Here is a 72,089-nt window from a genome sequence, read left to right as displayed (position 1 = left end):
AACCTTGTAATGGAATGAAGAAAATCAGCATACACTGGCCTGTGTGGCAAAAAAAGTGTAAAAAACTGTAAACGCCCACCGTGGGGCTCGAACCCACGACCACAAGGTTAAGAGCCTTGCGCTCTACCAACTGAGCTAGACGGGCTTGTTGTGAATGTTCACAATAATAAAATATTTAACAATTTTAGGAATCGATGCTACTTCAGTCTTTTTTCAAATATTAGCCTTTTGTTGCTCAATTTTGATGACACAAGCATTTACCCTCCCGAGATCCAGATTTATGCGCTAATAACCAGGACTAGGAGTATAATAATATTGTTGAACTTATGCCTTGTGCCTAAATGCTTGCTCATTAGAAAAATTAGTTTAATCAATTTCCTATAATTGTATTACAGATTGAGTGACATTCTGTGCAATTAACCCTTACAAACGTAGACACTTCCACTTGGGAGGGAAGATGAGAATAGAAAAGAAGTGTGCATGCACATAACAGCAATTTGGTTTATGGTTATTTTCGCAAAGCAATTATAGGTTTAAATATTGTGGTCTGCAATTTTTGCACGAAAATTAGGTTTGCATTAACAAAGTTTTTAGAATTTTATAAACCTAAAGTAAAGTACTTCAAAAGCGAAAGGGACTCATCCAATAAGAAAGAAAATTGAGTTTTTTAGTAGTGCTCAATTATTGAATAACTCTTAGATTCCACAAATCAAATCTTTCTTTTCAACTTTCCTTTTCTTTATTTTTTTAATTATGAAGTTTGCTAGTAGCAAAATAGACATATATACTAGAAAAATATTGGACCCTCTGATTCACTTGGCTTCCAAAAGTTAAGGCACTCATCCAATCTTCTTTCCGTACCTGCAGATAAATTAAGGAAGAGAAACACAATATAAAGCCAATAAACCCACTCAACATGTGGCCATGTATAGACCATTTGATTTCTGAAACTTGGCACAATATGAAAGAAAAACAATAAGTGTAAACTTTTTTTTTTAATATAATTATTCTTCAACTTCCAGATAAGGTACTTGAATTCCACATTTTTTTCGTCTAGCAGGGAAACACACGAATGCCAAAGATAATTAAATGAGTAAAGTTGAAACAGTATTCCTTCCGGTCCATAATAAGTAATTTTTTGACTGTTTTCACACAAATTAAGAAATTCATCTTTTAACATTAATTACCAAGGAAATTGACCATATATATTGACTTTTACTATCTTCTCAAATAAACACTCCTAACACATATTCTAACACTATTTACTCCAAGGTCAATGTAGGAAAAAAATAATTAATTCATTCTTGAAATCTGAAAAAAAAATCAAATATTTTGGACTACAAGAAAAAGTCCAAAAAATCACTTATTATGGATCAGAGGAAGTATCATTAAGATCTAATTAAATGAGTAAAGCTGAACAGTATCATTTATACTTATATACTACTCCCTCCGTTCACTTTACTTGTACACTATACTAAAAATACAATTTCACTTGAACTTGTCTATTTCAGCAAATCAAGAGAAAAATATTTTTTTTTCTGTTTGACCTTTATCATTAACTAAGCATTCCCCAAATCATCTCCCAAGGCTTTTTGAAATGTTATCATTATTATGGATAAAATTGTAAAATACTTACTTCATTTTTTTTTTAAAAAAGACAGTATAAAATCAAAAGTGGACAACTAAAAATGAACATGTAGTACATTTTTAGTCAAAGAAACTTCACTTATCCAGCAAGTCGTTTTGTAGCAATTGAAAACGCTTTCAATTGAACCAGAGGCGGATCCAGAATTTAGAGGCTCCGGGTGTCAAAATTTTTGAACGTAGTCATATTACAATTTACTAAATAGGGTATAAATTTAATCGGTTCGGTCTATTTGGATTTCGGTTCGGATTATTCGTCTTTGGAGTTAATATAAACAAATCGATCGAGCAAAAAGATTACGTAATAATTATGATAACATGGAAAACAAGTATAAAAATTCAACTAGATTATGAATTTTGTACAAGAAAAAAGGCTCGTTATCATTTTAGCTACTTAAGGCAAAAACTTATACTAATACGCACTCTAAAGATTAAGTAAGTCTACAGATATTTTTCAATTTATATTTTTTATGAAAATTAATTCACTAGATATTATATACAATTGCCCTACTTTAGAGAAATCTGACAACAAAATAAATCCTGGAGAAAACAATTAATTTTTTATTATCTATTGATAAATCACGGAGGAATTAGTAAAGTGCAACAAGGGGGATTTCTTTGAATAGATTTGTGAAATAATTTTTTTCTTATATTTTCTGTTAAATGTTTAAGGGAAAAAAGGAGAGAAAAAAATCAAAATAAATTAATAAGTTCAAAGAAAAAGTCAGTAGGACCTACTAATAAACAAAAAAGAGCAATTAAGTAAAGAGAAAGAAGAGACAAAGGATCATCATGTAATGGTCTTAAATGCACCAAACAAAAGTTTTTAAAACAAAGGCTATGCCAAATTCGAACCCCCACCGTTGGTGTGAAAATGTCAGTGCCTTACCAGTGGCACCTTGAGCCATTTTGTTACTAAGGGTGCAACTTAAACTATTTGTATACATTCCTTCTATATATACATGTATGTATATATACTATTGCATAGTCTCGGTCAAAGCTTGCGGGTGGCGTACCACCCCGTCCCTTACACGTAGATCCGCCCCTGAATTGAACACATAATGGAATAGGGGACAAATTATATCCACTAGTGGTACAAATAACTGAAAATGCAGTTTCTGATGTTTGTTTAACTTATTATTATAAATCCTAGTCTCCTTTATATTGTGAGCAGCTCAAAAATATGTTCTTTATCTCACTTCTACTTGGTTATTTATGCAAATTAGAAGTGAAAGAGAACATTCAACCCAAAAGTACTGATATCCAATAAGCCAAGCATATTTGAAACTACAAGAAAGTTATAGCTAAAGTGAAACCAACATGACAACCACACTGATTTAGTAGACCTCAGCGCAAGGTATTTTTTAAAATGTGGAAAAGAAAAGCAAAAAAAAAAAGGAGAAGAAATGAAGATCAAATTTGACTGGTCTTGCCGAATTACCAAATAAAAAAGATTTTTAAACAAATAGCCGCCTGAATTTATTGTTTACTTTTCTTAACCGCGACATAAATTATATAATAATTATACAAGATTATATACATATTTATATGTATAGGTTATACACATATCATACATCTCCTAGCTATTTTTAGTTTAAGCGATTATGAGTATATATTTAGGTCAATTCTTCAAATAAAAATGACCCATTACAGGCTTGCAAAGTGCGAGGGAACTTAAAGGCCCATGTTTTGGGGCCATTCAATTCTATCTTCAACTTACAGTTGGGGCATTTGCATCTATACCCGCTTTTTGTGTCACATTTTAACTTGTGCTCGCTTTGCAAAAAAAATGCAAGCGTGCCCGCTTTTTTGCATAACTTCAGCATACGGGGCTGAAGTAGCAAAGACAATCACGCAAAACTTCAGCGTTTTAGTAGTCGGGCCTGAAGTTCAACTCTAGAGCTGAAGTTTTTATTTTTTAACTGTCGAACTTCAGCTCTTGAGCTGAAGTTTTTGTTTGTAACTCGCGAACTTCAGCTCTAGGGCTGAAGTTTTTGTTTGTAAGCTTCAGCTCTAGAGCTGAAGTTTTTGTTTTGTAACTGTCAAACTTCAGCTCTAGAGCTGAAGTTTTTGTTTGTAACTGACAAGTTTTTGTTTGTAACCTTCAGCTCTAGAGCTGAAGTTTTGTTTTGTAACTGTCGAACTTCAGCTCTAGAGCTGAAGTTTTTGTTTGTAACTGGCTTTTTGTTTGTAAGCTTCAGCTCTAGAGCTGGCTATTTTTGTTTCTAAGCTTCAGCTCTAGAGCTGAAGTTTTTGTTTTGTAACTGTCGAACTTCAGCTCTAGAGCTGAAGTTTTTGTTTGTACTAATATTTTACTTGGCTCTCCTCTTCTGGAGTCGGAATTTTTTTAATCACTTGACTGTTTTTCCTGTACTTAGTAAAGACAGCTATAATCACTGGTGATTTCATATGGATTACTCTTTGTACTTTTTGTAGCAAGATGAGAGTAGTTAATTTGTCATTTATCCTTAATTATGGTGGTTCTTTGTTTAGGCGAAAAGTTGCTACAAATTACTTGGCCTACTTGTCATAGTTGTGTTTGTGTACGTATATCTTCCCTTCAAATATGTTACTCCATTCTACTTCATCACAGGTTGCCATTTTTGAGCTCAATAGATGACTCGTTCCACTTCATGAAAAATCTGAACAAACAGTTAAGTTAAATCCATAACTATGCTTACATAAAAGAATATTAATTGAGACAAAACGAAGAAGAAATAATCTGCACCAATAGAAGCAGAAGAAAGAAGAAGAAAACAAAGGAGGAGAAGGAGGAGAAGAAAGGGGCTGAAGTTATTTAAAAAGTGGGTACAAGTTAAAAGTTTTAAAAAAAATAGGTATAGGTTAAATGGGGGTGACCAAATAGGGGGCATTTGCATCTATACCCGCTTTTTGTGTCACGTTTTAACTTGTGCCCACTTTGCAAAAAAAATTGTAAGCGTAACCACTTTTTCGCATAACTTCAGCATACGGGGCTGAAGTAGCAAAGGCAATCACGCAAAACTTCAGCATTTTAGTAATCGGGCCTGAAGTTCAGCTCTAGAGCTGAAGTTTTTGTTTTGTAACTGGCGAACGTCAGCTCTAGAGCTGAAGTTTTTGTGTTGTAACTGGGAAAGCTGAAGCTGAAGTTTTTGTGTTGTAACTGGGAAACTTCAGCTCTACACTTGCGATTTTTATTTTGTAACTGTCGAACTTCAGCTCTAGAGCTAAAAATTTTGTTTCGTAACTGTCGAATTTGAGCTCTAGAGCTGAAATTTTTATTTGTAACTAGCAAACTTCAGCCTTCTTAGAGTGTTTTAACTCTTAGACATCTGCGTTTGAGCTTTTGGGACATCAGCTGAAATCAAACAAATTAAAGATTTCCATTGATCCCTCCCTAAAGAATCACCCACAAACATCACTGTTTTCCCTTTCATTTTCAACAGAAACTCAAGCCCATTGAAACTCAAGCCCATTGCACCCATGAGCAAAAGGAAAAATAAAAAAAGAACAGCTTCTGTATTTAATAATAACAAAGTACGTTCATTATGAACAAATGTTTATATAAAATGCTCAAGTAATGAAAACCACTGAGGTTCAATTCGTGACATTATTTCAAGAAAAAATTATTGAGTTGATTTGATAACTTAGAATTTTAAAATTTTTTGTTCTATAGTAATATGGATTCTGAGGAATTGAGTGAAGCCACAGAAGGAGAGATATTGTTACATCAATGTTAAGTTTCGGAGAGATATGGAGATCACTGGGAGAAGGAGGAGGAGGAGAAAGGGGCTGAAGTTGTTTAAAAAGTGGATACAAGTTAAAAGTTTTTTAAAAAATGGGTATAGTTTAAATGGGGGCGACCAAATAAGGCGCCCCGTGCAATTTTTACACCAAATAGGGCGCTCCGTGCAATTTTTACCTTACAAAGGCCCATATTTACACTTGGTCAGTTTGGAAGTTGGAACCAGTGGTGACAAAATTGTTTAAAGAAAAAAAGAATTTTTACCTCTTATAGCAAAGGTTAACATTTTATTTATTTTAAATAAATATCATTTAAAAAAATTATATTCTATAAACACCTTTTAATGTTTATAGCAAAATATCTAATTTTGGTTACCTTTTGTCCCTAAGCTACTAAATACGCTATTCAGTTACACTATTTTCTTTCTCTCTCTACTTTGATACATGCCATTCTCTTCCCCTATTCCTTGAAAACACGATGCTCAATCTCAAAATTTCTCTCACCCACATCACCTACCACTAGTCACAAACGCAGATTTTGCCTTCTCTTTAATTTATTCTTCTGATAAGCTGCTAAGAATGGGTATATTAAGGATTTAATTAGTTGAAACTCATTGTTCCTGAAGAATCTATCGATGGCCTAGGTTCTTACTTTAACAATGTTGGTTTTTATATTCCTCTTTTTTACGGAGTTTGGGGCTGAGCAACTTGATTTTCTGTTAAGATATTTTAATGTATTTTCAATGTATCACACTGTATTTTCATGTACTTCATTGTATTCATTGCCCTTTTTTCAATGTAATTCAATGTATCTCGTTGATTCCATGTATTTAATTGTATTCACTATCTTTTTTTCATTTTATTTCAATGTATCACGTTGTATTCTATGTATTTCACTGTATTTACTGTCTCGCTATATGCCATGAATGTATTCATATGTTTTTTAATTAATATAATTTATGTATTCGGATATATTATATAATTTCTCTGAAGATTTCTATATTTTTGGGGTATTTTCGATTATGAATTTTTTTATAACTGAAAATACAAAATTTGTGTGTTATAATTGAGTTTGTTGAGTTATATTAGGAGTCTATTATGTTAATTGATTCACTTTTTGTTTAAAAACAATGTAATCCCTTGTTTCACGCTGTGAATATATTCGAATACAATAATCTGTCCAGATGTAATCCCATGTTTCATGCCATGAATACAGTCGAATACACTCGAATACAACAACTAATTAGCTGGACTTTCCTGATTCACGCCTATTTTTGCTACTGTATTCATGAATACAATAGCTTAAATACATCTAATACATCTTATAACAACAGAAAATGTATCTACAATCCGTAATATAGCAAATGATATCTATAGATAGCTAATTACCACTAAAAGATAGTGCTTTATGAAAATTTCTCAAGAAAAAATAATTATCCACTCATATTATTCACTAAAAATGGGTTGAATAATAAACTATTTAAAAACGTCAAATATGAATAAGAACCATATTATCAATTTATGAAATGGATAACCAATGTATAACTAATGGGTTTAACTTTTACATTTGTAAAGCCTCAAATTGGGAATTCATCAAGTTTGAGAGACTAGGAATATTTCTCCCAAAAGTGATCATATTCAAAAAGCCATGGATAATATGGATTTTCATATTATCTGCCTGTTAACCCATTTTTTATCCATATTAAATATGAGTCAAGTCGAATAATTTATCCGTTTTTTGCATTACTCATTTTTTACCCGATCAATATTCTACCTGATCCGCATATTTGCCACCCCTAGTTGAACTATTACGCTGCCTAAATAGAAATGTCCAGACTTAGAGAAAAATAAGTTGGCTAAATTTGTGGATGCAAAATAAACAAGCTTCCAAAATCATGAGAATAACATGGGTACAGTTTGGAAATTAATTAGGGCAAACGTATAGCCTTTCTCTGTTGTTGTGCACAAGCATCGCTAATTTAACAATGACAAAGAGATTTAATTTCTACTAGTAAGTTGCTTCATATTTACCATAAGGGTGTCTAACGGGTTAGTCGGGCTGGGTTGGGTAGGCAAAATTTGGAATCAGACGGGTTGGAAACCGGGTCGGTTATGAGTTAGGACTTACAGGGTTTAACGGATTCGAGTTCATCCGAGTAAAAAATAAACCGTACGGGTTACGGGTACAAGGGGTCGGGCAGGGTCGAGTTAGTGTAATTTTTAATTTTTTTTTTGTATTTTGTATAACTATTGTAAGTTATATTAATATAAAGTAAAAATATAAAGAATACAATGAAGATGGGAAAAAATTGCATTTATAAATTGCAAGTGCTACATTTATTTCAAAATTCAAACTTACAAATTGAAAGGTTTACATTTAACAACAAGTAAATTAACGAAAAAAGAGTAAATTCAAAGGTTTTGGATTGTCTTAGTAAGTTCTTCATAATCAATATGAACAAATTGACCTTCTTCTGGAGTGTTAAATTCAGATGGGTTACCATGTGTTAATGTAACGACCCGACCGGTCGTTTTGAGCTCTAGCGCGTCGTTCAGCAGTTTGAGGCCATGAACAACTTCATTTCAGATATTATGACTTGCACGTGTAGTCGGAATTGAACTTTTGAAAGTTCGGAGTTGATTTGGAAAGAAAATTCTCATTTCAGAAGCTTTAAGTTGAAAGAATTAGCTAAAATCGGATTTTTGAGTAAACGACCTCGGAATCAGGATTCGAAGGTTCCATCAGGTTCGTATGATGATTTTGGACTTGGCCATATGTCTGGGGTCGGGTTTTGGATGACCCGGGAGCGTTTTGGCGCCTATTGTGGAAGTTAGCATTTTTGGAAGAAATTTCATAAGTTTGGGTTGAAGCGCATTTCAGTGTTATCGATGTCCGTTTGGGATTTCGAGTCTTGGAATAGCTCCGTATGGTGATTCTGATGTTGGGAGCGTGATCGGAAGTGAATTCGAAGGTCTGTAGGTCATTTTGAAGCCATTTGGCTAAAGATAGATATTTGAAGGTTTTTGAGAAATTTGACCGGAAGTGGACTTTTTGATATCGGGGTAGGATTCCGATTCCGGAAGTTAGAGTAGGTCTGTAATGTCAAATATGACTTGTGTGCAAAGTTTGAAGTCAATCGGACGTAATTTGATAGGTTTAAACATCGAGAGTAGAAGTTTGAAATCCTAAAGTTCATAAAGCTTGGATTAGAGGTCGATTCGTGGTTTTAGCGTTGTTTAATATGATTTGAGGCCTCGAGCAAGTCTGTAATGTGTTTTGGGACTGGTTGGTATGATTGGTTGGGGTCCAGGGGGCCTCGGGTGGATTCCGAGTGGTTAACGGATTGAAAATAGAATTTTTGGAAGGCTGAAGTTGCTGGTATAATCGCACCTGCGAGAATTGGCCGCAGGTGCGGAGCCGCAGAGTCGGTTTGGACCAAAAGTGAAGGGGACCGCAGATGCGGTAGAGCAGCCGCAGAAGCGGAACCGCATCTGCGGTAGAGAGGACGCAGAAGCGAAATGGGCTGGGAAGCCCCGGACTGCAGAAGCGGTAATTGGTCTCGCACCTGCGGAACCGCAGAAGCGGTCAAGAGACCGCAGGTGCGGAAAGTGCTGGAGGCAGTGGGTGTTTTAAAAATTGGATTTTGGCCATTTTCCTCCATTTTACTCCTGTTGGGGCGATTTTTGGAGAGCTTCAATAGGGGATTTTCTTCATCAACGATAAGGTAAGCTAACCTCACCTATTTTGAGTTAAACACGTTGATTATATGTGGATTTAAGCATGAAAATTTGGTAAAAACTTGGGGTTTGAGGGAAAACCTAGAAAATTCGTATTCTTGTAAATTGACCACGATTTTTGGGTATGAAATTAGGATAAAATTATATATAATTGAGTTCGTAAGTTCATGGGTAAACTTTATCTTCGAAAATTTTTGGAATTCGGGCACGTGGGCCCGAGGGCAATTTTTGTCAACTTTTCGATCGGGGTTAGGAATTGTTATAAATTAGATTGTAATGAGTAATTGAGCATGTATGAATGGATTTGCATAATTATTGGCTAGTTTTGGAGCATTTAGCATCGATTCGAGTCTTCGGAAGGGCGTGGAATGCCGGTTATGGATCTTCGGAGCGAGGTGAGTCTCCTTTCTAACTTTGTGAGGGGGAATTGTCCCCATAAGTGAACTAATCAATTATGTGCTACTATTTGCGGGGGCTACATACGTATGAGGTGACGGGAGTCCATGCGTAGCAACTATCATACTTGTGTTTGGGTAGCCTAGACCCACTAGCATGCCTTACGTGTTGTACTGGTAATCTTGTCAAAAACACTAGACTGTTAATATGATCAAATGAGTATTTGAATACCTAAGAAAAAAAATGAGTTTACTTTCTTAATCATTCGGAGAGAGAATTGATTCTTCCGTGGATAATTGTATTCCTGATAAATTTATAATATTTAAACATTATTAAACTTGGCAAATAAATTCCCAGAAATGATTCAAAATGGTATCTTCATGTTCATTTAAAGAGAATTTTACCTCTTTCTTGAGTAACTGCTTTCCTGATAAAAATGTGAACTTAACGTAGAAATATGTGTATTTATGAGTACCTGAGTCGCACGTATGATTCGCGAGCAGGGTAACTCTATTATTATGTGTGGCAGCGTCGCATGTATGATTCGCGAGCGGGGACCGTGTCGTATGTACGATTCGCGAGCGGGATAAATAGATGAATCTATGGTTCGAGTCGTTCGACCCTCGGCAATACACATTTTATTATTGTTGATCCACCGTTTGACCCTCGGCATTGCTTGCGCATGATAATTGCTGCAAACTGTTGGTGATTTTTAGTTGTTTACCAGCCTGGATTTAATACTTGCCTACTAAGAAAAATGACGAAAATTTAAAGTTTGTACTTTATGGAAGAACTTTCCCTCTCTACTGCTATATGCTATTTGGTAGTAACATTTATGCTTAGCATTTCACCTGAAAATCTTAATTGACCATTAGCAAGTGCCTAATTCGACCCCTCGTCACTACCTCTCTGAGGTTAGGCGGGATACTCATTGAGTACACGTTGTTTTCGTACTCATACTACACTTGTTGTGCATTTTTGTTGCACAGGCACATATATCTCTAGTGGCCTAGTGGGTGTAGCAGCATGGTTGACACAGAGACTTAGGTGAGCTGTACTTCTCGAGACGACCCGCAACCAGTAGAGTCTCTTTCAGATTATAGTATTTACTTTCTGTCCAATTTGTATTTCGGATAGCTGTTGTATTATATTGCTTCCTAGAAATCGCTCATGCACTTGTGACACCGGGTTTTGGGAAAGTTATGGGGTATTTCGTATTGACTTCTTGAAATGTATAATTAATTTGAACTGAGTATCTTTTACTAGTAAAAATTGAAGTAAAATCAGAGTTTTTCACAATTGTTTAAATAAGAATTTAGTTAAGTATTTATGGTTGTCTTGCCTGACAGCGGTGTCCGGCGCCATCACGACCCTTAGTGGATTTTGGGTCGTGACAACATGGTATCAGAGCACTAGGTTCCCTTAGGTCTCACGAGTCATGAGTAAGCCTAGTAGAATCTCGCGGATCGGTACGGAGACGTATATACTTATCTTCGGGAGGCTATAGGGCTGTTAGGAGTACTTCCCTTCTTGATTCCTTATCGTGCGATTTGATTCCTTGAGGCTTGTGTCCTTGTTTCCTTCCTACTCAATCTTACGCGATGCGAACCGCTGGTTTTAAGTCGAGAATAGAAGGAGTGTAATGGTACCACGAATGTGGTGTGGGGTGTTTCTCCCTGCGGGGTTTTTTGAGCTATTATCGTAGCCTTGTGGAAGGATATTCTATCGTTTCAGCTCAGTACTGGTACTTCTAAGAGCTCTGAGGCTAGGCACAAGATGCCATGATACTATGAACGATTGTTCCGCAGTATTGATATGACGGTAGGATGTTTGCCTACGTGTCGGGACAGTGAATGACTTGAATGGAGGTTTACTTAGTGCACGATCTAGAGATTCAGTATTTTATTCCCGACAGGGGAAAGGCAATCAGACTAAGAACGTTCCGATTTGGGTTGACGGAGTAATGAGACTTGGTAATTGCGAGCGTGGTGGAGTTTTCTTCTATGATGAGGTGTCGTTGTCTTTATTGAATGTATTAGGTTCGTCGGTGTTATGATCTTCTACAATTCACCTTCGGAACAGGATATTGCGAGACAGTATTGAAGAAGAGATGATCAGAGATCGCGGGGTACGGTGGTTCAGGATTTAGTTGATGTTTCTAATGTCAACGGCTAGAAAAAGATGATCTTCAGAAAGGTTTAAAGTTAGTAGCGATTTGTGGGTTCAAGTGCTACGAAGGTCGACTTTATTAAGGCAACAACTGAGCAGCAAAGGATGAGGAAAGACATGTGAAAAATGTCAAGCGGTGGTTAAAACTTCTAGAAGGCCAGGTATAAGAAGCAAAGGTCGAGTGGTCGGAGTTTCGCCAAAGTGGGAGAGTGGTGGAGTTGCATATGGGTCTAGTGGTAAGATGACTACACCCCTTAAGGAGGGTTTGGAGCGATTTGGGAATTTCAGTGATTGGCGATTAGGGTCTACGGATTAATTTGAAGCATGGGCTATTATGTGGTAGGAGATTTTATATAACGGAAATGAGCTGCTTGAAATGAAGAAGGATACAACGTAACTTTGAATTGGAAGGATGTTGCCGCACATTTAATTGATGTCCACGAGGGATGAATGGACTCGTGCATCTAGAGAGTGAGCTCGGACTCAGGATGGATTATTGATTTCATAGTGATTGTACCCCGTGCAACAGCGTTGGGAGATGTCGGCATGTAAGTTCCACATGTGGGTTATCTCTAGTGAGCAGATCGGCGGTCGCATAGTTGGCGAAGCTTCAGCGAAGAATTCTATTGGTTAACAACAAAGAGATTAGTCATGTGAATGTGGTTGATAATTCAGAGTATAAAAAGGGGTTTTACAGGAAGATTCCGAGAATTTTGGCGGTTGATTGCGCAAGGTTATGTTAATAAGAGATAAAGAATCCTGGTGAATTCCTGAGTTGTGTAATAGTGGCTTCGAGCTAAGTGGGAGAGTCACACCGCCTATGATTTGGTTGCATGGTTAACTACTTGCGAGGTTTCTGGTCATTAGCATATTGATGGGTTATTTCAGTCGCGGGAAAAAAACATAAGTGGTAATTTGAGCAAAGGAATGGTTAAAGGTGCGCTATGGTTGGCCTTATTGACTCATGTGCAGACTTGGGTAAGGATTCAGGATTTATGCCCTGTATAGATGTGGGTTTCAAGGGAAGTGATTCTGCCGGGTGCTTCGTCGAGAGGGTATTCATGTGCTAGAAAATTCATGGAGTAGATTATATTTGGGGTCAAGTCAGAGCGGGTGTCTCTCAACAACAATCCTGGTGGATTCAAAGGGGTAAAGTGTGGTACCTAATGATTTTGAGCCTATAGGTATGGTTAAGGATCAAGCTTTGTAGCAGCTTATGAGAAGAGGCCTAGAATGTCCTATGATATTTTGACTTGCAGTGTAGCATTTGGGAGTTATGGAATGGTTCGTAGGATTTGAGACAGCATGGTCTCGTGATTCAAGGTCACTCGGGATGAGTGCGGATGGAGTGTGTTATGTGTCGAATGGAGTTATTATTATCTCTAAGGCAAGTTAAGGATGAATTAGAAGAAGTTAGATTGATTGGCCATGGTTGAATTGGCATGTTGGTAGTGGTGATCAGTTCATTTAGCGCGATTAAGTCATGCATGTGATTTGTGGCGGTACGTGCGAGGCTTGACGGCCGCCATAATTGATTTTATTTGGAAGTATTCAAGTATTATGGCCTTGTAGTGTAGGCGGATCCCGGAAGGGCCATGATGGTTTAGACCACTACTTGAGGATTTGAATGTTCTACGGTTATGAAAATTCACCTGTGTGTAGCTATGGTTCTCTTGGAATGAGTTAATTAAAAAAATTCTATGTGATGAAGTGTTTACCTTAATAATGGTTCAGGAGTTATAATGAAATTTTTGTACTATCGCATATTGGCTTGTTAGGTGCAGTAAGCGGTATGAAATTTGAAAGTGGGGATCAAGGTTGCGGTTCGGTGTTGACAGGGATGTCGCAAGCTCGGATGAGCAGGGAAGGAGTTTGGATGATTAGAGTAAATTGGTATTGTCTTCAGCGTCACCTGAGATCGGTGTTTTGTGAAAAAGGACTTTGCATCCTGGTTAAGGATTCTTGATCGCTTTCAGCGTTAGTACGATCGGTGGTTTGGATATATAGACTTGTTATCTGTTACGGAAGGTTGTGGGGGTGTGCCCCACGGGAAGGTTGTATAATTGTGGCATGTAGTCACTTGAATGATTTAAGAATGAAACCAAGTATGAAGATTGTGGCGATATCGTTAATCTCAGAATTTATGCCTGGAAGGCACTTCGTTTATTGGGTTATGGAGTGTGAAGGATTGCTCCGGTTATGATGGTTATTCTTGTGCGTTATGAGGAAAAAGGGGTTATTATGGACCCAGTCCGATACAATCAGAATCAGTTTGAGGGTTGTGAATGGATTTAAGTATGAATGTGGGCCTTACATCAAGCCGGATATGTTTATTTCAGCATAGCGCTCCTTATGAAGGAGTATTCAGATGTGGATGTTATTTCGTCGTCAGCTATTTCATGTAATCATGTGTTGCGCCGTGTGAGTCGTGAGATGACTTGGTGAATTGCTTATGTGTTGAGGTTCTGCGTAAAGATGATATGAGCAGAATGGCTCTCGAGATTCAAATCGTATATCGCACCTCAGTTGTGCTTGAGTTTGTAGCTTATAACGCTATATGTCTCCTCAGGGATGGTATTATGCACTTGACGTGCTGGTGACTGACATTCGGTATTTTGTTGTAATGAGCAATCTGGCTCAAAACTCCTTTATGAATTTTATGTGTGGATCGGGTGGCACGCCGCCATGGGTATGATGTTTGGATCGGGTTGCGAGCTGCAACAGTGTGATGTTGAGTACAGATTCCTATATCTTTTTTTATGTGTTTTGTTTCCTATCTTTCTAAGGAAAACTCATATTAGTTGTGTGCCAGCGTCGCATGTATGATTCACGAGCAGGGTATTTGTTTAATTATGTTGACCGCGTCACATGTATGATTCACGAGCGGGGCAATTGGATTTCCTTTTCAGAGTTCGTTTTTCTTTGGATCACATTCGAATTGGTAGCCTATTGACACATGGTGGCATTATATGCGACTTTTGATATGTCCGGGATAGCTTATTGCCTGAGTAGTTCGTACTGGGTGAGACGAGATTATTGGATCTAGGATCAACGCGATCGGATTATATGAAGTATGTGAAAGAGAAAATACCATTATTTGGTTCAGAATAAAGTAATGATTCTTGTCAGGAGTATAGCCCAATGATTTGTGATTCGATAGTTGGGTATGAATTTCTACACACCTCTTCCGTCGTGGCGGTATTGTAAGAGTTAGAGCAAGACCTATATAGGTCATGACGTGCAATGAGAGCATCAGATTCGTGGAATTTTCGAATTATTTGATCAGAGAATGTTATTGTGGTCTTGTGAATAACGAGGTACAAGTTGTGAATTCATCTAAGGTATGCAGTCATGTTCTGGTGCTGCGTGAAGTTATTGATACGGTGAGCATATGTTGGAACAGGCCTGGCAGAGAATTCTGGATGGTTGAATTGGGCTCTAAGGCTTATTTGCTTAAGTGAAAAAGGATATCTCCAGATTGATCGAGCTAATATGCTCAACTGGGTTGTGGTAGCGCGGGTAGGTGCACGAGGTGTTGAACAGTGATTTCGGACAACCTCGGAACAGTTATTAGAACGTTTGAGGACAAACGTTTGTTTAAGTAGGAGAGAATGTAATGACCCGACCGGTCGTTTTGAGCTCTAGCACGCCGTTCAGCAGTTTGAGGCCATGAACAACTTCATCCAGGTATTATGACTTGCACGTGTGGTCGGAATTGAACTTCAGGAAGTTCGGAGTTGATTTGGAAAGAAAATTCTCATTTTAGAAGCTTTAAGTTGAAAGAATTAGCTAAGATTGAATTTTTGAGTAAATGACCTCGAAATCAGGATTCGAAAGTTCCAGCAGGTTTGTATGATGATTTCGGACTTGGGCGTATGTCCGGGTCGGGTTTTGGATGACCCGAGAGCGTTTTGGCGCCTATTGTGGAAGTTAGCATTTTTGAAAGAAATTTCATAAGTTTGGGTTGAAGCGCATTTCAGTGTTATCGATGTCCGTTTGGGATTCCGAGTCTGGGAATAGCTCCGTATGGTGATTTTGGTGTTGGGAGCGCGATCAGAAGTGAATTCGGTGGTCCGTAGGTCATTTTGAAGTCATTTGGCTAAAGATAGAAATTTGAAGGTTTTTGAGAAATTTGACCGGAAGTGGACTTATTGATATCGGGGTCGGATTCCGATTTCGGAAGTTGGAGTAGGTCTGTAATGTCAAATATGACTTGTGTGCAAAATTTGAGGTCAATCGGACGTAATTTGATAGGTTTAAACATTGATAGTAGAAGTTTGAAATCCTAAAGTTCATAAAGCTTGGATTGGAGGTCGATTCATGGTTTTAGCATTGTTTGATATGATTTGAGGCCTCAAGCAAGTCCGTAATATATTTTGGGACTGATTGGTATGATTGGTTGGGGTCCCGTGGGCCTCAGGTGGACTTCGGGTGGTTAACGGATCGAAAATGGAATTTTCGGAAGGCTGAAGTTGCTGATATAACTGCACCTACGAGAATTGGCTGTAGGTGCAGAGCCGCAAAAGCAGCCAGAGGAGCCGCAGATGCGGTTTGGACAAAAAGTGAAGGGGACCGCAGATGCGTTCGAGCAGCCGCAGAAGCGGAACCGCATCTGCGGTAGAGAGGGCGCAGAAGTAAGATGGGCTGGGAAACCTCGGACCGCAGAAGCGGTAATTGGTCTCGCACCTGCGGAACCGCAGAAGCGATCAGGAGACCGTATGTGCGGAAAGTGCTGGAGGCAGTAGGTGTTTTAAAAATCGGGTTTTGACAATTTTCCTCCATTTTACTCTTGTTGGGGCGATTTTTGGAGAGCTTCAAGAGGGGATTTTCTTCATCAACGATAAGGTAAGCTAACCCCACCTATCTTGAGTTAAATACGTTGATTATGTGCGGATTTGAGCATGAAAATTTGGTAAAAACTTGGGGTTTGAGGGAAAACTTAGAAAATTCGTATTCTTGGAAATTGACCACGATTTTGGGTATGAATTAGGAGAAAATCATATAATTGAGTTCGTAAGTTCATGGGTAAACTTTATCTTCGAAAAATTTTGGAATCCGGGCACGTGGGCCCCAGGGCAATTTTTGTCAACTTTTCGATCGGGGTTAGGAATTGTTATAAATTGAATTGTAATGAGTAATTGAGCAAGTATGAATGGATTTGCATAATTATTGACTAGTTTTGGAGCATTTAGCATCGATTCGAGTCTTCGGAAGGGCGTGGAATGCCGGTTATGGATCTTCGGAGCGAGGTGAGTCTCCTTTCTAACTTCGTGAGGGGGAATTGTCCCCATAAGTGAACTAATCAATTATGTGCTACTATTTACGGGGGCTACGTATGTACGAGGTGACGGGAGTCCGTACGTAGCAACTATCATACTTGTGTTTGGGTAGCCTAGGACCCACTAGCATGCTTTACGTGTTGTACTGCTAATCTTGTCAAAAACACTAGACTGTTAATATGATCAAATGAGTATTTGAATATCTAAGAAAAAAAATGAGTTTACTTTCTTAATCATTCGGAGAGAGAATTGATTCTTCTGTGGATAATTGTATTCCTGATAAACTTATAATATTTAAACATTACTAAACTTGGCAAATAAATTCCCAGAAATGATTCGAAATGCTATCTTCATGTTCATTTAAAGAGAATTTTACCTCTTTCTTGAGTAACTGCTTTCCTGATAAAAATGTGAACTTAATGTGGAAATATGTGTATTTATGAGTACCTGAGTCACACGTATGATTCGCGAGCAGGGTAACTCTATTATTATGTGTGGTCGCGTCGCATGTATGATTCGCGAGCGGGGACCGTGTCGCATGTACGATTCGCAAGTGGGGTAAATAGATGCATCTATGGTTCGAGCCGTTCGACCCTCGGCAGTGCACATTTTATTATTGTTGTTCCGCGCCGTTCAACCCTCGGCATTGCTTGCGCATGATAATTGCTGCAAACTATTGGTGATTTTTAGTTGTTTACCAGCCTGGATTTAATACTTGCCTACTAAGAAAAATGACAAAAATTTAAAGTTTGTACTTTATGGAAGAACTTGCCCTCTCTACTGCTATATGCTATTTGGTAGTAACATTTATGCTTATCATTTCACCTGGAAATCTTAATTGACCTTTAGCAAGTGCCTAATTCGACCCCTCGTCACTACCTCTCTGAGGTTAGGCGGGATACTCATTGCGTATACATTATTTTCGTACTTATACTACACTTGTTGTGCATTTTTGTTGCACAGGCACATGCATCTCTAGTGGCCTAGTAGGCGTAGCAGCATGGTTAATACGTAGACTTAGGTGAGCTGCACTTCTCGAGATGGCCCGCAACCAATAGAGTCTCTTTCAGATTACTATATTTACTTTCTGTCCAATTTGTATTTCGGACAGCTGTTGTATTATATTGCTTCCTAGAAATAGCTCATGCACTTGTGACACTAGGTTCTGGGAAAGTTATGGGGTATTTCGTATTGACTTCTTGAAATGTATAATTAATTTGAACTGAGTATCTTTTACTAGTAAAAATTAAAGTAAAATCAAAGTTTTTCACAATTGTTTAAATGAGAATTTAATTAAGTATTTATGGTTGGCTTGCCTGACAGCGGTGTCCGGCGTCATCACGACCCTTAGTGGATTTTGGGTTGTGATAGTTAATATATCTCCAAGTTCCTCGTCTTCTGGGCTATCAACATCTTCACGTCCTTGATTTCTTCGTTCCGATCTAATCCAATCTATAAAACATACTAAAAATTTTAAAGTATTACTTCCCAATGAGTGACGGATGTCTCCAAGTTATTGTCTTGCTTGGCTAAATGCACTCTCTGATGCAACAGTTGAAATTGGCACATTCAGCACGTCCCGAGCAATAGCAGAAAGAACAGGAAATTGCTTTCCATTTTCATACCACCATTTTAACGGTGAAAATTCCTTTGTGTGAGGCTCTTTTTGCTTTTTTTGCTTCTGCAAATAGAATTGAAGTTCATCAATGTTCTTGCTACTGGTTTGAGTGTTAGAAAATGTAGAAAAAATATTAAAGCTATCAAGGCTTTCATCATCATCCACAATAGTAGAAGTGGTACAGTGCATAGTGGGATTAACATTGTCTACATTACAAGCAACATCATCAATTATATTTGCATAATAATTATATAATAATTGTAAAGAATCATTTAGCTTGTTCATACAAACATATATATCTGGGGTTTCAGTTGGTTCAATCTCCATATAAGTATATAAAGCATTCATTAATTGGTGACAATCAGACATCATAATAGAAGGATTTAAAACAATACCAATTAAGTAAATTGGAGGAATTGGAAAGAAATATTTTTTGAATTTTGCTTGCATTTGTTCAACAACATTCCTATATTTTTCTTTTTTCTTAAAGCATTCATTAATTTAGAGTTGCTTGATTTTCATCTCCATCAGAGTCTCATTCTATTAGATGTTCAATTCTCATATGTCTACTAAGTGTCCCAGTCCCCTCTAATTGTCCTCCAGTCTTATATTTAAAAGTATCATTACAAAGTTTGCATTTAACTCTATCAATACCCTCTATTTCGTCAAAAAATTTCCAAACCTTACTTCTTTTTCTTCGATTAGTAGTCGGGGCCACAGGTGGTCTACTACTAGCACCACGACCACCACCCCTGCTACCAGCTCCAACACTACTAGGTGTAAGTGGTATCTCATCTTCCATTTCTAATTCATTATCTTCTATACCGAAATTTTCCTATAATTGTTCATAATCCATATTATTATCAGTTAATGTTTCAGGAATATGTGTAGAGTCAATTAAATTACTACCAGATACTGAAGCAGAAGTAAAATCTCTTTTTTTATTTCCCCCATTAGTAACCTTATTACAAACTCTTTTTGCAGCATTAAACACATCGTGAAAATTTAACTACTAGCAAAAATTAAATATGCAAATAAAATAGTAAATAAGAGAAAGAATTTGAGGGAGTGCACCGAATTCGGCAATAAATTGAACACTTGATAATTTCGCAACTCCAATATTATCACGAAGAAATGTCAATTGTTCAAACTTCAAAAATATTAAATAATACGATAAATGAAATTCCAAAAAAAATGAGAGCCAAATACGTAATTGCACTTTAGGTGAAGAATGAAAGAATAATTATTGAGAATATAAGTTTGAGAAATGAGATATGAGTGAAGAAATAAAGAAGATGGGGGATGTATTTATAGTTTTTTAAAGGGCTAATTAGGTGATTACAAAAAGTATTTATATTTTTTTAAAAAGGCCCAAAATGGGCTATTTGTGCAAATCTGCCGTTGGACAACGACTCCAAGGCCAGAAGAAAAAGGCCCCACTATAAAAATAAAAACTAAAAAATTTAAGTAGCCGTTATACCGGTCTGGGTCGGTCCGGTCCGAGCCGGTTAATCGGTTCTACAGTAAAAACCATTGACTAGGTTTGACCGGGCCAGTTAACCGGTAGCCCCAACGTAAACGGACCAACCCCCTTACCCCATTAACCTAGCCCCACCCGAACCCCTTATGCCTGTCCGGTTACGATTAAACCCGGCCCGTTAGACACCCTTATTTTAACATCACAAGGAAGATGGAGAATACAATACTCTGATAATCTACTTCATCAAATCAAGCACGTCCTAATTGTGATATTTTCTCCTTTCTTTGTTTGATCAGGAATCAATCTTTTGAATTCTCCTTAGCAGTGAATATCTTCTTCGTAACAAAATACTTCTTTTAAATTGTTGAAAAATATGAATCCATAAAACAATGAATGAAGAACACAAAAGAATATGTAAGTCTTTTACAACAATAACATACTTAGTATATTCCCGCAATGTAGGGCATGACAAAAGTAATATATATCCAGATCTTATCCCTACCATGGGAAGGTAGAGATACTATTATGCGATAGATGACAAATCTGGATAGAAAAGCAAGAAGTATTTCTGGTACGATTCCTGGCTCAGATCTAATCAACCCTTGCGAAAAAGACTTATTGGGCCTCTACCACACCACGCCCTTAATGCTACCATATCCATTTATCTTACACGTCATCAATGGGACTTCACCAACGTCCTTTTTGAATTACCGCAAGACCTCCTACAGTAAATCCTCAACACATATCTTCCCTCTTAACACTTCTAATCCCGACTTTTTTGCCTGGACCTTAGATTCAAGAGGAACTTTCACCACAAAATCCCTCTATCAATGCTTACTACCTAACTACTCCAGACCGTCTTTGGCTTTGGAAACTCCAACTCCCGCCAAAAATCACACACTTTCTCTGGTTGCTTAGCCATAAATGTCTCCCTACTGCTACCCATTACCACTACATAGGATTTCTAGCTAATGACACCTGCGCCCTCTGCCACACCCACCCTGAAACAGTCACTCATTTATTCCTCCACTGCCCAGTTGCAGTCCATCTTTGGTCAGCTTTATCCATGTTACCAGCCATTACGGCCCTCTACACCAATGTTGACACCCCGCTCATATGGCTTAAACATTTCCTTTTGCATACTACTACGTCGAATTCCTTATATATCTCCTTATATATCCCCAACGACATTCTTATCCCTTTCGCCCTATGGCACATCTGGCCGGCCCGTAATGGGAAGCTTTTTCGCTCCCACCCTCAACCCCTCTCCGCATCTCTTATTCTTTGTATGGCTGCGGAATTCTACTATATCGTTTCCCCCGTCCTCGCATGTCTACACGTATCCCTATATAGGTCAAGTGGCACCCTCCTAGACCAGGTTACTATAAACTTAATATAGATGGATCCGCCTTCCATCACTCTATGCATGGGGGAATTGGTGGGGTCATTCGTGACCCCCACAGGAAAATGGCTTCTGATCGCGAGTCATCAACTCATCCATGGAAGCTTGGAAGTTGAGCTACTAGCACTATACCATGGCCTCAGATTGGCCTTCACTCACGGATATATACCCATTAAAGTTAATTTAGATGCCAAGGCTATTATTCCTCTACTTAATACTTCCCATCCACTTTATGCTAACATTATCTTTGATTGTAGGTCCCTGATCGCCCAGTTGCATGACCCAGTTATCTACACACGTACAGGGAACAAAACCAAGAAGCAGACTCTTTAGCTAAACATGGATTGCAGATGGAGACTTCCCCAAACATCACTGTTTTTGCTCAACCACCGCACTTTGTACACAAGATGCTTGAAGACGACCGCCTGGGAACCTCTTTTGTTAGGAATCTACCACTGCATTGTCCGACTAGCACCCCTGTCGGGGTTTTTTGTTATCCTTCAGGAACGATTTCTGCAACTACTAGTTTACCCCTAGCACCCCTTTTTTTTGTCACGACTCATCCCGAGATCGTCCCCCTAAAATGTTGTGTTTGCTGTCTCCTGCTACTTGTAATGTTCCACCTTAGTATGCTATAAAATAGTTTCCTTTGCACCAAAAAAATATTTTATGGCTTTTAAGTGCACAACTTGGAGAAGAAAAAAAGAATTTGAAGGAGAAACAAATCTAGACATAACAAGTATAATGAAAAAAAAGACCAACTTAAAACACACCTTTTTATTCAAAAGGTTCAATATTAAAAAAAATTAATTAAATTAAATTGTGATCGAGTTCGTTCTGTATTTTTCTTTATTATATTATCCAATATTTAGTTAATAGAAATTTGTATTAGCATATTACCTTATTTAATATTTTTGTCTACTACTTTCTTTTTGTAATATAATAGAAGATGTATATTTTATTACTCGTGAACTATTTTTTTATTTTTTATTTTAATCTATTATTCTCAATAATATCATCTGAATTTTAATAAATAAAATCTATATTAAATTAAAGGAACTTATACAGTCATCGAATAACTTTTTTGTTCTGTATTTTTCTTTATTATATTATCCAATGTTTAGTATAATTGCATTGTTAATAGAAACTTTTATTAGCATATTACTTTGTTTAATATTTTTACCTACTACTTTAATTATTTCTGTAATATAATAAAAGATATATGTTTTATTACTCTTAAAATATTTTTTTAATTTATATTTTATTCTATCTTTCTCAATAATATTTTCTGAATTTAAATAAATAAATACACTTTTTATATTTTAAAAAAGAAAATCAAAAATTGATTTTAAAGAAAAGAAACAAAGAAATTAACTAACCTAAACCAACTCTCGTCCATATTTGAGTAGTTAATTTTAGGAAGTTACTTTCTTTGTATCTTTTTTTTTCTAAATTTATTTAATCAGTTCTTTTCTTTTTTTAAAAAAATATTCTGAATCTCCAAATTTGTTGGATGTTTACACTTGGTATCATCAAGTTGATTTATTTCTCCTACTCTATATAAATTAATATTATCTGAATTTTTATGAATAAAATTTCTATTAAATTAAAGGAGACTTATATAATCATCGAATAACTTTTTTTTTTTATGTATTTTTCTTTATTATATTATCCAATATATAATATAATTGCATTGTTAATAGAAATATTTATTAGAATATTACTTTGTTTAATATTTTTGTCTACTACTTTCTTTTTGTAATAGAAGATATATATTTTATATATATATATTTTATTACTCTTGAAATATTTTTTTATTTTAAATTTTATTCTATTGTTCTCAATAATATTGTCTAAATTTTAATGAATAAATACACTTTTTATTTCAAAAAAAGAAAAACAAAAATGATTTAGATAAAAAAAGAAACAAAGAAATTAACTAACCTAAACCAAACTTCACCCATGTTTGAGTAGTTAATTTTAAACCTAAACCAAAATATTTCTTTGTGTATTTCTTTTCATTTTTTCATATTATTTTTTATTTTTTTAAAAATAATTTTTGAATCTCCAAATTTGTTGGAGGTTTATCTTAAAATTTGATACTTATTAAGATTTTGTTGTTATAGTTGGCATCATCACATTGATTTGCTTCTCCTATTCTATATAGATAGATATTTTTGTAATTTTAAATTTTATTCTAAATAATATTGTCTGAATTTTAATGTGAATACACTTTTTAATTCAAAAATAAAAACGATTTTTTTTAAAAAAGAAACAAAGAAATTATTTTATAAATATTTAAATTCAGAAACAATAACCAGTAAATAAGTATTAACTAAATAGCTAATTACTAATTAATTACGCCATGTGGCTTTTTTTAGGCTGTCACTTGGCTTAATTGGTACCTTTTTTTTTGCTTTTAATAATATATAAATTTTATTTATTCTTTATATTTAAAAAAGAAATTCTATCAAGGCCCAATAGTTATTAATATGTGACTGTTTAATATTTATACATAGAGTCAACTGGCCGTAAATTTGTTACGAATTTTTTTAATAAATTCGGAATATACTCTGTTATTTAGATAAATTTGTGCAAGTCATACATATGTTATTTCTTTATTTATTCTGTGTCAGGTAGCTCCTTTGTGTTAAAGGTTATAGAAAATATTTTGGCAGCAATGGAAGGAACAGATCTAGTTTTGAAACTGCCACAGCCAATTTTGGAGCACATATTGTCTTTCCTTGCACCTTTTCCTGTAAGGTTTTCTTGCAATTAGTTGTTCTTTTTACATGCTTTTTGATTCTTTATTTTAGTGACAAAGCTTTCATACTATGTTTAAAATCTTTTGTTTACCGAACAGTCCAATTATGACAAGATTAGCCAAAAGGTATAAGTCAGCTAACCACATATGCAAAATTCTAAGTTACCTACAAAATAGTGATTTTCAGCCTATTATAAGGATTAACAAGGTTACAAAAATTCTTTATAACAGTTGTTTTATTACAAACTAGTTTGGCCGAAATTATTTGCAAACATGTTGGTTTGTTGATTGGTTAAGAGTTAGGGGTTACGTTCTTGGTTGATCTGTTAACATGTAGACAAATTGTACCAATTGGACTAATTCTGGTTGCATGATTCATTTTTCATGAAGAAATCCATTATCTCTAGCCCTGTCGTGTATTTCGATTCTAACTTGTTTTTTTTCTTCTGGTTTTGTAGTTTACATACAAAGATGCAGCTGATGATGAAGATGAGAAACCTTGTTGTGCATCTCTAGCCTGGCAATGTTGGAGGCATGAGTTAAAGAAAGTTAAATTGCAGAACTTTAACTATATGGAGCTGAAGGAGTTGAGAAACTACTTTCTCACAAATACAAATAGTACATTGGAGATAATTGAAGGTCCACCAGTTTATAGATTACCTAATATTATGTCTTGTGGATTATTCTGGTGACTGATTTCGTTGATGTACTAAGAGCAGGTTGTGTATTTGTTGGTGATGGGCGCAATCTCTTTGAGAGGAGTAATTATCTATTTATCATTTGATGAGCTTAAATGATGTACTGTGGTATGCAGTTGGACAAGAAATCAAAAATGAAAATATTCAAGAAGTCATAGATAATATGGATAATTATATTATCTGTATCAAAAATGGGTAGTCGGATATTTTATCTGTTTTTACGTATTCCACTTTCGGCCCTCCCACATACGACCTGACCTGTGCATTTGCCGCGTAAAAATAGCACGGGTTTAGCCAGTTTTCGGACTGGTCATTCAAAAATAACCAGCGTTTGCAAAGTCATTGAAAAATAGTCACTATTTTGCTGCAACACGAAAAGTTCCAGCATAATATACTGGAGATTGGTGCACCTGTGTCTGAACTTCCAGCATATTATACTGGAACTCCAACACGCGGAAAGTTCCAGTATAATATACTGGAGTATTTTTCCGAATTTTGAACAGTGTTTTCGTTCAAATTTATCTTTACATGAAAAGTGGCTAAAATTCGATTACTTTTGAAACTGTGGCTATTTTTGACTGACCACTTATAAATCTGGCTATTTTTGAATTTCTCCCGTTTGCCGCCCCTATATAGAACTGTTTTCGAAGGGTGAAACATTCTCTTTTCGTATGAGATGATCTGATCAATAGTTCTTCTCTATTTAGCTGCACTGGTCAGCTTTATCAGTATTTATTATTGTATTGGTCAAAATTTGACCACCACGACCAGGTTGTTCGACACCTCACCTCAGTAATTGGGTAGTGAAAGTCAATAGAGCCCACTCCATTTCTCCTCTGTGCCAATCGACGAATCGAAAATAGTAACGCCTAAAATCACAACCAGGACACATTAGTGACAAGAAAGTGTCGAATCAAGCAAAGGGTAAAAGGGCCTCGACTATATATAGCCAAAAGGAGCTCTCAAAATGGGTTTTTTTTTTGGATTCTTTCAAGGAGAGTAAAACAAAAAGTTCCTTTCTTGTATCCTAGAAACATAGGGAGATGACCTCGAAGAATACATATAAATTTACTTTCTCATCGATTGATGAAGAAGGAAAAGTTGAATTTTAATAAGATCAATCATGCCTCTTCCGTCTCATATGCAATCATTATCATTAACGCTTCGATCCGGAATTAATTATATTCGGCTAAGATTTACCCCTTCATTTTTGATTGATTTGTTCAAGAAGGTTTTAATATCTTTTGAGTCAAACAATATGGTGTCGTCTGTGGGGATTTCTTAGTAAGAATTTCCTAGTTTCTCTCAGATCGAAACCAAGAAGTACAATCACTCACCAAAAGGAGCGCGGAGGAAAAACCTAACCCACGCGAGACTCAAAAACAGCGCAGAAGAGGAAGAAGAGCCAAGCAAGATCACCGGGCTCGAAAATCTTCGCCCCATCAACCATCGATATACTAAACAAAGCAAGCGATATTACCAACCTGTATTCCCCCACCGGATCACCGGGCAAGTTCGAAGGAAATCTCATCCTCACCTCTCACTCTTTGTCTGGGAAAGCACACAAGACTCGCATGGACAAACGTACACTGGAACATCTCAACTGAAGGACAAAAATTGCTTTAACACAGCTAAAATACCTCCTGCCGGCAACATCTCCGAGCTGGACGGCAGGAGTCAGACAAGAAAACTATGGGGCGTACACAGCACGAACCTAAACGAAACATCAACACCTCGTATTCACCAGTATTGTACCGTCCAGTGCAAGCAATGCCAAAGGTACTGGAACTCCCACGGAAGATGACTGACTCTCCAGAAATCGGGACTGATGACGGGGTATTATTTCGATAAGTTCGAAATAACACCTTTTAAGGCTAAGAGTCTTCACCAAAAGAGAAGAAGAGTTCGACCTCGCTCGAACAACGAGGGGCTGTTATTTCGATAAGTTCGAAATAACACCCTTTAAGCCTAAGGGCCTTCGCCAAAAGAGAAGAAGAGTTCGACCTCGCTCGAACGACGACGGGCTATTATTTCGATAAGTTCGAAATAACACCCTTTAAGGCTAAGGGCCTTCGCCAAAAGAGAAGAAGAGTTCGACCTCACTCGAACGATGACGGGTTGTTATTTCGATAAGTTCGAAATAACACCCTTTAAGGCTAAGGGCCTTCGCCAAAAGAGAAGAAGAGTTCGACCTCGCTCAAACGACGACGGTCTGTTATTTTGATAAGTTCGAAATAACACCCTTTAAGGCTAAGGGCCTTCGCCAAAAGAGAAGAAAAGTTCGATCTCGCTCGAACGACGACGGGCTATTATTTCGATAAGTTCGAAATAACACCCTTTAAGGCTAAGGGCCTTCGCCAAAAGAGAAGAAGAGTTCAACATCGCTCGAACAACGACGGGCTGTTATTTTGATAAGTTCGAAATAACACCCGTTTAGGCAAAGGGCCTTCGCCAAAAGAGAAGAAGAGTTCGACCTCGCTCGAACGACGACAGGTTGTTATTTCGATAAGTTTGAAATAACACCCTTTAAGTCTAAGGGCCTTCGCCAAAAGAGAAGAAGAGTTCGGCCTCGCTCGAACGACGACGAGTTGTTATTTCGATAAGTTCGAAATAACACCCTTTAAGGCTAAGGGCCTTCGCCAAAAGAGAAGAAAAGTTCGACCTCGTTCGAACGACGACGGGCTGTTATTTCGAAAGTTCGAAATAACACCCTTTAAGGCTAAGAGCCTTCGCCAAAAGAGAAGAAGAGCTCAACCTCGATCGAACGACGATGGGCTGTTATTTCGATAAGATTCGAAATAACACCCTTCAAGGCCAAGGGCCTTCACAAAAAAAGGATATGGGTGCGACCTCGATCTAACTAAGACGGGTCGATATTTCGATAAGCTCGAAACGACCCCTTGAGGGTCTACAACCATCGGAAGAAAAGAAAAATCGGGACTCGTCAGACGAGCATCTATTTCACATCGAAGCCATGAACAATTCAAATAAAAAGTGAAGTACAAGGAAAATAGCGAAGAAAAGAACTTTTAATTATGCAAAGTCATAGTGCGGGCTACCGTCGCTTACATATGGCCCAGGCAAACCAAAGAAAAAAACAAAACAAACACAATAGTTAACAAATGAAATGGAAATAAAAATAAAGGGCAACATTCTTCATTCGGCTTCATCGCCGCCGTCACCATCACCACTATCATCACCATCTCCAAGAGGTTCTCCATTACCATCATCCGCATACCCATTAGCTTCAGGCGTCGTCGCGTCATATCCACAGTTAATGCGAGCCTCACGAGCTTTCGCCCGTGCTTCTTCATAAGCAGCCTCGGCCACGGTGCCCGCCTCCCACAAACTCTTATATATGTCCCGCTGGGCTTCAACATAAACCCAGAGCTCATGCATTTGGCGAGGAACGACAGCGAAAGATGACTCAACCTGAGCCCGTAATAGCTCATTTTCCGCCTCCAGGGCCGTGACCCGATCTCCTAGAACCGATGCCTCCTAATCAATCACGCCAATGTGGTACTCGAGCCTCGACTCCCTCAGGGTAGATGTCACTCTCTCCGACTCCTGTTCAGACTAGAGTGCGCGAATGGCGTTCTCTAGAGTCGTCGCCCTCGCCAAAGCCTCAGACCGGGCTCTCTCAATGTTCTCCAATCCAGCGACTTTGCTCTCCATCGCGGTCAGTTTTCTCATCCACTCCATGCTCATCGCCTCGGCCTTGACCAAGTTTCGGTCTATCTCCGACTGCATCAACCTCAACCCGCCCTATAAATGCTCGCACTCCGCTGCGACCCCCTTATCTAACTCGAGCACATCATCCTTAATGCGAATTTGCTTTTTCGAGTTCACTCTTGCTGCGGATGGTCTACATCAATTCCTGGTCCCTTTTCTCCAACTCCTTACCAAGGGCCCAATTACGGGGATCCGTCCTCAGCTGCCCGTGCATCTCGCGACATCTGTCACGATAGCGACGGTATTTCTCCAACATCTTCAAGAAAACCATTGCCCGGATGTTGGCCTTGCGAATGCTTTCCACTTCCACCATGTACGTCTGGAAAACAGAAAGATGGGGTTAAACTAGTACTTTCAAAAAGGGCGAAAGCATAAAACGAAAACAAAACGTAATGTACCCTCAAGCCCATGATGGTGACTTCGTCCCTCAATTCAGCATCGGGAACATCCAAAAAGGACTCGTTCTCAGCTTCGAAGCATAACAGGCTGAATTGCGGTACCAAATCTTCCCCTTCCGCCAGGAGATTAACACCGAAAGGGATTTGAAGAACACGGGCCGAGCCCCCCGCATTAACCACCGAATGAGTGAGACCCTCCTTAAACATCCTAACATCGTCGGGGTCCAGGTATGAATCAAACTCATAGTCATCAACCACCACGCCTTTTCCCCTTTCTACTACTGAAGAGGAAGCACGACATGCCGCAAAAGATGAGGGCACGTCTGAAGTCACAACAGGGACCCCAGAGGTCTGGTTCTCTACCAAGACCATGTGCTGATCTTCAACAATGGCAGGGACTTTTGATTGAGCCAAGACGGTGGCAGGAGTTTCTGGTTGCTGATTGTGGGCACCGACAACTTCGACGATTTGCTCCGCCCATGTGGGGGAGCCGCAGTAACATCCCCTTCGGGGCCCGTCAGAGGAGAGTCGTCTAGGTGAATTATTGTTGGGGCGCCGTCTCAAATTCTACTCTCCATCTCTTCAATGGCCCCTCTTCCTCTCCAGTAGACGGCGACTCGTCCGTTTAGCGAATGACATTGGTCGGGACCTCGTCTTGGGAAGCGGCCCTCGCTGGAGTAATCAAGGCCGCAGATTCAATCGAAGCAGCCCTCGATGAAGGTCGTGCAGTGGATACTGAGATAAGGCGAGCATATGAGGCCGGCTGAAGAAAAGCTAGTTGAGGGGCCCTTGCTCTCCACACCCTCCATGGCAATGACGAACGATGCATAAGAGGCTAAAAAGAGAGCATAGTAGATAAAGACGTTATCTCACCTGTAAGGGGCCTGCGTCCGAACCTCTCGTGAAAGGTCAACCATGTGCGAATCCCTACTGTATGGGGAAGTATGGCCTCCACCCACTCACGAATCCCTTCAACAGGCGGAGGAGGCAATCTCTCAGCTGCAAAGACGAGAGAGTTTAGTACTCGCAGAAAATGGTCGAACATTTCACTAACTAAAGATGCAAACTTACGTGTGAAGTTCCATCTCTTAAGGAATCCCGTTGGGTCCACCACAATGTGCTTGGTCCGCACATAAAAGTAGTTCTCGTAGAAACGACGGTTGGTCCTGTCGTCCATCTTCACCACCAGACTCCTCGACCCCCGAGGACGCATGTAAATCATCGAACCACGAATCAGTTGAGGAGCAAAAATGCTAAGCATATGGTCCAAAGTGACCTCACGACCGGCAAGTTCCGCGTACTTGAGCAGCATAAGGAATAACTTGTACAAATAAGGTGAAAGCTGGGCGGGGCACACTTCATAGAAATGGCAAAAATCCACCACCAACATGGGAAGAGGGAGTGTGTACCCTACAATAAAGGGGTAGGCGTAGAACACGCAGTACCCGGGACGGTCGAAATGAACTATGTCGTCTCCCTCCATCGGCCGCATATCAACGTAATTGGGGATTCCCCACCTTTCTTTCAACTCTACGATCCCCCTTTCCCTCACGACGGAGGGGACAGGTTCCGGCTCCGCTCCGCCGCCAAAACTGAAGTCAGTCGCCTCTCTCCCTAGGCCAGGCAAGATCTCAACCACTGAGGGAATCTCCTCATCTTCTTCCGCATCCGCCCTACCGGTGGCCTGAACAGAACTCTCCGGTACCTGATTAGCGGCAGGAAGATTGTCACGAGAAGATTCACCAGCCATATTTTAGCAGAGAACGCACCAAAGAAGTAATAAGAAGAAGAGATGAAAGATTTTAGTGCACAAGAAGGTAAGCAGATATTCGAGGTATCAGAAAAAGCTATATCTGAAGAACTCTCTCAAGCAAAAATGAAGTGAATCCGTCAAGTGACAAGTTTCCTCTATTTATAACAGACATAAATTCCTCGAGCACGAAAACCAAGAGTCGCCATTCAAATCTGATAAGGCACGAAACGTTTCAGTCTCCCAGAAACGTGCCATAATGGTGGTAACCACGAACCAAGACTTCAATGCCAACCAGTGTTTCGATTCCGAAACCGCCGCAACGGTCCGCGAGGATCGAAAGAACACCACCACTCCGCTAAAAACCCACAAAATGTGACTAAGGAATGGAAAGTTGTAGGCCAGATTTCTCTCTTCGTAACGAACATGATCTGTCTGCCGAAGTTCGACATGGGACGACCCCGACAGACGAAGGGACTAACTGTATTGGTCAAAATCTGACCACCACGATCAGGTTGCCCGACACCCCGCCTTAGTAACTGGGTAGTGAAAGTCAATAGATCCCACTCCATTTCTCCTCTATGCCAATCGACAAATCGAAAGGAGTGACGCCTAAAATTACAACCAGGACACATTAGTGACAAGAAAGTGTCGAATCAAGCAAAGGCTAAAAGGGCCTCGACTATATATAGCCAAAGAAAGCTCTCAATTCGGGGGGCTTCTCCATTCTCTCAAAAAAGGATGACAAAAAACTCCTTTCTTATATCTTCAAGAAAAATGGGAAGATGACCTCGAAGAATACATGTAAATTTACTTTCTCATCGGTTGATGAAGAAGAAAAAGTTGAATCTTAATAAGATCAATCATGCCTATTCCGTCTCATATGCAATCATTATCATTAACGCTTCGATTCGGAATTAATTATATTCGGCTAAGATTTACCCCTTTATTTTTGATTGATTTGTTCAAGAAGGTTTTAATATCTTTTGAGTCAAATAATTACGAGACTACAAACTTGTTATTCTAATTAAATATACATGGATAAAGTGCAAAATTCTGACTTTCTCAGTCTTGTTTCGTTTGGATGTTTCTCTTTCATTTTTGGTTTCTAGTTTGCATCTTGGTTGGAATGTCCTGCTTCCTCCCCTGCCCCTGTTAATTTCAAGTATACTTTCTTATTGAGCAAAATATTATTATTAAACAATTTTTTTGGGATATAAAAAGCAAAAGAGATAAATTAAGATAACATTACAAGAGATTCTATGTAACTGCTCAATCACTTTTCAAGAATTATATATATTGTATAAGAAGAAATAGTTTATTTTCTTTAGATCTGAAATTATTGACTCTGTTGCATCTCTTGTGAAATCGTTTATTTCAATTTCCTTAGCAGGCTTTAAAATATTTTACGACCTTTTATTGAACTATATATGACGTAATTTATTATTATTACAGTCAGACCTCTCTATAACATCATCCTTATATTACAACACTTTATTATAAAAGTCAAATTTTTTCGAAATCAAATGTCATCTTTTGTTATAATATATATGTTCTCTATAACAGCAATTCGCTATAATATTCAAAAATATCCGAAACAAACAAGATTGTTATAGAGAGATTTGATTGTATTTATTTAGATTGACAAAAATGTATCCATGTATTGTGTATAATTTTATTTGTTTTATTAAGACAGCTCTTATAATTGTGACACTTTTGTATAATGAGTAGGTGTAGCAAATTTTGTACTATGAAAACAGAAGTCCAAGTATCAGCAATGACGAGCATGTTTGTTTGTCTCGTATAATACACAACCTTTTACCCTCAAATTCTAATATGTGGGTGCAAAATGCTATTGTTATTTTTCATAGATATCTAATGCATTTTGTCATTTTTTTTGTCTTGATTTACATATTCATCATTATTCTGTCGCTCCTATCAATGTTTACTTACAATTAACCAAAAACGAGTTCTAATCTACATAATAAGAAACTCTTTGAATAAGCGAGGCTTAGTTCTTATGGCAGAGCACGAGGAGATTATTATTAATACGATGATTGGAATGAAAACCAGAATTACGACTAGGATTCTCGTGATCCAAGACAATTATCTATTTGTTTTTTCAGTTATACCTAAAAGTATTGTCATTTTATCTCGATCTTTTTCAATTTCACCCAGCACCAACCCACCTGAAATAAGGTAAAAGTCTGTTTCCGTCATTTTGTATGAGACTCCTTCTTCCTACAAATGCTCGTAGTTAGTAAAATTTAGTTACTTTAATACAAATAGTGATAGTGTAGTGACTTATATTTGTAGTGGGTAAAATTCAATGATTTTATGTTATGTGAGAAAAACTTCGGTTATTTCAATTTGATATAAGATAACTTTGTGATTAAATTATTCTATTATAATGAATAAAACTCAGTAATCAGAAGTGAAATTAATTCCAATAAATATATCAATGTGATTGTATAGGCTAATTAGAATTCCAATAAACTACCAACACCGAGAAATATATCTCGCTACTCCGACTTCACTCAACGAGAACTTCCTTTTCCTATGGACATCGGCGTTCTATCCACAAACCAGGTAATTGCTTTTAACACACAAAAGGAAAATATAAATCAAATCTCCAGTTTTCTTGTGGCTTTCTTTTCTTGTAGGGTTTTGGTTTTTACACTTTCTAAATCCGTTGTCAACTTGGTTTTGGAAGATAACGCTCCCTTTTCTTAGTGCTATAGTATCGGGTTCATCTGAATCCATAACTTTCGACGCTAAATAGAAATTTATGTGTAAAAATTTATTAAAATTGCGAAAATAATAGGTTTGAACCCATAACTTTAAAAATATAATGGGTTCAATGTCAAAAATCTTAAAAGTTGAACCCATAGAGTTTAAATCTTGGATCCACCTCTGATAATTATCATACAATTCCTGCAAGTTCTTCTTTTTGTGTTTCAATATGAAATTTCATCTAACGATAATGGAAGAGACGGATCAAATTTCCATGTTGCCACAGGCAATTTTGGACCATATTCTGTCTTTTCTTGCTATTAAAGATGCTGCAAAAACTAGTACATTGTCCAAGGTTTGGAATAGTGTTTGGATTTCCCTCTCCTCCTTACAATTTTGGAATAGTGTTTAGATAATATCAAAGAGCTGTTTTTAGAGGTTGGGATATACACTTACAACAAGTTACCTGAAGTAGTCTTTGCTGCCAAATCTTTAAATGTGCTTAGTTTACGTGGATTTAATCTTGAATTACCCTCGGGTGGCATAAAGTTTTCATCTTTGCGAGACTTATACCTTGTTGATTCATATTTGGACGAGCAATTACTTCAAGCTCTATGCGCAATTTGTAGACATTTAGAAGTTTTTTCTTTAAGTGGATTTCATGGACTAATGAGTTTACAAGTTACAGGAACTTTACCGCCATGTAATTAACATAACTGCTTGCAAATCCGTAAAGCATTTGAAGCTCACTGCTATGGCTGTCACTGACCAATGGTTAGAGGACCTTTTTACCAATCTACCCAACCTTGAAATCTGTTACTTATTTTCTTGTTCGTCGTTGAAGATCATTAAGATTTCAAGCTACCGACTTAAGCTTCTGAAAGTAGTCTCGTGCTATAATCTGATTGCGGTTGATCTGGATACTCCTAACTTATTAAGAATTACTTCTGATGTTCTTCATGGAAAAGAGGAACTCTTGTTCAAACTGAAAGCTTCGCAATTGCTAGAAGCTAAGATCAAATTGATTCCAGGCCTAGAAGCCCTTGACACTCATTGGTACTCTAAGCTCGCGAATTCTCTTGGTAACTTTAATCTTTCCAGGGCTATTACACTAAGCTGTGACGAAGACAAGGTACGTGCAACGAATTGTCTACTTGCCCTGCCTGATGAAGCAGTTCTGAATTTCTCATAATTCTTCTTTTTGCTTGTGCAGGTGATAGTTATACCAAAAGACATGAGAGAAAACTTGATTCCTCCACTTTCTGGTCCCAAGTGTTTGCACATTAAAATTATGGATCGGTCGAATTATTCAGTTGTGGATGTTGTTGATAGTTTGCTTTGGATGTCTCCTCAACTGGACACCTTATCTGTTGACCAGGGTCGAGACTTAAAGAGCGTGATCAAGGTACTATATATGCTTTATCTTTCAAAGGCTAGTGGTTCTTGCACCCTTGCTCTTTATGTAAGGTTTTCTTGCAATTAGTTTCCTTTTTTACATGCCTTTTGATTCTTTATTTCAGTGACAAAGCCTTCATACTTTGTTTTAAATCATTCGTTTACCTTAACAGTTCAATTATGAGCAGATTAGTCAAAACCTAAAAGTTAGTCGACCAACATATGTGAAATTGTAATTTACCTACAGACTAGTAATTTTGAGCCTGTTATGATTAGTGAGATTACAAGATTCTTGTAGGCTACTACTATCTTTTACCGATCAAGAAAAGACTCTTGTAAGCTATAAAAAGTTTCTATATAAACAATTCCTCTCCAAAATATTTGAGAACATATTGATTTGTTGGCTGGTTGATCTGTGAACAGTTGGACAAAGTTCTCTGTGGTTTGTCAACTTCAAGAAATAGTATAAACACAAGGATTTAATTCATAATATCATGATTGATTGTTATGAAGACATTTATTACCTTTGTTCCTGTTGTGGTTTTCCTGGTTTTGTAGTTTACATACAGCGATGCAGCAAATGAAGACGAGAAACCTTGTTGTGCATCTCTACCTTGGAAATGTTGGAAGCATGAGCTAAAGAAAGTTAAATTGCAGAACTTTACATGTACGGAGCTAGAGAAACTGAGAAACTATTTTCTCTCAAATACAGATATATTGGAGAAGATAATTGAAGATCCACCATAATGAAGCCTTTTTACTTCAGTTCAGTAGCTTTACTTTAACTAAGTTTCCATGGTTCCTTATGTGTAGTTGCATCTAGCTAATTTTAGGTTTTGAATAAATTTTCTACTGTACTAGAAGCAGGTTGTGTACTCGTCAATCATGGGCGATCTCTCTTGGGACGTTTGTTTGCAATGACATTGTGCTTTGTTTTTTGTTTTTGTTTTTTTTGGTTTGGAAGTTTCAAACTTTAAGCAAATTATCCTAGACATTATTTTGAAGTTCATGTATTTGTGATCTTGTTGATCAGCAATAGTGAGTATTTGGTTGTCTGCATGTTTTACTTGTGGGCATAAGCTTTTCATTCTTGTTATTAGCAAAAAATTTGTTCTTTTCAAGTAGTAAAGGGTACAAGATGTGGAATCACTGATGATTTCCTATCTTCATACTGAACATTTTCACCAATTCTATCAATCTAAGTAATGTTGCAAAATAGAAACTAAAATATCATCAAACTTAGAAATCTATACAAAATTCCCTTCAAGATTTCGTTTTTCATGATTAGAATGTTGCCAGAGTAGTAACAACTTGGCCGAGGTTTTTAAAAGTTTAGCCAATAACTAATTGCTGCTCAAAAGTGCTTTTCAAATTGATTAGTCAAACACAAACTGTTTTTCACCAAAAGTACTTTTCTTAAAAAGACTTTTAGAAAAAACACTTTTCAAAATAAGATGATTTTAGAAGATTAGTGAAACAGGCTATTAAAAGTACTTTAATACTTGACCAAACACTAATTGTTGCTCAAAATTGCTTTTCAAATTAATTAACTAAATATAAACTACTGCTCACCAAAAATACTTCTTAAAAAAAATAACTTTGAGAAAAAACACTTATCATAATAAACAGATTTTAGAAGCCAAATAGGCTAGTAAAGTGACAAAATATTGTTTGTAGGGATGTTAATGGTTCAGCTCGGCCGGTTATTTTATAAAATTTGTACCATACCAATTTTTCGGTTATTCTATTATGTATAACCAAAATTAGACTTTCTGAAACCGTCCAAATCATGTCGGTTTATCTTCGATATCGGTATGGTTCGGTTAATTTTTTGTATTTTTTTAAATATCATGTACAATTCACCAGTAGAAGTAGAATGCAATAACATATGTTCTTTTATAGGACTTAGCAATACTCTCTAGATATTTTTACTGTTTAAAGGGTGATGAATTAAAAAAAAATGAAAGATGACTAGAGTATAGATCCATTGATGAATTAAAAAAAAATAAAAGATGGCTAGAGTATAGATCCATCAAATATTCTACAACAATGTAAAAGAAACCAAGCAAAGGCAAAGAAAATATAAATCACACGAGTGGAAAGATATTAACCAAGCTGGGACTCAAGAATAAAGTCTATAGAAGATTAAATATTCAAAAAGATAAATCTAAATCATATGAAAGGAAACAATTCAATATATTGTAGTTTGCTACTCATAATTGCTAGAATACTTTGTGTCTTGCTAATAAAGATACTTGAAATAACTTAGTTTAAGTAGAAGTAACATAATAGGTTTTAGGAATTAGTATTTTGAGTTTAATTACTTGTTGACTTGTAATAGTTTTCATAATTCCAAGGCCCAAAGAAAAATTTAATTTATTATTATTTTTAAACTTACTAGATAAATATATTTTCCACATGTAAAATTTATTCGATACGGTTCGGTATTTTTTGGGCATATTTTTATAAAATAAAAAACCTACCCTAATTATCGGTGCGGTTATAGATTTATATAAAAATATACGGTTTCTTAAAAGAAACCTAAAAAATTGGTTCGGTGTGATATAGTTCGATCGATTTAGTCGGTTTTCCAATATCCATTGACATCCCTAATTGTTTGTACTGCCCAATAGGAAAATTTATTTCCTTCAAATTCCTTCATTTTTCTATTGTCAAACTAAAACAAGAACAAACAGTATAACATTTTTTCATCCCTTAAAGATGTTACTTTTAGAAAAAGATAAGAGTAATACGATCTCGATTTTTAATTAATAAAATAACCTAAACAAAGAAAAACATTAAAATACTTCCATATTTTCAAATTCAAACAAGTAAACAAATGGAGTAATAAGATTTCAAAATTGCCACGAGGCACTAATCAAGTTGACAACTGGCAAAAAAAGAAACTACAAAAATATCAAACGCGCCTTAAGCCACCTTTTCTTTCTCAAAAATAAAAATAAAAATAAAAATAAAAATAAAAATATTAAAATGTTCTTCTTCAATATCCTCCATATCTCCTAACCCAACTTGTAATGTGAACGTCCGCTCTTTCCTCATTCCACAAGCGCTACAGTTTCCACCGACCTTTCCCTTTATAGCCCCACATCAACAAACCCTTCTCCTCTAGTTTCTTCTTTTTCTTTTTCATGTTCTAGATCTAGGGTTTTTTTGTTTGTTTGTTTTTTTTTTAATTTTTTAATTTTTTAATTTGAGTATTTACAAGTCAAAAAAAGCCTTATTAGGTTACCTTTTTGGTCTGGAATTTTGCCTCAATAATAGTTTTGATTTCGAATTTCCGATCCATTTCTATTTGGTGATTATATTGAACTACTAGAACAAGATTTTTGGTTTAACGATGGGGGTTTCCAATTGTGCTACTACTTTGCCGCCGTCCAAGCAGTATGGGGTGACGAAACCTTTGTCTCTAGCTGGGCCTACGGAGGCTGATATTCAGCGTACCAAAGAGTTGGAAAAGGTTTGTTCTTTAAGCTTTCTTTTTATTTACTATGTTGTTTTTTCCTGCTCCAGTTTGTGTATTTTGATGTGTTGGTTTTGTGGATTCTAGTTTTTGGTCGGTGCTGGACTATATGAAAGCGCTGAGGAGGCTGCTAAGAGAGAACGAGTTCTCTGCCAGCTTAAGCAGGTAATCCCGTGCTCCCTCTTTTATCATTTGTGTTTTGGTGATTACCCAACTAAATTATTAGGAGGAGACTAATTTAGGATTGAGCGTGTCGATTGGCCCTAGTCAACTGTATCTTATTAGCCTATACTCTATATCCTTTGTTATGTCTAGATATAGGTGTGCTGGTTCAGACTTAAGGCCTTGATTATAAAGAACTTAGGATAGATCCTTTTATGGCTTAGGTTGATGGATAAGGACTTGGGCGGTGGACTTTCAATAATATTTAATTTTAAGTGTTCGTAGGACATTAGGATTTAGAGAACCTCTAATTTCTCTTAAAAGAGAAAATTTTGAATATTGAAATAGAAAGTGTCCAAATGGAGCAGAATGGATATTGAGAATTCATATAGCCAATTTAACTAGTTTGGGATCAATTTGTGGTTGTCGCCCGGCACATTAAGGGTTGTGGACTCTACATGATTTTGACTTTCAGGCATTCCAGTAAATTATGTCTGGTGCATGTGTAGTGAGGAGCAGTAAGAAAAATCATGTCTTTAGTAACTTATGAACTTGGCTTGAGTAGGCTGTGAATGGTGACTGGATGCGCTTTGGATTGGTAAATATTGGATGGTCATTTGAATATTCAGCTGATAGAGAATTGATCAGTTGCTTTGCTTTTTAGTAGAAAAAATTTATCTTCCTAAACTTAGTGAAACAGATAATATTGCTTTTCCCCTTTCACCTGCATGGCAGCATTTATTAATTGTTAACCATACACTTGATGCTTCCTTGTTTTCCCTTGTTTGGATTTTTGGGTCTCTGTTTCAGCACTAATTTATTAGTTGCTAATCTGCGCTTGATGTAACATTTGATGTATTAAATGCCACTGTTTTTCTTACTAAGCAAGTTTAATATCTGATCACTAATATTTCCAGTTTTATTTTGCTGGAACTTATCTTCAAATAGATCCAAACTTTCCTTTTTTCCAACTAGTGCCTGGATTGTTTCCCTGATCTTGATGAAGAAAATTATTAAAACTGGATCCATCATTCATGTTAGGTCGTTCTAGGAGTAATTGTTTCTTTTCTCAATAATGTTTTTTCAATAATGTAATCATTTTTTAAGTTGCAGGTAAGGATCGTTGGTAAATATTTTTCACTGAATTTTTTTGGTTAATAAAGGAAGCTAAAATTTTGTTTGTGCATACCCCTCAATGTCTTGTAAGAAGAACGGAAGTAGTAGTCTAAGCTTTATCCTTCCCTTTTCCTATCATATAGTTCATTTCTATTTTGGCCCAATCCACTCTTGTGACACTTTTTAATCTTTTCCTTTAGATTGTGAAGGATTGGGTGAAAGAACTTACTCGACTAAGAGGGTACAATGATCAGATGGTTGAGGATGCAAATGCTGTCATTTTAACCTTTGGTTCTTATCGCCTTGGGGTAAGCAGCTTCTTTTCTGAAGTTCCCATGAACAATATAAACTTAATTGTTTTGGTTGTCTATGCATCGAATAAGTTCAATACAGACCTAGAAATAGTTGCGAAATTGTTTGCCAACTACCAACTAGGAAGGGTTTCAGTGTTACTATAACTGCAAGGTGTGAAATTAATTGTATGCAAGCACGAAACGATGTTGGCTTAAATAATTCCTGTTTTGTGGTCAGAGTGGTGCTAATATCCCACAAAAGCTAGGGAAATATCCAAAAACAAGCTTGTGTGGCATCAATAGTTTGGTGGGTCCTAAATTGAGTGGACCTCATGCATTATGTCTTGTTCTACAGACTTCAGAATTCACTACAAAACTGTTTGTTTCACACAATTATCCCTTCTGTTACTATTCTCAATTTGCAACCCAACAGATTAGTTTACTCAATTGTCCTTCCTATTGCTTTTCATTGAGATAGATGCTTCTAAAGGGAGCTTTTCATTTGTAATTTGGTCGAGATATTTTGACTTATGAGGAGTCTCAATGGACTCTGGAATCACCTCTGAGGCTTGTTGAAGGAATTAACTTTTTCCTAAATTTTTTAACCAATGGTTAAATGATAATCTAGATGTCCCTTACATCTGAAACTTCATCCTTGGGAAAAGAGTTTTTTTGGGGGGGGGGGGGTATTGATGCTATTGTATTCTTGAAGCTATTCCCGTCACACGGATGTATTTACAATTATGTTCTATAAGCTTTACATTTTCCTGGAGAATGTTTGAACCATTCCCTTAGCAGCGCTACTTAACTAATTATAAGATTCCTTTTTGTAGGTGCATGGTCCTGGAGCTGACATAGACACCTTATGTGTTGGACCATCTTATGTGAATCGAGAGGTCGTTTTAGTTTCTGATGTCCTTTAGCAACTAGCCATTTAATATAGCATCTAATGCTGACATTGTTTACCAGGATGACTTCTTCTTTGTATTGCATAATATTTTGGCGAAGAGGGAAGAAGTTACTGAACTGCAACCAGTTCCAGATGCACATGTCCCCGTTATGAAGTTTAAGTTTGATGGGATCTCAATTGATATTCTCTATGCAAGCATTTCTCTTTTGGTTGTACCAGATGTAAGTGTTATTTCTTTGTGATAGCGTCCATTTCCTTTTGGTCTTTCCGAGGAAAGGGAAGGGCTTTTTCTGTACTCCAACCTTGCTTTAGAAGAAGTTAATTTGCCTGCACAAAGATTTGTTCTCGTAAAAAGCCCTGATTTCTGCTTGTATTCTGGGTGCTTAATCCTTTTCACCTGCAGCAGCTTAACCCTGTCTGGATCTGAGGATTTATACATTCTTTAATTTCATGTGTCCATGGTATACCTATAACCATTCCTTGGGCTTACCAAGTCATGGGGTCCTGACAGGATGGGGACACGTAAATGCTCTATTTTCTCAAATTTGAATTGACATCCATGCTATGGCATTAGTCATCTTAGACCACTAATAGTAGTATACCTGATGTTGTCTTGCGACATCTTCTTGTGGACAGGATTTGGACATATCCAGTGAATCCATGTTATGCAATGTTGATGAACCAACTGTAAGGAGCCTCAATGGCTGCAGGGTGGCTGATAAAATCATTAAACTTGTTCCAAATATTGAGGTGATGATCCCCAACCAAAAAGGAAACAATAGGGAGAGAAAATATTTAGAACATTCTGTAGTAATATCTCATTTTTCTTCTACACTGCAGTTTTTTCGGACCACGCTTCGATGTTTAAAGTTTTGGGCTAAGCAGCGTGGTGTTTATTCAAATGTAGGTTTGCATTTTTCTTGTCCCTCCTCTTCGGCTTATTAATGTCTGTTCTTTCTTTGACCCATTAATTTTTTCCCGTTCTGAATTGTCTCTTTTAGGTAACTGGATTTCTTGGTGGAGTGAACTGGGCTCTTCTGGTTGCTCGGGTTTGCCAACTCTATCCAAATGCTGTTCCGAGTATGCTGGTGTCTCGTTTCTTTCGTGTATATACTCAATGGCGTTGGCCAAATCCTGTGATGCTTTGTCAGATAGAGGATAAAGAACTTGGATTCTCTGTCTGGGATCCAAGAAAAAATCCTTGGGACCGTACACATCAGATGCCAATTATTACACCTGCCTATCCTTGCATGAACTCAAGCTACAACGTCTCTGCAAGTACTCTTCGAGTTATGACAGAACAATTTCAATTCGGTAACAACATCTGTCAGGTATAGATAACCCTCCTCTGTAATTTATGTTGTATTTAGCTAGTACTGGCTTTACCTCTTTTTGCTTTCCCATATCAGGAAATTGAGCTGAATAAAGCTCAGTGGACTACACTGTTTGAGCAGTATCCTTTCTTCGAAAGCTACAAGAACTATTTGCAAATTGACATAGTTGCAGCTGATGATGATGACTTGCTTGTGTGGAGAGGATGGGTCGAGTCCCGGTTAAGGCAGCTTACGTTGATGGTAACATCTATTACTTGTTGGATAACTGATGCTCAGGAGGCTTTGGTTCCTTTACTTGAGCCTCTACAGAAGGAAAAAAGAGAAGGTAGTAAGTGAAGCAAAGGTTTCCCGTCTATTTATAATTCTTTTTTGTATATTTGCAGATAGAGCGGGACACATATGGGAAGTTGCAGTGTCATCCTTATCCCCATGAGTATGTGGACCCCTCCAAACAATGTGCCCATCGCGCTTTCTTCATGGGTTTGCAGAGGAGGCCAGGCGAGTTGGTTCAAGAAGGCCAGCAGTTTGATATTCGCGGGACAGTTGATGAGTTTAGACACCAAATAAACATGTATATGTATTGGAAACCAGGAATGGAAATGTTGGTCTCCCATGTTCGTAGAAAGCAGATTCCATCTTATGTTTTACCTGATGGCTATAAGCAAAGCCAAATAGCAAGGGTAATGAGTGGTCAGCTGGCAGAGAAACCATCCTGCAGCGGTAGTATATGCAGGTCAAAATCTGGAGAAAGAGGGTTGAAAAGGAAAAAAGAGCTTGAAGGTGCAGAAGAGAAGCAACAGAGTCAGGACAAAAGACCATCGGTTAGCCCTCCAAGAAGGGATTCACTCTCACCTGAACTTATTGTTGGTCAGAAAGGTGGCATGTTCTTACAACAGTGTTCCTCGACAGTTTCTGGAGGGAAGAGAAAGAGTGATGAAATTTCAAATAATTTCACCAGTGATAAGATGCAGTTTGCTATTCTGGACAAAGATACCTGCGCTGAACCAAGTAATTCACAAGGAGCACAATGTGCAGAAAGCGCTGATGGATGTGTCCACCGTTCTAGTGGTGTCACAAACCTTGTAGAGGCTGGTACATGTGAGGATCCTGCGCATGAATTGCTCCAACTCAGCCATGGCGGTCATCCAGTGGGCAGTACTGGTTGCATCTCTCTCTATTCCTCTCAGGGCGACTTATACAGGGCCGAGTCCAAGTCACTATCAAATAATGTATGTGAAAATGGTTCAAGATCTTTTGGAGATGCGTTGCTGGAGTTAGAGGTTTTGCATAAGTTTATTTTGCCTCTTATCTCTCTGACGTCATTGATTTTTATAGTTCATTCAATCTTTTTTCTTATGCCTTTACCATGAGTTAGATTCGACACTACTGTTGCAATTTGCATGGTTCTGACCTTTAACCAGTTTCATTTTGTTTTGCGTTTCATGAAGCCAAGAGCTCCGCGTGGAATGTTAACATCACTGGATAGCATTGGATCAGAGCCTGCGCAGAAATCTTCTATAAGGCATGTTTCATGTTTTGAAATTTCATTTGCATTTTGTTTTAAATAACAGACTTTGTCTTTATCGTACTGGTTTTTGGTTGCTTTTTTATGGTTGTCTTGTAGGTACAGTGTTACGTCAACAGCTTGAAAGAAGTGGAGCTTCATTTGCGAAAGTCCATGCTGGAAACAATGCCAGTCGAGGGATGAAAAGCCAGCTCAACGGGGTAAGTATAATGTTACTTGCTGGCTTTCATTTCTCTATGCTTCTTTTTTTCCAGGAGGCTTGCATTTCTAATGTTGGGAGTGAGCCTGATACTTGGGTGGAGAGTTCCAGGTAGAATAGTCCTGTGGACTCCTGTACAGTTCAGTTTATGTAAAAATACTAGGGACAGTGCTGGAGAAGATTGATCTTCCTGCATCAGTTCCAATTGATCTTTCTTTTCGTTTGGGGGTGGGTTGGGGGGCGGGGGTTATAGCTTTGCTGGAATTAATGAGTAGAAAGCTATGCTACGTTGGGGCGGGTTATGAGAAAGGTTAGGTGTGCTGGGTTTACTAGAAGCGGGATTCACAGTACATTTGTTCCTTGAAATAGTTTTTGTATACTCGATTACAGTTAATGACACCATATTTCAGTCTCTGCGTTTCCTGCTCGTTGCTCCATTTCCTTTCTGTGTTTGTGTCTGTATTTAAATTATATGCTTTGGGATTTGACATATCCAGGATATATTAAACTGTTTTTGATAAAATTGCAATAGGGTAATTTAAGTTTCACTTTAAAAGGTTGAGGTCCTTAATCTTATAATGTTTAAACTAGAGATAGAAATCTGAATTTATATCATTCTGGACGGAATTGGTATTCACATGTTCATATCAATCAACTCCCTCAATTTCAAACTAGCCATCATGGACTCATGGCTATGTGATTTTTTATATCCATTTGTTTCTACTTGGACTTGATTCATTTTATTACTAACTGCCTCTTATAACAGAAGAAAAAAATCGTCGCAATCTTATAACAGATTTAGTTGTTTTCATAGTTTTAATTGATTTTCAATATGACTAAACCGTAGTCTCAGCGTGTTGCTCCATCTGAGATAGCAAATATTAGAACGAGTTTGTCTCTTGCTTCTCTCTCTTTTCAACTTGTATATCAGGTTAGTTAATAGATAGCTACAAGGACTTTTTCATGCTATATAGCCTGTTTGGCCAAGTTTCATAATTCAGCTTATTTTAAGAAGTGATTTTTTTCAAAAGTGTGAGAAGCAGTTTGTATTTGGCCAAGCTTCTCCAATCCTAAAGCACTTTTTTTTCAACGTTGAAGTGTTTGGTCAACCTTTTGAAAGAAAAAGTGGTTTTAAGGAGAACTAGAAGCAGTTTTGGAGAAGCAGAAAAAAGTAGCTTCTCCGAAAGCACTTTTTTTTGAAAAAAAAAATACACTTAGAAGCAGTTTTTTAAAGCTTGACCAAACACTAATTGCTGCTCAGAAGTGTTTCAAATTAATTAGTCAAACATAAATTGTCTTTCGCCCAAAAGTACTTTTGAGAAAAGCGCTTTCGAGAAAAGTGTTTCTTAAAATAAGCTGGTTTTTGGAGCTTGGCCAAACATGCTATAATTAATTTGAAAAGCACTTATGAACAACAATTAGTATTTGACGAAGTTTTTAAAAAGTGCTTCTAAGTTTATGCTTTTAAAAAATACTTTTCAAAAAAAGTGCTTCCGGTGAAAAACTATTTTTTCTGCTTTTTCAAAACAGCTTCTGCTTTTACTTAAAACTACTTTTTTTTCTTTAGAAATTTGGTCAAACACTTTTAACTTTGAAAAAAAAAAGAATATTCTTTTTTACTTTGGAGAACCTTGATCAAACAAGCTACAAGAGTGTAACATGTTAAAATAGGTTGAACTACATTAATAATAAAACATTTCTACGATGGTCATAATTATAATTTAAGTTATTAAATCTTTTTGAGTAAGAAACATGTTAACATCAGTTGAGGTACGACTAAAATTGGAATCAATATATATAGTGGATGTAACATGCGAATGTTGCTGTTGCTTATGAGAGGTCAACTATATATTGATGGGATCAGTAAATTTGTGTGTGGTCAAAGTAAAAGGTCCAAGTCGTCCATTTGATGATGTGGTAGTTATACCGTTAGCAGGCTCTTTTAATTCTGGATTAAAGTGAAAAGTAGAAGTTTCATAAATCATCATCTTTGGACTCATACTAACTTGTCAAGTGTAGAAATTCAAAAATAGCGTGATTTACAAGTGATCATTCAAAAATAGTCACATCTTCAAAAGTAATCGAAATTTAGTCACTTCTCATGTAAAGATAAATTTGAACAAAAATACTGTTCAAAATCCGAAAAAATACTCCAGTATAATATACTAAAATTTCAGTAGTATAATATATCGTTCCAGCATGATATACTGGAGATTGGAGCAGAGCCGGATCTAGGATTTGAAGTTGGCGGAGGCTATAATTTCCTTTAATGTAACGTTTAATCGATTTTTTTGAGTTGATTTGGGTCAACCTAGTTGGTATTTTTTATTTAAAAATTACATCTCAGATATAAAAAAACAAATGTGATTAGAATTTTAAAATAGGATCACACCTTTATTATAACTACATAAGTAAAATCAATATTTTCACTGAAAAATTATATCTTTTCTGTATATTAAAAATTAATTTACACAAGTAAGATAACATCTTCAAAAAGAGAATTATATCAATCGGAATAAAAAAATTTTAAAAAATATATTCCATAGATAGATTATGCCCCATAAGCATAAATTAGATAAACTATAATTTATCATAAATTAAAATCATAAATCACATATTTTTAAGCAATGCTTACGAAATTATAGTAAAGTGATTTAAATTATATCTAACAGCCATCGCATAACACAAATTTTTATGATATAAAAAAGATGAAAAAAAATTTGATCTCAATCCAAAGTTCTCACTAAGACCCAAGTTTTTCAAATTTGAAAGAAGAAAACTCATAAATTTTTGATTAAGAGAATTGCTTATTTTATATAATTTTAAAGTTTAGGAGTCTCATTTTTTAGTGTTCTTGCTAGAGATAACATACAAAATAATAGAATAGAGAAAAGAAAAATATAAAAAATAATAATAAAACGACAAATAGAAAATTCGGTGGTAGCCGAAAAGGAAAATGCCTGGGACAGAAGGAAATAAAAGCACAAAGAAAAGAGAAAGTCAGACAAGCTTCAAGATAAATTCAACTTGAATTTTACACACGAGAGAAGCTTTCAAAAATGTCTACCAGCCATGGCACATTTGTCTAGTTTATGGTTGCGGGTGGTAGGATCAGATAATTAACCTAATTTAAGAAAATCTCAACATAGGTATATAAAATTTTATCATCTTACCGGGTGCCATGCCACCCCTTCTTAAAAGGGTGGATCCGCCCCTGGATTGGAGCACCGGTGCTCCAATCTCCAGTATATTATACTGGAACTTTCCGCGTGTTGGAGTTCTAGCATAATATGTTGGAAGTTCATATACATGTGCACCGATCTCTAGTATATTATGCTGGAACTTTTCGTGTTGCAGCAAAATGGTAGCTATTTTTCAATGACTTTACAAACACTGGTGTTTTTTAAATGACAAGACCGAAAACTAGCTAGTCTGTGCTATTTTTACCTTGTCAAGGTAATTATTTTGGTTTAAATTAGAAAAGCTATAAGAAAAAGCTTTCTTTTTTACACAAAAATCAAGGGAGTTTATTTTCAGAAATGGATATTGTTTTTCGAAAAGCAAAATAATCTAAAGCTATGTTTTATAAAGTACGTCAACAAGTAACGCTAACAAACAAATCTTTTGTTTTTCAAAATTATTTTTAAAAGCCATAATTTGTTAAAAAAACCAAAGAACATATTGCCCCACAAAAGAAAAGAAAAAGAAAAGAAAAAGTTCAAAATCCGGTGACGTGGAGATTTTACATAGTACTGCCATAATTTTGAGTAATAAATAATTAAAGAGAAAAAGGTTGTCTGAGCTCACAATTTATTTAAAATATAAAAAAATAGGTCCGATAAAGAAAAATGTGAAAAATATTAAAACTGGGGAGGTACAAAACGAAGAGATCCTCCGCCAAATTTTGGTCACACTCCAAAGCTTAACATGATACATACATTACCATTTTCATTTAAAAAAGAGTATAATGATTATTAAATTCTCGTCTTAGTACAGACATATACTAACCAATTTTTTAAAAAATAAAATTTTCAACTTAAAAGGAATAAAGTGTACAATTAAAGTGGGGGATTTGCATCTATACCCGTTTTTTGGGTCACGTTTTAACTTATACCCGCTTTGCAAAAAGAATTGCGAGCGTACCCACTTTTCGCGTAAACTTTAGGCATACGGGCCTGAAGTAGTAAAGACAATCACTCAAACTTCAGCATTCTAGTAGACGGGCCTGAAGTTATTTGCAATTGCTGAACTTAAGCATTCTACTTGCTGAAGTTTTGTTCTCTATTTGCTGAACTTCAGCATGTTTTAGCTGAAGTTTTGTCCTCGATTCAATAGTTTTTTTGAGCTTTTTCAAAAACTTCAGCAGAAGATGCTGAAGTTATTTAGTTCATTTGTAAAAACTTTAGCACTAAATAAGCTGAAGTTTTGTCCTGGATTCATTAGTTTTGTCATAAAACTTTTTCAAAAACTTCAGCAGAAGATGCTGAAGTTATTTAGTTTATTTGTAAAAACATCAATATTAAATAAGCTGAAGTTTTGTCCTGTATTCATTAATTTTGTCATAAAATTTTCAAAACTTCAGCAGAAGATGCTGAAGTTATTTAGTTCATTTGTAAAAACTTCAGCACTAAATAAGCTGAAGTTTTTGTCCTACAGTCGTACTAGCTGAAGTTTCAAAGCTTCAGCATAATAGTTCAACTTTCAAAGCTTAGTGTAAGAATTGCATCAATAAAGCCGCAATCAACTAGTTGTTTGATATTCCATTTCTGGATCTATCTGAATTCATTGCAAATATAATAAATACAGACAATGAATTATAAATAGATGAAGAAAAGTTCTAAAATGTTGTTTCAACAAAAATGACAGTCATTATGAGCAAATCAGCAGTAAAATATACTTTAAATTATAAAAATTGAAGAGTAGAAAAGAAAGGAGGAAGAAAGGAGCGCATAGGTAGCAGGAAGAAGGAGGCGTTTGAAGTTGTAAAAATTATGGTATAAGTTAAATAATTTTAAAAATATAGATATAAGTTAAATGAGGGCGACCAAATAGGGCGTCCGTGCCATTTTTACAATTAAAGTATTTGATAAAATTGCAAGTAGAATTGTACTACAATTCTTATACATACGTAAGGATGATGTTAGAGTGAAATCCAAATGTCTGAAGAAGGATGGCTCTGCTGCATCTGTCACTACCGAATTTCCCTCACTCCCTCACCTTATAAAAAAAACTTCCCTTTTTCTCTCTTTTAATTAAAAATTAATTATTCAACATCTCTTGATCTGATCCCTATTCCTAACTAAAAACAAACTCACAAATATTCGTAATCCGTAATCGCTAATTACCCTTCTCCATCATTTTTCTTTAGTATTAAGAGATGAAGAAGGCGACGGTGGGAGCGGTGGTGGTGGGGGCGGCGGTGACGGTAGCTGTGGGGGCACTCATCGTCCGGCACCGAATGCGGAAATCGAGCAAGTGGGCACGTGCGAGGGCAATTCTGAAAGAATTCGAGGAGAAGTGTGGGACCCCAGATGCCAAGCTAAAGCAAGTGGCGGATGCCATGACGGTGGAGATGCACGCCGGCCTCGCCTCTGAGGGCGGCAGCAAACTCAAGATGCTTATCAGCTATGTCGACAATCTCCCAACTGGGTTAGTTTCTCGTTTTTTTTTTTTTTTTTTTTTTTTTTGCATCAATTAGTATCTAGTCCGTCCGTCACAAAAAAAAAGGGGGTGGGGGTGGGGGTGGGGGGAGTGGGTGGGTGTGGAGTACGAGGTTAACACATCATATATCAATTCCTTATTTAAAAATAAATTAGAATTTTTGTATTTAGAAATTATATAAAAAGTACTAAGTACTATAGATCATAGTATATGAAAAGTGATTGGAAAAAAGCGCAGCTTTTTTTAATGAAACGAATTGTGGCAGAGGGGGTTGTTCATAAAGACATCAATTTATTGGGAGGAAATTTAGGATTATTGCTTATGGTATTCGAGAAATTGATTAGACATCAAAAAAAAATTCTACTGAAGAATGGCAAATCTTTTGACAAGTAGATTCCTTTGAATATGCTCTGTCTGAAATTGTGTAAAAGGTTTTCTCTTTATGATTTTATATTAATGCTTAAATTTGGAAGTTATGCTATGTAGATATAAATTCCCTAAATTTGCATTGCAACATTCACAAGATCCTTTGTTGTTCTTGTTTCTTTCTTACTTTACATATTCGATGTGCTCTACTTAGCTACTTAATCTAGAACAATGTTCAGAAAGCTAAGTTTAATACATCAGAAGGTGCAGCGTGTAGTTTGGTACTCCAGTGCTCTTGACCTTGTTCTGGTCGTATTCCCGAGTCAATTTCGTGTCAAATGAATTCTCTTATGAACATGTGGTCAAAGTAAATTTCTTTATGATGTTATGATCAATGCATTGCAGCTTCATCCCCCCTCCTCTTTAAGTACATTTAATTTTTATAAGGAATAACTTTCAGCATTGCTTGCAGTGAGGAGTGATTTAATTATATTCTGTATAATGGCTACTATATCCTCGGTAAAAGGAAAATATATTAATTTTTGTTTCTTTGATAAATTTTGTCTTAGCGATGAAGAAGGAGTCTTTTATGCATTGGATCTTGGTGGAACAAATTTTCGAGTATTGCGGGTGCAATTGGGGGGAAAAGATGGTGGTATTGTCCATCAAGAATTTACGGAGGCATCAATTCCTCCAAATTTGATGGTTGGGACTTCAGAAGTAAGTATTTTGACCTCTCAATTTTTGCACCCTTTTCGATTGTTTAGCTCCTCGTGGCTTTTGATCCTTTGAAGTCCATATGATTTCAGGCACTTTTTGACTATATTGCGGCAGAACTTGCAAAATTTGTTGCTGAAGAAGAAGAAAAATTTCATCAACCTCCTGGTAAGCAGAGGGAACTCGGTTTCACTTTCTCATTCCCAATCATGCAGACTTCAATCAATTCTGGAACTCTTATCAGGTGGACGAAAGGTTTCTCCATTGATGACACGGTATCCATTTCCCTCGCAACTATATATTTTTTGTTGTTTTCTGGAGGCAACTGTGCAAATTAAAATGAAGTTTCTTGTTCCTAGATGTGGTTCTAACTATCGGCTCTGCAGCTTGCTCATGTTCCTTTCAACTGATTACAATGGACTTTTTGCTAGTTCTTTTAGACATATTAATCGAAATAGTTTTGCTAGCTTCGATTTGATGCAGCCTGCTGATTTACTTTTCCGTTCATGTATATTGTGTTTAATCTGAAACTAAAGTTTGATTTATCAGAAATACAACTTTAAGGTAGTTTCAGATTGAAAAACTCATGTTTTTCCCTGTTCTAGATATTTGGTTTTGGAAAACTTAATCTTTCTTTTGGTTGATGGATAAAATGAGCTAGCACGTCATCAACTACGCTTCCCCTTTGATGAATTCTTTTTCTGTTATGAAAATCATTGAAGATAATTTACTGTTTGACGGTACTCACATTGTTTGCAATTTAATAAGTAAATTCAAGCAAGTTGCATCAGTTGATATCAAAATCACTATAACAACTAAGGTTATCTATTCTATAATTATATGGTCAGATTAAATTTTTTCTTATTAGATTTAGTGAAGTGAAAAAATAAGCTCTCATAGTTACTGGGTGACAGGTTGGACAAGATGTTGTTGCAGAACTGACAAAAGCCATGCAAAGAAAAGGAGTTGATATGAGGGTGTCGGCGCTGGTAAGTTTGCTTAATGCCGCTCAGTAATATCATTCAGTTTGAAGGTTGTTTTTAAAAATAAATCTTATGTATAGTACCTCGCTTAGTTGTAAAAATTTGAGTTTGAGTTGCTTGTTGATGAAAGGTGAATGATACTGTTGGAACATTGGCTGGTGGTAGATTCTCCAATAAGGATGTATCCATTGCTGTGATATTAGGTACTGGGACCAATGCAGCATATGTGGAACGGGCTCAGGCAATTCCCAAATGGCATGGTCCTCTGCCTAAATCTGGAGAAATGGTTCGGAAACTTTAAAGACTATTGATCTTCTTGGTCTCCCTTACACTTGTTTGGTATTCACCATTGGATAGTTGTTGAGGGCCTTCTATCTTACTTTGTAGGTTATCAACATGGAATGGGGTAACTTTAGGTCCTCCCATCTCCCCTTGACAGAGTACGACCATGCAATGGATACAGATAGTTTAAATCCTGGTGAACAGGTAATTGTTTATTGTTTGTTCATTTAGGCTTAGCTTGACTATGATACATGTAGTTTAAAGGGTGAACAGGTAATTATTTATCTATTTGTTTATCTTTTGTTCATTTAGGCTAAGCTCGCTTATGCAATTAACTTGATAAACCTGGGGGTCTATCTATTTATCCTAACAGATATTTGAGAAGATATGCTCTGGCATGTACTTGGGAGAAATTTTACGCAGAGTTCTACTCAGAATGGCTGAAGAAGCTGCCATTTTCGGTGATGAGGTCCCCCCAAAACTCAAGAATCAATTCATATTGAGGTATTTCTTACTAACTATAGAATCTTTTTGTGCAAAACACATGAATTTTGCTTGTTTTCTTCTGTTGCTGTCCTAGTTTGTCAGTTGATCAAGCTTGAGTATGATTCATGCATTAATGAGCTTTCATTGTTTTTTGGTACTTTACACAGTTGTTTTGGGGCCATAGACACTTGTAATTATTATCAAGTTTAAATTGTCTATTTTCAGCTTGCTTGCAAACGCGTTTCATCTCTCTACCAATTAATGAACATTACTTATTCTTCTCTTGAAATTAAATAAAAAATTGCATGCAATATCTAAATTCTAATATGCTAGTACTGGATACTGATGGGTACAGCAGAAACATGATAGAGCTAAAAGTTGATGAAGCATGCTAATTGATCAATAAATTTTCTGAGGAAGCATGCTTATATTCAGATGATATTTGAGAATCCATGAACTCCAAATAACAAATTTTTTGAAAAAAGAAACAAGAAAAGAAAAGAGTACTGGCAATGAAACGGATTTATTGTTTGCCTGTTTCTTCGTATTCGAGAATATGCTCTCATAACAGTTTAAAAAAAATGGCAGGACACCTGAAATGTCTGCTATGCATCATGACACATCCTCTGATTTGAGAGTGGTTGGCGACAAGTTGAAGGATATCTTAGAGGTATTAGCTCTTTGCCATAACCAATACCTCTGAAGGAAAAAAAGAAAGAGTGAAAATGAAGGCCATTTGGTTCATTTCACTTATTATGCCTCTTCTTAGTTTCTCTCATTTTCAATTAATGTTGTGTGGCTTATTATTCCTTCTACAATTGTTTTCACGGTATCATTTCTATGGTCATATCTCTTTGGAGCAAAGAGGAACTGTTTTAGTTAGGACTTAATTTTTCACTAGTGTTCCTATGTACGACAAAAAGGGGAAATTTCTGATGGTGACAAATGAAATGAAAAATTTGGGTCACAAGTAAGCGGAAATCCAATTATTGATATCTGTCTCTCATGCAGCGACTCTTTTAGATTATAACTGTTATCATTTGATATCATGATACAACATGAATTGACACTAGACATTTTGTTCATCCTACTTCAGATATCCAATACCTCCTTGAAGACAAGAAGATTAGTTGTTGAGCTGTGCAACATTGTTGCAACACGTGGCGCAAGGCTTGCAGCGGCTGGGGTCTTGGGCATTGTCAAAAAGATGGGCAGGGATACACCCAGGGAAAGTGGTCAAGAAAAGATAGTCGTAGCCATGGATGGTGGATTGTACGAGCACTATACAGAATACAGAAAGTGCTTGGAGAACACTTTAGTTGAATTGCTTGGAGAGGAAATGGCAACAAGTATTGTTTTCGAGCACGCAAATGATGGTTCTGGCATTGGCGCTGCACTTCTTGCGGCCTCTAACTCCCTATATGTTGAAGACAAGTCTTGAGAGCGATCAAGATGATATTTAGCTAGAGGAAACTCTCTCAACCTTTTATATAGTGCTTTTCTCTAGCCTTTTCTTTTGATTTCTCTCCTTTTTGGTTCTTCTACCAATTATATTCATAATTTTGCAGCACTTGTGCTTGGTTTATAGTTTAGGATATTTTTCCTGGGAATGCCTACTTATTTCTTCTGGAAAAGGGTGCAAGCAAATTGTATAACACTCAGCACTGCTGATTCTTCCCCTTGGTCTTTTGTTTTCAATCTGCGATCAAATTTTAGGGTTTAATAAAATGGGGTGTTAAGTTTTTGTTAGACTTATCTGTTGGCTGTCTGCGTATGTTTGCTTGTATAGCATCTTTAAGTGATTCTCATAACTTGTCGGCCAAGCTTCTTTTTGGTTAAAAAAAAGTATTTTTCCCAAAGTTAAAGGTGTTTGGCCAAGCTTTTAGAAGAAAAGAAGAGTACGTTTATGTAGAAGCAGGGAAGCAGAAAAAAATATTTTTTGTTTCCAAAAGTACATTTTGGTGAAGCACTTTTGAGAAAAATACACCTAGAAGCATTTTTTGAAAGCTTGGCCAAATACTAGTTGCTATTCAAAAGTAATTTTCAAATTAATAAGTGAAACACAAATAGCTTTTCACAAGTATTTTTTTTGAAAAGCACTTTTGAGAAAAACATTTTTCAAATTAAGTTTGATTTTAGAGCTATTAGAGTAGTTTGCCCGAATTTCTAGTAACTACTTATTTTAAAAAGCATTTATATCTTTTTTAGTGAAGTACTTTGTGTTTAACAAATTCATTTAGTAAGTGCATTTTATAGTATTCTATTAAAAGATTGTGTTTGGCAATTTTTTCAAAAAGTGCTTTTAAGTCTATTGCAAGTTTTCAAAAAGTATTTTTTGGTAAAGATAATTTTGTTTTGAGAAAATTAATTTTTGCACCAAAAATTTCTAACTTATCCTCAATAGCGAAAAAAAAGAGAGTACTTTTGGCGTCACAGAAACTTGTTAAACAAGCTATTAGATGTAATTAGCTTTCCTAATTAGAGATTTTAGTCCATGCATGGTCTTTTTAATTTTTAATTTAACGATAAAGCTGCTGCCCTTGTGCATATTTTTACCAACAACAACGACTCAGTATAATCCTACTTAGGGGGTTTGGGGAGGGTAGTATGTACGCAGACCTTATCCCTACCCTGGGGTAGAGAGGTTGTTTCCAATAGACCCTCGGCATCCTTCCCTCTAAGAACTTCCCACCTTGCTCTTGAGGAGACTCGAAGGTTGGAAGTGGAGTTTTTACCCCTTATATTTATTACTAATAAAGATGGGGCCTTTCGATGTGAGTTAATTGGACTTCCATATTTAGTATGCTCTGGTGAGATCGCAGCAGAAAATAGAAACCTGCTGGTTTAAGTACTAAATGAAACCTCGTCATCTCAGTTGGCGGAATGATTACAGCATTTTTATCTTAAAAACATCAAAAGAATCTTTGACTCAAAGATTATCTGCATTTGTGAAAGAGTAGTTACTCAACTTTGTCTTCCTCTGTAGGTGTAACCTTTTACAATTTGACTTAAACGACTTATATCTCCCACATTTGATGGTAGAGATGCAGCACAACAAGGTTTCCCATCTTCATCTCATGCATCTCTACCTATAACTAAAGACCAGGAAAATGAACTAGAATTCAATATGCACAATAAGGAAATGAAATAGGGAAAACTACATTATATCGTCGCTTAAAAACTAATAGCCGATAAAATATATATTTTTTGTATACTAATGTATCATATACTATTTTTTACATAATTAGTATAAAATTTCTGAATGTTTCGCTAGGAGTTTTTTACCAATATTGTCCCTTATATTTGAGGATAGATTTATTTTGGTCCCTCAAATGTAACCCCGAACATATTTAGTCCCTTAAGTATGCTAAAGTGGAGCACCTTTAGTCTCACTAACACAATATGCTCAAAAACTAACGGTGTTACCCAATTTTGATTCATGAAGCAAATCTTCTGCTCTGAAGCAAAATGTTTCCTCTCCTTTTATTGGATAACGCAAATTATCACTTTAATTCCTCACTTTTAGATAATGTCTTCTAAGATTTTGACCTTGAAAATATCCCCTTCTGTGCCAGTTTTCAATGAAAAAATGACATTGTATAGCCGCTGTAAAAATAATAGCTGAAAAATATATAAAATTTATATTTTTTTTTGTATATATGTACATTTTAAAATGCTGGAAAAGTAAAGACACGATATTACCAGAAAGGGAAACTTTCACGCGCGCACACACACACACACACACACACACACACACACACACACACACACACACACACACACACACACATATATATATATATATATATACATATATATATTTTTATATACAAAAATTATACAAATTTTATATATTTTTTTGACTACAGATGTAAATAATTTCTGGCGCGAGCTAAGAGTGATAATACAACCTGGTTATTCGTTTACTTCAATAATATGCCCAGAAGTAATCCTGACAGCTCTATTTGTTTTCAAATTTTAACTTTTCTTTTTGGAAAAATCAACCGAAATTTTTAAAAGTAAAAGTTTCAACGTTAAAATATTAAATTTATCAGCTCTATACTATTAGTGGGTGTTGGTTTATAAAATATTGTTGATAAGTAAATTAAAAAGACGGTGAGTGCCGAAACCAACCCCGAAATGGGAATGACTTTTTTCTTTTACTGTTGATCTTCTTCTTACAGTGTCACATGAGTAACACGAGGTAGTGCTGCTAGTTTTTGAACACATTGTGTCAGTGAGACTAAATGTGCTTCACTTTAGCATATTTAAGGGATTAAATATGTCCGGAGTTATATTTAAAGGACCAAAATAGACCTATTCTCAAAGATAAAGGACAATATTGGTCAAAAACTCGTTTGGCTAGCAAATATAATTATTTTTGACCGTTGGCCAAATATGTAACTTGCCCAATGAACACGTCTTGGTTATCGTTGGTGTATTGGGCCTTTTTCTGTGGGGCCAAATCTAAACAGACCAAAATTTGCGCCCTTAAGGCCTTCGCTAAGTCTCAAGTTTCAAGCCCAAAGGGATTCATCGTTGACTTCCTACTTGTAAACTTCAGAATTTTTCATATCCCATTTGAATACATTAACTCACCAATTTGTTTTTCTTACGCTTTTAACAATTTCGAGAAAGAAGTTCACAAATAGCGATTTTTAGGGCTGCTATTTAAGGATTAGCCAGTAATTATTTTGTTCAAAAAATTTAAACTAAAATTTTTAATTTCAGGACATTTGAGTCCTGAAAAGTTGAATCGAAAACCAAAAATTCAGGACACATTGACTAATTTACCTGGTGTCATTTCTACCAATTTAAACAATCGTATTGAAGAGCAAAATTCATTTATAGCCACTCGGACTAAACTTATAATACCCGGTAGCCAAAAATTAAAATATATATTTTATAGCCCAAAAGTAATTCTAGCGGCTAGCCACCATGATTGACAAACTGGAGTTTGCCGGAATGGACAACTTGTCACGCCCCAAAAACTGAGGAGCGCGACCGGCGCTCAACCGAGTAAACCCGACTGAGCAAGCCTGTTAGGTTTCATTCTACCCAAACTAATTCATGAATAAAGAGGAGATGGACTCCATTAATCGTACTTTGTAAATATATCATTAACGACTTCCATTTCATTTCCATTAGCAACTTCATTCATAATTTTCAAAATGTTACAAGTTTTATACATCTTTGCCAAATATCAATATTTCTAATTCAATTCCCCATTATCAAACTTCACTCACAACCTGTCTACGGAGCATCTAAGTACAACTGAAGAATAACATGGAAATGCCAGCAACAAGGCTCCGGTTATACCTCAAAATACAAAGTACATGATAAACAACGGTACATGACCCCGAAATGAAGTGGGGCTCACCAAGTCAGCTGAAAGGAAGATGCGTCACTAGCTGAGACCAACACTACCTACTATAGAACTACCTACATCCATTTAAAGACGTAGCGCCCCCGACAAAAGGGACGTTAGTGCCGTCGAATAACACTAGTATGTATAACTAAACACCATCGCATTAGAAAGAATAACCATACAAGAACAAAGAAATCATAAGGATTCAACAAAAGCTTTAAACAATCACCACATCATCAAATAAAAGGAATCACATAGTTTTCACATAATTTCCATAGCTTTAGGTTGGGACATTTCATATTGTTGCACCATCATTCACATCGCCTTTTTGTGCGGAGTCCGATCTCGGCCCAATTGGCTAAGCCATCTCATTTGAGACGTATACCTCAATCATAATTTCATTTTCACTTTCCGGTTTTAATATTAGCACAATACCACCATGTGTGCGGCATGGTATCCGATCACGGCCCGATCGGCTAAGCCGTCTTACCAAGACATTTCCATTTTTCCATCAATCATCTCCTTTCAAGTTTATATCACACATATCAATTCATCGGCACTTGGGGCCACAATTATCACATCATACTTGGCACTAGGCTACGTTTCATAATTCGAGCTCGTTTCCCCCACATTTCACATCAATATCCATTTCAACAACAAGCCATTCAATCCAAGATGTCAAGTACACATGAGAGAAAATCATGAATCATGGGCATATATAATATTTCAGAAATCATACACCTCAAGTTTATTAGCAATGGAACTTTAAACACAAAGGATTCTTCCAAAAAGGAGGGGACACACCAAACCATAATAGAAACACACATCAAAGTCATAAACAAGCAATTACACCAATTATTCTTGAATTACTCTTTTCCAATCACGACAATATACAATTTCAATATCGAAGTATGTCACAACTCGGATCACAATGGATGTACTTATAAGGCAAAACATTATCTCGAACAGCCATTTATGGGCATAAATGGTGTTTAAAGCCTTTAGGGTACTTTATTATTAAAGTCATTTATGGAAAGTAGAGTCAAGGCTCATTTCATAATCTGTTTCATATTTTCTCATGCCATAGGCATCACCATGCACAATTATAACTCAAGTTCTCAGCACATTGTCCACACTCTATTTCCCAAATTCATTTGATTTATTTCAAACATCTTTATACATAGAGGATTTCACATAGTTTGGCATAACAATCTCAATTTAAACTTAACTTGAAATCTAGGCATTTTAGCGCAAGGTTCACATTCTTCACATATCCTCAATTACCAAGAATAGCGTATTGAACACATTGAGATACACCTTTCACACATATTCTTGCAACACTAATTCCTTTGAAATAAAAAGTACTACATCAATTAAATTTCGGACTTACAATATTTGCATGGACACCATGGGAGCTCAATTTCTAAGAAGAGGGGGTTTTAGCCATATATACTTCGATAGAGTTTTCCTTAAATTCTTACAAAATTTTGGAACTCTTAGTGACTTTGATATACTTTATGAAAATTACAAATTGAACCAAGAATTAGAGACATGATTAAGATTCTAGCTCATTTGAGTATATTATTAAGCACTAGGTGTGCATTGTGATTTTAAGACCCTTTTGTGAGAGATTTTTATCATCTTACCCCAGATTGCTATCTTTTTAGCTCACAATCTCCCCATACCCCATTATCACTTATGCATGCAAGATAATCAACCCTTATACCCATGAACTCACTTGTTAATCACTTATTTTAATAGAAATTTCGAAATCATAGATTAGGGCACAAGTTCTTACCTCTTAGGATGAAGGCCTTTCAAATTTTACTTGAAAGTCTTCAAAGATTTGGGCAAGGATTGTAGTGACTTTGTGAGAGTTAGTTTCTCCCTCTCACTCTATTTGTAGTAAAATAACATAAAAGGGGGCTAATGGGGTATTTTTAATGGGATAGGGTCGGATTTTAAAAGTCAGAAAATAGGAGCCCCGACACAATCCGCGATCGCATATGCAATCGCATAATGGACATGCGGCCCGTAAAAGGGACCACAAAATGGCCCCCTAAACCTGAACAAACTGCCCGAGTATACGACAAGAATGTGGTCCGCATACCTATTCTGCGGTCACATAATGCACCGCAGAACTACCCCTCGCAAAATTTCAAGGAGATTATGCGATGACTATGCGGCCCACATCTTGATTATGCGATCGCATAATTGGCCCATAGTTGACCTCAAAATTAACCATCAAACTGCCTCACTCTACGGCGACTATGCGGTCCGCATAGCTATTATGCAACCGCATAATAGACCGCAGAAAATGCGCTTTTCTGAAAAATACTATTCCTTAACTTTTTAATGCACAGATCAATCCAAAGGGTCCGAACCGCGGCGAGCAAGCTCGCCACAAAGAATTTTACGAATTTCTAATACATGTTCCTAACTTGGCACTACGAGATTTTGGGTTTTTGAGTAGAAATTTCACAGGGCCTTACACAACTGTCCACCGGTATTGAAAAACAGAGGATCTATGTCCTTACTCTTTTCCCTGTTTTATCATCAATTGGAGTAAGGAAAATTTACAAGGAAAAAAACGTTTTTTTTTCAACAAATTTTTTATTTTTTCCCAAGAATTTCAAATATCCCACAAAATAAGAACGATCAACAAGATGATTGGAGCAGAAGAGGGTGGAAGGCATAGTTTTATTTGATGAATTATGGAAAGAACTTATAATTAACTTAAAAATAATCAAAAATCAAAAGGGGCTGACAGTGGGGATGACGGCAGATTCAACGAACATGAAGGTGGAGGAGATTGAACATGTCCAACTCTAGTCTTGAAAAGGATAAGCGATCGTTGCAAATATATTCTGAGCTAAAAGTCCGAAGTCAAATTCTACAGAGAACTAAGGCTTAGCTACAACTGTTCAGTATTGCTAAGAAGACAAGCTCGAACAATTTCTAAGTCATAAAGATTGTGATTCTTATTTTAAACTAATTAAATAGCAACTACTAAAAGCAGTAAAATTATTAACTAAGGAGACTAAGAGTTGGAGACAAGATTAAGGAGGTCTAGAGTTACGATTTCCCAATTGTTAGAATCATTCTCGCTACGCCTCCTATAATTTCTCCTAATTATTCTCTACTGACCGTGAGCATTTCAGGTGTCGTAATTATCTCCCCGAGCAACTACAACAATTTACAAGACATATTCTCCCGAACTACGCTAGCTGACACTATCTTACCGCTCACTATGATAATGCCAAGACTTTGTTATTCATAATCTCACCTTTAAACTCGTCGCATTGATTCTTTACATACGTTAGGAGTGACGTTGTTCAACAACTACCTAAATATGTACTCTTTCCCAAGCAATACATAATAATAGGCACAGTCAATTGATGATCATTCAATCAACTGAAATAAGCATGTAGTTGAACAAGTAGAGAAATTCAAAGGCTAAATTATATAAAAACGTAACAAGAATTCATCCTCCAAAAGGTTTTATCAAAACCCTAGATAATAAATTAGCTATTCATAATAGTATGCAAAATTACAATACTAGAATTCATAACCAATAATGAAAATAGGGGAAGAAAGAGAGGAAACGTGGAGTTGAATCCTTCTCTTTGCTCCTAATGTGTTCTTTCCTCCCCAAAGTCTTCTCTCCTTCCAAGGTAGTGTCCCCTCCTCCGAAGTTCTATAAAACTCATGTTTAGAGTGTATTTATATGACCAAGGTAAGGTGGAGGGTCGTCCAATACAATCCAATCTCGGATATGAGAGCTGGAATCCGTGTCTGCCTTCGCGCGTTGCGCGCCCATAGACGCGGACTCAGCTTTTGCAATTTTCCAGTTCGCGAAGCAAATCTGTGCCTTTGCTTCACTTTGTTGTTTTATACCTTCAGTTTTCTCCTTTTTCGAGTCAGTTTTCTTGCCACGCACGAAATTGGGCAAGCTATCAATTCTTTCCTTCTCTTCCTTATTTTGTCAAATTGTCATCTTTTAATCATTTATCATCCAAATTCATTCCTACACATAAGAAAACACATAATGAACATATTTCACTTCAAAAACCACATAATCTCCCGTGACTCCCACAAGAATTAATATGCGAATATACTCAAAATTATGCACTTTTCATCATTTATCACCATCACACACTTAAACTCTTTCGTCCTCAAACAACTTAAAATTAGGCACGTCGGCTAGTACACTTTTCAAAACATACTCAAGTATCCTACCAATGACATTGGTTTATATCAATGATTAGAACCTAACATAAGGACTCTTCAGACTCTCCTCATTTTTAGACCAATGCCAAGACTATTTAAAATGTCCGTGTCTCTTCTAACATCCTAGTGTCAAAAATTGACTCCACTCTATTCCTCTTTGTGACTCGCTTCTTGTGCAAACTAAAGATATGTCTTCCTTACTAATCTGTTGTAAAGCATGTGCCCTCACCAACAAAACAAAGAGAGTAATCAGTCTACACACTCAAATGTAAATTTAAGTATAATTTAAGGACTCACAAAATGAAAGAATTCACTCACTCTCAAAAAGAAATTCATGTTCCCCCAAAGCTCGTACCATAGGCTTGCCCGTAATGTAAGTCTCTACTAATTTAAGCTTCGCAAAGTCTAGGATCAATTAGGTCTTTATGGGTTGTAATATAGGCTAAAGGACGGGTAGGATAAATATAGATCATAGTGACTAACTCTCCTAAGAACTTTTAATACAATACACTTTAACTTTTAAGCACATCCTCTTCATGATCACTCAACATATCTCTACAAAATCGTACATAACGTAGCCCATTGACTTTAAGCACATCTACATAAGGACTAGCACATATCAAAGTGAATTGGAGTGATTTTTTTATTTTTTATTTTCTTTTTCTTTCTTCTTATTTTTTTCAAAATCTTTTCAAAATCCTCCATAAATTGGTATTTCCAGCTAGTGGCTCTCTCGATACACACATATAGCTTTTGGCCTTTTTATAGTTCCACTCAAAAACTACCCCATCTCTTTTCCTTCTCTTCTAGCGACTTAAGTGCTTTTGGATGTAAAGACTCAACAAGATTTAATTAATAACAAAGAGGAATTTATCTTGTAATGTGGGTGCTAAAAAAAGGTCTACAGGTCGTTTCGACTCACACACAGGACACGTTCTAGACTAGTCCAGTATGGCACAGATAACAACTTAAACTTCTCAGCTCGCACAAAGCACATGACCTACTCAGAACGGCCCAGCTCCGACTCTCAAGTTAAAGCTGCTAAGCACAGTCGTCATAAAACTAAACCATATAGGAAGTACATAACAAGAGTCAAAAGATGATCCCAAGAGTCAGAGTAAAGTCACATATATTCTCAAGGCACATATTCACAAGAATTATGAGGAAAGTACTAAGCACAAATGCTCCAGGTCTAAGCCATGACATAAAATATGTCAAAAAGCATAGATACTCAAGTTCTTCCCATTCTTTTATCAGTTGAATTTTTTTGTTGTATTTTCTTTAGACTTTAAACCATCAAGAAAACTATCTAGGAAGTCCATCGTTGGAAAAAATCCAAAACCTTTTAAAAATTCTACTTAAAAAATAAAAGCTACTACCCGGTTCAAAGAATCATCCCTTGAAAAAGAACTGTGGTCATAAGAAAAACCAAGAGGGATTATTTCTACCTAATTATTTTTTTAATTTTTTTTCAAAACATATAAAATAACACAACTAAGCTAGCATAGGAATCCTCCCAAATAGTCTCTTCACCCTACACTTAAAATTGTGCATTATTCCCAATACACACCCATTAATACAAGAGAGTAAAAGAAACTCCATGGTAGGCCATATGCCGAAGCATTAGTAGCTCATGGGGTACTCAGACTTCTCTCATACTTGATTCTTTGTGCGGGCACCTACACCTAGTTCTCATCATCTCACTTGCTTTTCCGGTAACAGAACCATTTCACTTGCTTTTGCTTTCTTCTAATAGCCTTACTTCCCATGCTCCTAGAAAAATAAAAAATAAAATACAATAATAAAAATAAAAAATAAAAAATAAAAGAAAGTAGTAAAGCTGGGTTGCTTCCCAACAAGCGCTTGATTTAACTTCGCGGCACGACGTGAATCACTTTCTGCCTTTACTTCGAACTTATGAATCGAAACCCAAGTTTTGATTCAAGTTTATTATTATGCACTTGGGGTGGTATAATTTTTTGCGTGCCAAAAACTAAATGATTCTTTATGCACTTTTCGGTTTCCAACTGAGGAGTGTCATCTTGCCTAGACGACTTCGAAATTTTCAGAATTTAAGGCTCATCTACCTTTTTCGTTAACTCTTTTATATGCTCGTAAAGATCCATTTTTATTTCACTATCAGAACACAAGGTAGATAAGTGTTTGGAATGAGGTCTAACGCGCTCAAATACATGAACTTCAAGATTTCGACATCCTCAACACATATCACACTAGAGTCAACTAATTTGTATCTTCAACATTGGCATCCTTAAATTTTAGTTGGATGATTGTTAGTGTTATATTCTGACCTCTCCCATTAGAACCACAATTTCTGCATCTAATGCATGCTTCTTTTGGCTACTATCCACAATATCAGCTTGTTGAATATTAAATGCTTCAACTAATTGACTCAGGTATGCCTTCACGTTATGAATAGTTGCCCCTTGCCTTTGGATAGTATCCTTGCCTGGGTTCTTTTTTCTTATTAAATTCACCAGAAAAAGTAGAACCATCATAGTAAGGGGTTTGAGGAGGATAAGAAATATAAGCACAACCATGAAAGTGACCATCACACATATTCCACACTTAAGATTGAGTTGGTGCACATAACTCGCCCTTAAAAATATTTTGATAATTTTTTCATGGGTGGTTTCCTCCACAATATGTATAAGGAGGATCAAAAGAAGAATTACCAACCTCATAACTCTCATAATTTCAAGATTCCATGTTTCTAAAATCAACAAAAAAAATCAAATACGAGAAAACAAAAAAGAAGTTCAAACTTTAAATCTAGCAATATTTACACCTACAGCTACACCGTTAGTTCTCCGGCAACGGCGCCAAAATTTGATCACGCCCATCTCTAGTACTAAAATGGATAAGCGATCGCTGAAAATATAATCTGATCTAAAAGTCTGAAGTCGAATCCCACGGAGAACTAAGGCTTAGCTACAACTATTCAGTATTGATAAAAAGACAAGCTCGAACAATTCCTAAGTTATAAAGATTGTGATTCCTATTTTAAACTAATTAACTAGCAACTATTAAAAGTAGTAAATATTAACTAAGGAGACTAAGATTTAGAGACAAGATTAAGGAGGTCTAGAGTTATGATTTTCTCAATTGTTGGAATTATTCTCGCTACGTTTCCTATCTCCTAATTATTCTCTGCTAATTATGAGCACTTCAGGTGTCGTAATTCTCTCCCCGAGAAACTACAATAATTTACTAGACATATTCTCCCGAACTATGCTAGCTGACACTATTTTACCGCTCACTATGACCACGTCAATGCTTTGTTATTCCTAATCTCACATTTAAAACTGCCGTATTGATTCCTCACATACGTTAGGAGTGACGTTATTCAAAAACTACCTAAATATATACTCTTTCCCAAGCAATACATAATAAATAGGCACAATCAATCGATGACCATTTAATCAACTGAAATAAGCATGTAGTTGAACAAGCAGAGAAATCCAAAGACTAAATTATATAAAAACGTAACAAGAATTCATCCTCCAAAAGGCTCCATCAAAACCCTAAATAACAAATTAGCTATTCATAATAGTATGCAAAACTACAATACTAGAATTTATAACCAATAATGAAAATAGAGGAAGAAAGAGAGAAAACGTGGAGTTGAATCCTTCTCTTTGCTCCTAGTGTGTTCTTGCCTCCCCAAAGTCTTCTCTCCCTCCAAGGTAGTTTCCCCTCCTCCGAAGTTCTGTAAAACTCATGTTTAGAGTGTATTTATATGACCAAGGTAGGGTGGAGGGTCGTCCAATACAATCCAATCGGATAGGAGAGCTGGAATTCGTGTTTGCCTTCGCGAGCCCATGGATGCAGACTCAGCTTTTGCAATTTTCTAGTTCGCGAAGCGATTCGTGCCTTTGCTTCACTTTGCTGTTTTATGCCTTCAGTTTTCTCCTTTTTCGCATGAAATTGGGCGAGCTCCCAATTCTTTCCTCTCTTCCTTTTTGTGTTAAATTCTTGTTTTTTGATCATTTATCATCCAAACTCATTCTCACACATAAGAAACACATAATGAACGTATTTCACTTCAAAAACCACATAATCTCCTGCGACTCTCACAAGAATTAATATGCAAATATACTAAAAAAATATGCATTTTTCATCATTTATCGGAGATCATAAAGAAGTCTTGTTTGAGTCTGTAGATATTTTACAAACAAACTCCAATTGTCCACCGATAATTATATACAATATACTATTACTATATAAAATACATACAAAACTATACAAAATATATACTACCAAATAGACTGTCACTATACAAAATATATACAAAATAGACTTTCACTATATAAAATAGACTGTCATTATACAAAAAATATATTAAATAGACTGTCACTATACAAAATAGACTGTCACTATACAAAATATATACTAAATAGACTGTCACTATACAATTTATATACAATAGACTGTCACTACACAAAATATATACAAAATAAACTGTCACTATATAAAAATTATACAAAATAGACTGTCACTATACAATTTATATAGAATAGACTGTCACTATATAAAAAATATACTAATTAGACTCTCACTATACAAAAAATATGCAAAATAGATAGTTCAGGGCTTCAAGCTATTAGAAGTAATATGTTTGGGCCGGAGGGACCTTTTGGATCAATAGAAAAAAATATGAGCTATTAAAATTTTGAGGGGCTATAGAGGTTCATTTTCTCTATAGAAAACGAGAAGGCAAGCTCACAAATTGAGGTTCATATATATGCAATGCTATCTGTTTTACTACAAAAAATTGCACGAACGCCCTATTTGGTCGCCCCCATTTAACCTATGCCTACTTTTTTTTTTACTTGTACCCACTTTTTAAATAACTTCAGGCCTCTTTCTCCTCCTCCCTCCCCCTCCTCCTCCTCCTCCTCCTCCTCCTCCTTCTTCGTCTTCTTCTTCTTCGGGTGACAATGATTTTATATGGTGTTTGTGAACATATTTTAAAGTAGTTTATGATGTTTTTATAGTGGTGAGTTGCTTAGGACTTCTTCTTCTTTTTCTTAATTGCAAAATAGGTTCGTTAGATTTATTGTTGTTTTGACAAATTAATGATTGGAGTTTGTTCCTGTTGATATTTGGAGGCTATGTTTCAAATTTGAGCTCATTTGGAGTAGATTTAGGTATTAAATCGTATATTTGATTGTTATAATTAGAAGAATAAATTTATGTTTCTGGGCAATTTGCACTTCAAGCCTATTTGTCCTTAAGTGCATGAAAACGTTGGTTGCACTTTAGACCTTTTTGCCTTAAGTGCATCTGAAGTGCAATTTTCACTTCAGACTCATTGGCCTTAAGTGTAGCAAAACGTTTGTTGCACTTCAGACCTTTTGGCGTTAAGTGTATCTAAAGTGCAATTTTTCACTTTAGACTTATTGACAAGTTTAGCAAAATATTTGTTGCGCTTTAGACCTTTTGGCCTTAAATGCATCTGAAGTGCAATTTTTCACTTCAGTCTTATTGGCCTTAAGTGTAGCAAAACGTTTGTTGCACTTCAGACCTTTTGGCCTTAAGTGTATGTGAAGTGCAATTTTTCACCTCAAATTTATTGGCCTTATGTGCTTGAAACCATTGGTTATACTTCAGAACTATTTTGCCTTAAGCGCATCTGAAGTGCAATTTTTCACTTTAGACTTATTGGCCTTAAGTGAAGGAAAATGTTTGTTACACTTCAGACTATTTGGCCTTAATTGCATCTGAAGTGCAATTTTTTACTTTAGACTTATTGGCTTTAAGTGCATGAAACCATTGGTTGCACTTCATACCTATATGGCCTTAAGTGCATCTCAAGTGTAATTTTTTTACTTCAGACTAAAATTTTTTAACTTCAGACCCGATAAGTCTAAAGTTAATCGTAAAATGGGTACGCTTGTAAATATTTTTGCAAAGTGAGTATAGATTCAATTGTGACCTTAAAACCGGGTATAAATGCGAGACCCTGTTTTACTAAGCTTTGGCAAACTTGAGCCCAACCATATCATGATGAGTATAAGTTCTACAACTAATAATATTAATGATATTTACACAGTCAAATCACTTACATAATTGTTAATAGGTAAATACGATAAGTACATGGACAAGCTAGTAATAAAAGTAACTTACATAGGAGTAGTATAATAGGTTAAACATTTTTTGTTACTGTTTATAATTTAAATTCACTCATGACATATTTGCTTGAAGTCCACAACAAACATTAAAGTGAATAATAGTGGAGTGTTCTTATCAATTTAAGAGAAAATGGACAGCGACTGCTTAATGGCTGAGCCAAATTTCTCGTCTCGTCTTTTAAAAAAGAGTGAAAATTTGTGGTCCTTTAAGGTAGGGGTGTAATATTCGAAAACTGACCAAATCGATCGAATCGTACCGCACCGAATCGAATTTTAGGTTTCTTTTTAAGAAACTATAATTTTTTTTTTTATAAATTTATAACCGCACTGATAATTAGAGTAGGTTTTTTATTTTATAAAAATAAATCGAAAAATAACCGAACTGTACCGAATAAATTTTACACGTAGAAAATATATTTATTTAGTAAGTTTAAAAATAATAATGCATTAAATTTTCTTTGAGCCTTGGAATTATGAAAACTATTACAAGCCAACAAGTAATTAAACTCAAAATATTAATTCCTAAAACATATTATGCTACTTCTACTTAAACTAAGTTATTTCAAGTATCTTTATTAGAAAGACACAGAGTATTCTAGCAATTATGAGTAGCAAACTATAATGTATTGAATATGTTTCCTTTCATATAATTTAGATTTATCTTTTTGAATATTTAATCTTCTATAGACTTTATTCTTGAGTCCCAGCTTGGTATATCTTTCAACTCGTGTGATTAATATTTTCTTTGTCTTTGTTTGATTTCTTTTACGCTATTGTAGAATAGTTGATGGATCTATACTCTAGCCATATTTTTTTTTAATTCATCACCCTTTAAACAGTAAAAATGTCTAGAGAGTTTTGCTAAGTCCTATAAAAGAACGTACGTTATTGCAATTCTACTTCTACTGGTGAATTTTACATGATATTAAAAAAAATACCGAAAATTAACCGAACCGTACCGATACCGAAGAGAAACCGATATGATTGGGATGATTTCGGAAAGTCTAATTTTGGTTATATATAATAGAATAACCGAAAAATTGGTATGATACAAATTTTATAAAATAATCGACCGAACCGAACCATTGACACCCCTACTTTAAGGTCTTAAAAGGAGATGGATTTGGACAAATTAACTTTATGCTTTTATCTTTTTTCAGGATATGCGCCAAAATATATTCATGTCTAAGAATTGCTATAAATGTTAAAGATTATATTCCACGATTTTCAGTCGTACGCCATAGAAAATTAAGGACGAAACATCAACTAATATTTGGATAATTGACCTGCCACTTCACTACTCTTATTTAAATTTGAAGTTTCGATTTAATTATATACCATTTTTAAATAAAGTCCAAATCTACTTACTCTTAGTAGTAAAATGTAACGGGTGATTGCAGTTTATGAGATCTACAGTATCTGAACCAATTAAAGAAATAAAATTTTGAAATTTGAATTAGCTCAATCTTTAAGTCTTGAGAAATCAAGGGTTGATTGCTACCATTACCAACTGGCTACAACAACTTATCGTACCATTTTTACCGCATTATTTTCATAATTAATTCAATAACCCCGGGATTCTAGGAATTTGAAAACTCCCTATATACCAGTTCAAAAGAATTTATCAAATTAATTACTGTTTTAATCTCGAATTAAGTTAGAATGACCATGCATAAATCTTTTTATTTCCATACCTAGGGTGTTCGTCGGTCGGTACCGTACGGTATTTAGACATTTCGGTTCGATTTTTTCGGTTTTTAGTTTCTTAAAATGCTACACTAATACCGTACCTAATTAGATTCGGTATGATTCGATTTTTCTCCTTTCGATTTCAGTTTATTCAGTTCGATAACTTCAGTTTATTCGGTTTGAATACTAATTAGTGCGTAGAGTCATACATTGCAATATTCTTAATCAACGTACTCAAAAGTACAAAACTAAAAACGCTTGTTGACGAAAGTTTTGTCCAAAACCAGCAATTATCAACCTAGAGGGAAAATTGTACATAAAGGTTAAATTTGATCATTACTTGCTTGAAGTTAATTGATGAACTTAGAGAATAAAGGAAAGTAAAATTTTACTCACTCCATTCACTTTTACTTGGCATGTATACTAAAAATAGATTTTTATTTTTACTTGTCAATTTATGCATATCAAGAGAAGATAAATTTTTTTCTTGTTATACCCGCAGTATTTATTACTCATTTCAAATCATTTTCTCAAATCCAACAAAATATGCATCAATTAATATGTGTATCATGATAAATTCTGCACTTTATTTATTATTTCTTAAGGGGCGTGAAAAGTCAAAACGTGTCAAGTAAAAGTGAACGGAGGGAGTAGATTTTTTATATTAATGTTATAATTAATAATATATGTATTATGCAATATAATATATATTTCAATATGATATCGGTATTTTATTTTTAAATACCAAATACCATACTAAGAGGGTGTTTGGCTAAGCTTATAAGCTGGTCAAACTGGCTTATAAACACTTTTTGGTTTATCTACGCGTTTGGTAAAATTAAAAGTACTTATAAGTTAAGTGCTTATAAGCCAAAAATAAGCCAAAAGTCATAAGTTGGTCTCCCCCAACTTATCAAATTTCAGCTTATAAGCACTTTAGGTTTGACCAAAATATTTACTATTCTATCCCTAAAATAATTCTTTTTAAACAAAACTCTTCGTATACCCAGTTCTTCAGCTGCTTATTATTAATTTCAGCACTTTTATTCAAACACGTAACTGCTTATTTTTTAAATCAGTTTCAGCACTTAAAAGTGCTTTTCAGCACCTAATGCTTATCAGCTACTCTAAATCAGCTAAGCCAAACGGGCTCTAATACCAAAACCAAATACCATATGAAATACCAAAATATCGAATACCAAATACCAAAATTTTTGAACAAAATATCGAATACCAAATATCAAAATAGAATAATTCGATATTTACCAAATTGTGCATAGCCCCTATCCATACCTATATTTCAGTCTAATATTCACTAGTTCACACTTAGCTTAACTATTTTTACTCCTTAGTCCTCGTCTTTCTAAATATATAGAAAAAAACGAAGAGATCTGCTTTCACACTCCCATTTCTTTGTTTCTTCCAATAACAAACTCATATATTTTCAAGACTCAATAGAAGATTTTGTGCATTGAAAAATGGCAGAGTTTTTCTAAACAAAAATCGTTCAAAGTCAATGAAAATCAACTATTGATACGGAAGAGCCAAATCCGAAGGATCTTTTTGCTATTAACATCCATTTTTGTTCGTACAAAACACAAGAAATCAAAGTTTATAGCTATCATATTTGGTAAGTGCTTTTAATGGTGATAGTAAAAATACAGTACAAAATCATTTTTTTCCTCTGTGTAGTAACATTATACCAATATATAGCAAAATACTCATAATGGGTTTTCTGTTAAATCCACAACAAATTCACGGGGGTTGTGTCAGCCGCTGAAAATTTTGTAGTGGTAGGGTTTATTGAGGGGCCTGAGGTTGAAATATTTCTTCATTTTTATTTCAGAAAGTTAGAAAGAGAAAGTAAAGTATCTTTGAGCTTAAGGTAGAAAAGTGAAGAAAGTTCCATTTTTTTAAATTAAAAAAAAATATTTCATTTGATTGGTAATAGTTACAAGGAAGTGAAGTTTTGATTTGTTTTAATACAAAATAACACGAGTGTTTTTTTTGCAGTTAGGTTATTATTACACCTTTTTTCACTTGCTTTCAGTTTTGATGATTTTGTCTGTAATATTTGAAACTTTGACTATAGAGAAAAGAAAATGATTGAGTTTCTTACTGGTGGAAGTTATAATTCATTTTTTGAACTGAAGGAGGAGGCAATAGTATAAGCCATTTAAAATTAGTTCAAATTTATTCAATGATTTTTCGTCTAT

General features: G+C 35.9%; 4 protein-coding genes and 1 non-coding gene across 8 annotated transcripts in view; 4 read left to right on the top strand and 1 right to left on the bottom strand.

Moving 5' to 3' along the window:
- Window positions 1-72: 72 nt before the first annotated feature.
- Window positions 73-145, bottom strand: TRNAK-CUU (transfer RNA lysine (anticodon CUU)). The gene has a single exon. It is a non-coding gene; the product is annotated as a tRNA-Lys (tRNA).
- A 33,613-nt stretch (window positions 146-33,758) lies between these two features.
- LOC107766497 (uncharacterized) lies at window positions 33,759-35,937 on the top strand. The gene is made up of 4 exons (XM_075220838.1): window positions 33,759-33,879; window positions 34,213-34,656; window positions 34,738-34,929; window positions 35,478-35,937. Exons 1-4 carry the CDS (start codon window positions 33,775-33,777, stop codon window positions 35,664-35,666), a joined length of 930 nt encoding a protein of 309 aa, XP_075076939.1. The 5' UTR covers window positions 33,759-33,774; the 3' UTR covers window positions 35,667-35,937.
- A 1,985-nt stretch (window positions 35,938-37,922) lies between these two features.
- LOC107766494 (nuclear poly(A) polymerase 4) lies at window positions 37,923-44,351 on the top strand. Of its 2 annotated transcripts, none has more exons than XM_016585293.2 (12): window positions 37,923-38,397; window positions 38,488-38,565; window positions 39,879-39,986; window positions 40,805-40,867; window positions 40,941-41,102; window positions 41,518-41,631; window positions 41,722-41,784; window positions 41,883-42,212; window positions 42,291-42,455; window positions 42,599-43,444; window positions 43,664-43,737; window positions 43,840-44,351. In XM_016585293.2, exons 1-12 carry the CDS (start codon window positions 38,278-38,280, stop codon window positions 43,862-43,864), a joined length of 2,148 nt encoding a protein of 715 aa, XP_016440779.1. In that variant the 5' UTR covers window positions 37,923-38,277; the 3' UTR covers window positions 43,865-44,351. The 2 variants fall into 2 exon arrangements, with proteins under 2 accessions (XP_016440779.1, XP_016440776.1); XM_016585290.2 differs by having other exon boundaries at window positions 42,599-43,495.
- A 4,924-nt stretch (window positions 44,352-49,275) lies between these two features.
- Window positions 49,276-54,183, top strand: LOC107766493 (hexokinase-2-like; the record flags this gene model as incomplete). Its single annotated transcript, NM_001324915.1, is given in 10 exon segments — window positions 49,276-49,317; window positions 49,319-49,588; window positions 50,536-50,686; window positions 50,776-50,958; window positions 51,598-51,672; window positions 51,797-51,952; window positions 52,054-52,152; window positions 52,322-52,452; window positions 53,023-53,104; window positions 53,531-54,183. Coding segments are annotated over 9 exon segments (1,492 nt in total), but the record flags the coding sequence as incomplete, so codon positions are not given.
- Window positions 54,184-71,247: 17,064 nt separating this feature from the next.
- The window catches only part of LOC107766491 (protein IQ-domain 26-like), a 3,404-nt gene continuing 2,562 nt past the window's right edge, over window positions 71,248-72,089 (top strand). The window contains exon 1 of one of the 3 annotated variants that reach the window (XM_016585286.2): window positions 71,248-71,503. The gene's annotated coding sequence lies outside the window, so the exon portion shown is untranslated. Of the gene's footprint in view, window positions 71,504-71,606; window positions 71,759-71,846 lie in introns of those variants that run through there. The other 2 variants (XM_016585288.2, XM_016585287.2) reach the window with 2 other exon arrangements.

Source organism: Nicotiana tabacum, chromosome 8 (genome assembly GCF_000715075.1).
Source record: "Nicotiana tabacum cultivar K326 chromosome 8, ASM71507v2, whole genome shotgun sequence".
Taxonomy (NCBI): Eukaryota; Viridiplantae; Streptophyta; class Magnoliopsida; order Solanales; family Solanaceae; genus Nicotiana; species Nicotiana tabacum.
The sequence above is the reverse complement of the archived record's forward strand: the minus strand, read 5'-3'. Positions and strand labels throughout refer to the sequence as shown.

Excerpts from the sequence above, each read along its gene's own strand:
- LOC107766497 (XM_075220838.1), top strand. The coding sequence starts at position 33,775 with ATGGAAGAGACGGATCAAATTTCCATGTTGCCACAGGCAATTTTGGAC. Across the intron at positions 34,657-34,737 it reads TAAGCTGTGACGAAGACAAG|GTGATAGTTATACCAAAAGA; the intron begins GTACGTGCAACG and ends TTGCTTGTGCAG. Across the intron at positions 34,930-35,477 it reads ACTTAAAGAGCGTGATCAAG|TTTACATACAGCGATGCAGC; the intron begins GTACTATATATG and ends CTGGTTTTGTAG.
- LOC107766494 (XM_016585290.2), top strand. The coding sequence starts at position 38,278 with ATGGGGGTTTCCAATTGTGCTACTACTTTGCCGCCGTCCAAGCAGTAT. Across the intron at positions 40,868-40,940 it reads CATCTTATGTGAATCGAGAG|GATGACTTCTTCTTTGTATT; the intron begins GTCGTTTTAGTT and ends ATTGTTTACCAG. Across the intron at positions 42,456-42,598 it reads TAAGGCAGCTTACGTTGATG|ATAGAGCGGGACACATATGG; the intron begins GTAACATCTATT and ends GTATATTTGCAG.